The 72,089-nt window shown below is 34.7% G+C and overlaps 3 protein-coding genes across 3 annotated transcripts; 2 read left to right on the top strand and 1 right to left on the bottom strand.

The window, feature by feature from the left end:
• Positions 1-31,573: 31,573 nt before the first annotated feature.
• Positions 31,574-41,324, top strand: LOC123658150 (oxygen-dependent coproporphyrinogen-III oxidase). Its single transcript, XM_045593590.1, has 8 exons — positions 31,574-31,753; positions 34,340-34,568; positions 36,220-36,377; positions 36,678-36,808; positions 37,590-37,716; positions 38,303-38,466; positions 39,377-39,546; positions 40,790-41,324. The coding sequence occupies exons 1-8, from the start codon at positions 31,671-31,673 to the stop codon at positions 40,904-40,906; spliced, it is 1,179 nt and encodes a 392-aa protein (XP_045449546.1). The 5' UTR covers positions 31,574-31,670; the 3' UTR covers positions 40,907-41,324.
• Positions 41,325-43,426: 2,102 nt separating this feature from the next.
• LOC123658428 (tyrosine-protein phosphatase non-receptor type 14) lies at positions 43,427-64,799 on the top strand. Its single transcript, XM_045593852.1, has 10 exons — positions 43,427-44,158; positions 45,863-46,029; positions 47,583-47,787; positions 57,989-58,134; positions 58,723-60,253; positions 62,072-62,296; positions 62,807-62,977; positions 63,589-63,730; positions 63,941-64,083; positions 64,649-64,799. The coding sequence occupies exons 1-10, from the start codon at positions 43,526-43,528 to the stop codon at positions 64,775-64,777; spliced, it is 3,492 nt and encodes a 1,163-aa protein (XP_045449808.1). The 5' UTR covers positions 43,427-43,525; the 3' UTR covers positions 64,778-64,799.
• A 2,746-nt stretch (positions 64,800-67,545) lies between these two features.
• LOC123658167 (cyclin-K) lies at positions 67,546-71,201 on the bottom strand. Its single transcript, XM_045593607.1, has 3 exons — positions 70,620-71,201; positions 68,781-68,967; positions 67,546-68,087 (listed from the first exon to the last, which is right to left on the bottom strand). Exons 1-3 carry the CDS (start codon positions 71,132-71,134, stop codon positions 67,611-67,613), a joined length of 1,179 nt encoding a protein of 392 aa, XP_045449563.1. The 5' UTR covers positions 71,135-71,201; the 3' UTR covers positions 67,546-67,610.
• Positions 71,202-72,089: the final 888 nt, after the last annotated feature.

The raw sequence follows: 72,089 nt of genomic DNA, 5'->3' as shown, positions 1-72,089 counted from the left end.
TTTATATAGGAAGATTGAGAACGTAAATTAGAGTATAAGGCGACAGCCTTATAATGAGTGCCTACTATTGATGTAGAAAAATAATTGAACCTAGTCGGGAAACGTCGGCTTAAAATGAATAATTAATTAGCACAAGAGCGTACAATTTTATAAGCCCGTCCAAAGATGGTCTCGTTAGTACGTTTTAAAATATGAAAAAGCACAGACGTCCCAAATACGAAACTTCCGGCATCATTTATCCAGGTAAATACTGCTAAAACTAGTTGAAATGAAATTTTAAAAATTTATATCTGAGATAGATAATATGAAATTTCTAAAATATCAAAATACTTTTTTTATTTTGTGAATCTACTCAAAGGCAAACAAATCTACTTTCCGCGTGATGGTAAGCGCCATATCTATTGATATTTACAAAACCAGGAGCAATCCAAGTGCCCAGACCTTAGCCTTAACCCTCCCCAGGAGCTCTGGCACCTTACGTGATGACGATGAACTTCCCCAGACAGAAATTTTAAACAAGACCATGCTTTGCCTAACCTACCGAAATAAAAATTGATTTGTAGGTAGGTGTTTCTTTTTTTATCTGAAAATTAAATATTTTTAATTCTAAAGTTACAAGGTTTAATCATATTGGAAGTTTTAAAAATGTTCCAGAAAAAAAAATGAAAAGCTGATCTGATAAAAATATTGTATAAAAACTTTATACTGTTAGTGCGAGTACGAAGCGCTATAAAAGTGCTGCCCAAGTTTCTACTTAATAAACTGGTTCAAAGGGATATTAAATTATATTATACTGCTGCATTTTCATTAGCGGAATAGCTTGTTTTTTAGACGCTAATATATATTTTTTTATTTGTTTCATACTTATGAACGTTTCTGTGGAATAGAAAACCCGTCATTAGATATTTTTATTCTGTGGTATTTCAAAATTTTCTCTGAATTGTAACCTTTTCACTTTTTTTTAATTAAAAGTAATAGTAAAAAACATTTAATTTTATGTAAAAAAATAATACATGCACAATCTTTTCTAAATTTCTAATACGTGATGATTCACGTAATATACTTTTATACGCATAGGTACTAAAAATATTCTTTTTACTTTATCATCAAGAAAACGTCAAAATCTCAAAACTCTTCAGGCGTAAAACATTAATAATTATGACATAACATAATCTGACAGTAATTTTTTAATATTAAACATGTCAAGGTAAAGACTCTCTCTCTTCAAGCGTAATGAACCTCTTTCGTCGTTAATTGAAAATTAAAATCAAGGTCTCTAAGTAAATTATGTTGATTATAAAGACTTTAATAACAAGCAAATTTTACACTTCACCAGCAAAATTCATAAACGATCGTTTACGTTCTGAAATGTAATTTACTTGGTAATTTGATGTTATTGAAATAAAATAATTATAAATCCTAGTAAATAGCCTTAACAATTTCTATATTATAAAATATACTTTTTATTCAACGATAGCCTGGTAATCCCTAAAATAAAAAGTCACATTTGAATGATAAGGAACAGAATCCACAAAGTAAAAAAATACATGTCGTATTTTATCTGTATAAAAAATTATAAAAGACACCTGTCCTCTGAAAACTAAAATAGCGCGGGAAAATGATAGGATTAAAGTAGTTTAACCTCCTCGGGAATCAACCTGTCCAAAACTTAAGCCTCAAAGTAATTGGTAGTTTCTGAGATAAGCCAGGACGCGGCTTTCCGTCTTCCGAACGTTTCTCTTGAAAGCTTCACTATTTCTGAGCCTAAATATCCAGAATATTGTACATATACATATATTCCTTTGTATTTTCAAGCGACAAGTTTCTCATGATTTATTAACTGCAAATAACAGCAACAAATGTATTATTACGCGTATTTAAAATGAACAAAACGTAAATATCACCAAAGTATCAAGATTTTTAAAATAATAATCGCAGTAAGTCACGTAAGTGTTGATGGTGTCCGTGAAAGCTTACTTATGTAAAATGGACGTATCAGTCTTTTAGTACATGGTTATAAGTTTCGTTTCTTACCTTCCTATACTAGTAAATAAAAGAGCGTTCCATAAGGATCAATTTTAGGTCATTTTCTTTTTCTAATATACATAAATGATCTGCCATTATATATTAAGTATATTTGTGATATAGTGTTTTGCTGATGATACATCGCTTATTTTTAAAATTGTCACGAAAAAAATCAAATTATAACGACGTAAGCGGTTAACAGCTAATAAAAGACTGTTTTAAGACAAAAAACTTGATTTTTAACGTCAATAAATTCAAAAGCGTTGTGTTTGCATTTCCCGATGTTAAGCATCACGTAATCAATAGAAGACCCCAAGAAAATTATATCATCGACATTTCAGACTCGATTTCTTTTAATATCATGATCACAAATATAGAAAATATAGAAACAATTTGTATGAAAATCCAACTAGCATTTATCACATTCTAATTCTAAGCTATCTGTATTATAATGTAGACTGAGCACATATTTTTTCCTTATAAGAAGGAATTATAAGTGCTATTCTTTATAATCGCATTACCTAATATGCTTAAAATGGATTAATTTGCAAGCTCATGTAGATAACGCTTCCGATTATTAGTTTAGTGTTTGTCGAAAGAAATACAATATTATTGCATATTTGCAATAGAGACAATATTGCCTTGAGCTACAATTAACAGAACTTATATATGATGAAAGAGAAACACATCAAGTCACTGATGTAAAGCGCAGCAGGAAACATCCAGCTTAAAATATGAAGCAGCCCGACTGGAAAAATTCCTCAACCTTCGTAAGACTAAGCTAAATAATACTGCAGCAGTGTTGTGTTCTTGTGGTGAGTAAGGTACCCAGAGCTCGTGAAGGGAATTGGGGATAGGGCCGGTAAAGCGCTTGAAATGCTTTTGGTGTTGCAAGCGTCTAGAGGCTATGGTAACTGCTTACCATCAGCTGAGTCGTACGATTGTTTGCAGACGTAGTTCTATAAAACAAGAGTCTTGATAAACGTTCCTAACTCGCGCTATTTATGTTTTTAAAATATTTTCATATTAATACAAAAAAGAATACTATTTAGTATCGCTGCCACACTTAAAATTGCGTATATAGCTTCGCAACATATTGCGAACAGGTACTAGAAGGGTTTAAAATTCAAATTATGAAAGATTTACGACAAATTTAAAAATTATTAAATTATGATACCAACAAATATCATCCAATTTAATGACTTAAAGATTTAAAAGCAATTTCGAAGTACTGAAATAAAGTAATATAATTTTATAATTAAAAACCGATCACAATGTATTAATTACTAAATATTTATTATTAATTAGACGTTGTTAATTGAGGTTAACCACGAAGTACAGGTCCGGTGATAACGCATTAACAATTCAACTGTTAGTGATTAAACCACAGAACCGCTGGCCGTGATTTTATTTATGGTTTTTCAAACGAATGAGAAAATCATTGCTTTAACAATTTTTATGTAACATATAAGATGGTTAGAAGATTTAAAAAATTATGTAAGGGATAAGTTGGGAGATAATTTTACCTGTCATATTTTATACTAGCCTTTACCCGCGGTTTTACAAGCGTTAATTTGAGAAAAATTGTAGCATATACTCTATAGCCTTCCTCAGTTATCTAACAATAAAAATATTTTCCAATTCGACCAGTAGTTCCTGAGAATAGCGTGCACAAACAAACACATTTTTCAGCTTACTATAGTATGGATAAAAAAGTAATATTCCTTTTTGGATAGTAAAAAAAAAATAGTATATATAGTAGAAATTACTTCTTAATTAAATGAAACTACCCACAACACGTTACATTTCAAATATAAAAATTACTGTACAAAATACATTCTGATTTAAACAATTACAATTATTTGTAACAATAATATGCTTTCGTATTCTTTTCTTAACTTATTTATCTCGACACGCGAATAATAAAGTTTATTGTGCTATTTACTTTCGTAATCTTATATATAAAATTCTCGTGTCACAGTTAGTTACTCCTCCGAAACGGCTGGACAGATTTCTATGAAATTTTGTGTGCATGTCGGGTAGGTCTGAGAATCGACCAACATCTATTTTTCATTCCGCTAAGTTATAAGAGGGGGGGGGGGATATAGGAGGTTCCTATATATAAACTCCACCCCATTAAATTATCCTATAATACTATAAAATAGCAACGCCTATTTCCATAGTCAATTATTGAGCCAACTTCACCTCTTCCAGAATACTTTTCATAACTCTAGCAAGTGTAATTTCAAGGTCCAACGATCGACCATAATTATGACGTCATTCAATATCATGTTTATGATAATTGCCACATTTCGGTCCACCATAATTTCCTTCCCAATTCCATTAGGATATATGTCATTTTTAGATTTTATGTAGATTTTGAAATCTTCCCATAAATATTCAAATGACTGCAACCAAAAATGCCCTATTGATTTTGTGTATACAAAAACTGAACGGACTAGAATGAAAATTTGAATATATAGTTAGTCTGCTGACTCTAACGCCATAATTACACAAAGGATGTCAGGAGTTGGATAAGAATGAAATAGGTACGTGAAGCTACTGACAAAAGCTAGTCCACAATACAGCCATAACTTATAGTTAAACAAGCCGCAACTCAACCCCTTTTCGAGAACATTCCGCAAAGTCCGCATTCCGTGCTCAAAGAAATGCATAAACACTAAAGTCTAGATAGACCGAAGCCGGTGGCACATCTAGACGTTATCAGTCAATTAACATAACATCAGAAATAGGCCAATGGCTCCGTTCACGCGAGCTCGTGCAGACGTTACCACGACCTGCCTGCTTTATTTACTGCGGTAATAACGAAGGTAATATATAGTATGTTTTAGAAATTTCATGGTCTGCCTACTGTTATTCAGACATTAAATGGGATATCGTGCTTCCTTCTTACTTCCAGCCTACAGAACCCACCGTCGCATTCATCTATAAGATTAATTTTCACGACAGAAATGTAGGCTCCGGAAGGTTATGGTTTTAAAACAATAAATTCAGGCTCTGTTTTGGCCTCTGTGTCCCATTTTTAGGACTTTAAGGGCCAAAATAATGCTTTGAATTAAGCGGCAAGGACATTACAAAGCAAATGAGGCTAGTGAGGTTCAAAATATTTTGCTGTTTTGTCTCGGGTTGTTTTTGGACATTCAGCGTTCCAGATGTTTCAGCATTTTGGTCTTAATGTTTTTCCTAATCACTTACTAACTAATAATAATAATAGGTGAATGACTAGGAGCATAGAAGAATGGAGAAGTAAACGTTAGTCTATAGGTAATCTTAAATTACAATCACGATTATTTATTATTTTTTAATGTTTACGCGAATTTTATTCATTATAATGAATCATCTTTTTCGAATTTTATCGCGGTTATTATGTTTTGTCCTTCCGTGACCACGGTTGCTGTAAAGTATCTAAAACGTCGGGTATCTAAAAAACTTATAATCCGCGATAAAATTCGAAAAAGTTGTTTTATTATAACATGATTATTTGATTAAAAAATTGACACTTAAAAATATAATTATAAAATATACATACACTGGCGGTACAGTTAAAAAATTATTGACAATTGTGTACTAATTCTACTATTTATTTATTCAAATCAAGAAAAAACATATCATCATCATCATCACTTCAGCCTAATACAGTCCACTGCTTGACAAATGCCTCCACAAGCTCGCGCCAAAAATGGCGTGAACTCATGTGTTTTGCCCATAGTCACCACGCTGGGCAGGCGGGTTGGTGACCTTGGTGGGCTTTGTCGCACCGAAGACGCTGCTGCTCGTCTTCGGCCTGTGTATTTCAAAACCAGCTGTTGGAAAAAACATATTTAGAGACGAAATCCTAAAACCTAAACTTCCAACGAGTGTTCAGCAAATATATTCAAAAGATAATTTAAAACTCTACAGATAAAAAAAAAATATTGTACAAACTTCATTATCATAAGAAAATCGTTAAATATTATCTTCATTTTTTTGCATAATTTTTTCATAGAACGCAGACTTTTATGGGCGAACGAAACACTCCTCAGGCGCGAGGCTATCGTCCTCCGAGGCTTTGTATCTAGACTGTATTTATATTCTAATGTACTTAATTTTTATTCAAAGTGTTATAGAATTATTTTTAACTAAAGGCAAATTAATGTGCGCTGTTAAATTATTTAGCTGATAAAAATATTTAGTTATAGCAATTGGCTGTTAAGTACCTATAGGCTATAACACAAGCATTAAGTTGCTTACAATAGGAACAGACGATCGTCTGTTGGTTTTAAGATAACCGTGTGTGTATGTTATAAAATATTTATATTTATTTATTATATTGAATTGGATTCAAATTCTAGGTTGTTAATTGACATTTTTTTTTTCGAATTTATTTCATCATAATATTCGGTAAATATTATTTGGTTATGGTATCAATACGACCATCAAGTACCACATCGTTATTAGTTAAGAACTTGTCCATTCAGAGATGGATGCGGAAGTCTACGTCAACGTCAGTTCCGACGCTCACGCGCTGACAGTTGTAGGTTCGATCACTGCACTTGTTAAGGCTAGATCTTTACCGTGTTCTGGCCGTTTATGCTTGTATATTACATGTTTCCGGAGCTCCAGCATTGGAGTAAATTCTACTAGACCCGTTGAGGGTTAAGTGTTTTATATTCTTAGTTCTCGACTACTGTTTTTTTAGAATTTTAGTCATAAGAACGTTAGGTATATATGATTTGGTCATGGTTTCCATACGATTGGAAAATCCTTTACATAAAAATTTATTGTTCCGTGTCCCTTAATATATTATTAAATATTATTATTAGGTTATCAGCAAAAGAAAACAATTCAAGTATCTTCAAATGGGTCAAATATCAAGTAATTTAATCAATACTTAAACACGTATCTGCGTGTTGTCTTTAACAAATTATGGTTCAGATAAATTTATAGCATAATAAATGTTACATAAAAACAAAATACGCGAGTAAAAGTACGCGAAATAAATCTTATATACGCATGGATTAAATTACTACAACGGACTTATAAATTGCCGCCATTTTTTCCTTTTAAAAGCAAATTCATTAGAAATACTACAACATTATTACTTATAATCTAATTTGAAGTATTTATTTTATTTAAAACTTCAAGATAAAACATTTAATTCTTTAAACATCTTAGAGATAAAAATAAAACGAATAAAAGACCTCAATATACAAGCTCCAAAAAGTTTTACTTTTCACAATAAATACTTCTTAGTCTGTCCTCTATAATCCTACAAGTTTGAAATGTCGACAAGTAAATTTAACATTACGGCGTAGTTTCGAACGGAGTCGGGTTATTTCGTCCGCGCCCTGCTAATTACGAACGCCCACTGTCTTCGCTAATGATTTTAGTAATTGTTTGGTTAATTGCCTTTACTCTCTATTTACACTTTGACGAAGGTTTTAGACGTGGTAAATGAAAATGTTTTTAGAACCAGAAAGTCTTAGTAAAGGTCTCATTTTTGTTTGGATAGTTTATCAACGAATGTAATCATAGCAAATTTTGAAGGGACCAAGGGTCAATACCAAGGGTTTAATCTTTAAGGAATTGTAATAAATAAACTACCAAACCGTTTCCTTATTTCACTTTACTTTCCTGGACACATATATGATCCTTAGAGTCGGTTAATTTATTTTCCAAGATATAAATATTTTTTGACATTTAATGCGTAATAATAATGATTCCTCTTATCTATGTACCTTCAATATGCCAAAAAACTTATATTTTTTATTCAGTAACACGTAACAGACTGAAAATAATAAATTATTCAGTCTCCAAATATTTCAACATACGCACTGCACGAATCGTGAACATTAAGAGGTAATTTTTTTTTAAAGTCCTCAGCCTTGCAGTCTTGACGTACAATGTACCTACATCATATTTTGAACGTAGTTGAGATATGCGATAGAAAAACGATGTTATACTCTAACATAACTTCACTACTCACCGTATAATTGATACGGCTGTGAGAAGAAAACTTAGTTATATAAGTTTAAAACTAAAACAAAATGAGTAGAAGTATGTTTACCATGAAATGGTATTTAATTCAATATATTAAAACTAGCAATACCCGTGCGAATAATTCGCACTAAATAAGTAATAAATTTACCGACCGTTAATCATGTTGACGTTATTGTTTCAAAACAATTTCAAAATGAAAGTCGTCATAATTTTTATAATTATAAATTAATTAAAACACAAAAACAAAAGCGATAATTTTTTTTTTTTTTTTTGTTGTGGATGCTGGTGAGCAAGCAATTATCTATAAATTTTTATATAATGTATGTGGAGTTATTGTGAGTTTTTTTCTAAATAGAGAGGCAAGCATAGCGTATTAATATATATGATTTAAATATCACCATGAAAAGTTTAGATGAGAATAAATATTGCCGTTTTATTAAGGCTGTAGGATCACTCCGCAGGCTGCAGAATTTTCTTCCTACTTCCACCAAGATTGCGCTTGCACGTAGCATTCTTTTACCTTTGCTGGATTATGCTGACACTGCTTATCTTGACATTACTAAGGAGCAACTTAATAAGCTTGAGCGGATTCAAAATTTATGTAGCCGTTTCATATTTGGCCTACGCAAATATGATCACATCTCTGATTTTCGCAAAAAACTCAAGTGGCTCCCAATTTGCCTTCGCAGGAATACTCACATACTTACTTTGTTATATTGCATACAATTTAATCCTGCTACTCCTTCTTACCGACGTAAACGTTTTAAGTATCTCAGCGAGTCTCACGAGCGAAGCCTTTGCTCCGATGATAGTTTACTTCTATAGTCCAAGATGCTCGGCTTTGGAACTCCCTTCCTTTGCCCATCAGACGCGTTGAATCCCTTCCAATTTTCAAGAAGTCGGTGAAACACTATTTCCATCAATTTTAATCCTTCTATCTAGTCACATATTATCTCCTGTCCTCACTTTGAATCTTATCACAACAATTCATTAACTTTATATACTTCTATGTATAACTATTACAACTTTCCATTTATATATGCCATGTACGTACATATAATTTATTTTAATTTTTGATTATTATTTTCTTACATTATTTGTCTAAATATATTGTGTATGTTTAGGTAAAACTGTACACCTAAACTATCTACATATATACCATTTCCTTTACCCAAAGGTTGCCTGGAAGAGATCGCTCATTAGCGATAAGGCCGCCTTTTGTACTTATCTCCTGTTTTTATTTTTGTAATTTTGCTCACTCTTGGTGTACAATAAAGAGTTTTTATTATTATTATTATTATTATTAAGTGCCTGTTTCACAGTTTGCCTCTAATGCTATTTAACATATAGGGTATCATACAGATAAGTTTAGTATAAATTAACGTACCCATAAATAATAACAATGGCTGAGCTAATAAAGATCTTTAATGAGTCACATTCTAGTTTCATCTAACATTAAATGTAACTTACCAATTTAACGTCCTGTAATCTTCCAGAATTGTAGTAAAACTTGTAAATAGTTACGGCTAAGTTAAACGAGGTTGGCACTTACAGTTCTAGTTTTACTGCTCGCACTTTATCTATTACGAACATTCGGCCTTTTTTCGCTCTGTAGTCACAACAAAGAGGTTTTATTGAGAATAAATTTTTTTTTTCTTGTTTTCATTGCTAAACTGTTTCGTAACAACTTTATGCACGTGTGTAACGAATTTATACGAGTATTCTTTAATGTCTAACTCCGTTCAATGACATGATTTGTAAATAAAATACCTTAAAATAATAATGTAACCCTAGCTAAATCTACTTTTTTGTGAATATATCTATATATTTTTTTAATTTCCTTTCACCTGTCATAACAATGGCGAATACAACAAAAAAAAAATATCCAATTTAATGCAGTCGTTGAGAAGTTATGAGCGTACATACATTAATAATACTCTTTATTGTACACCATTAAAAGAAACAACAGAAAAAAAACATAAAATGAAAGATGTACAAAGGCGGTCTTATCGGTGAAAGAGTGATCGACACATTTCAGGTATTTGTCTATTTATTTATAATTATATAAGACTAGCGACCTCTGTCCAAACATATTTTTTACACGATAAGTAATACCAACATGTCATATATTAAAACCTTCTCAGAAACACGCTGCATCTTATGGTATAAGTATTATTCCGGTCGATTCAGTCATTTTCGCAGTATAACCAGTAATTTATCTGCCAATGAAAGTCCCGTCAAAATTGGTTCAACCGTTTCAGAGATTAGCCGGAACAAACAGTCAGACAGTCAGACAGACAGACAGTCAGACAGACAGACAAACAAACAGACAGACAAACAAACAGACAGACGAAAATTGAAAAAAAAATTATTTTGGTATATACATATACCGTGTATACATGTATAATAATGCATTTAGCAAAAAGCGGTTATTTTAACATTACAAACAGACACTCCAATTTTATTTATTTGTATAGATAACGTAACGTTTTCGTCTCAATATTCGTTGAAAGCTTAGTCAAAATGGCATTAGTCAAATGTCTAAACGTTTATTCAATTATTGCCATTAAAGTTGACAGGTAAAGAGACTAATGAGTTGACAGAACTTTATATTCGCTTAAAAGGCTTCTCTCATATCTTTTGGTGACACTAAACTACTTGAGCTGAAATTGTAATGACTGCACTCTATAATTAATATTATAGAAGTGAAAAGTTTGTTTGTTTGAAAAATTATTTATCTGGTGGATAGCCCAATTACCGCGTTGAACCGCGGGACACACCTAGTAGACTTATAATTATAATAATTATAAATATGATTCCAGTTACAATGAATAATAATTTATTTTAATACATTCAGTAAATTTTAGGTGAAATTTATTTGATCAAGTGTCGTTCTGAAATATGTTAAGTATGACAATGAATCCTTATTTCCATTGGTCACGTCAAAACTCGAGGGAACTTTACCGATTTTGTTCATCGTTATTTTTAATAATTTTTCTAACACTTACAACATTCTTATTATATGAAGAAAATTAAAAATTACTTTGAATATTCCAAAAAACTTAACGAAACTACGCGTTTTACAGTTCGAAAGATAAGAAATTAAGAACAACTACTTACATCAGGTCAGCGGGTATACAGATTGCATTCTGTCATCGCAAGTATTCGAAGAATTCACGAGCGTCAAGAATTCGAGCAGTAACCGTACATAAATTATGGGAATTCGAACGTTACACCATCGACACAAAGTGCTTTATGTAAAATATGATATCGGTTTCTATCCCTTTCCATATTAATATAAATAGCGTGTATGCTAAAGCGAAATGTCCTTAGGATAAATGTGTGCGAAGGCTCATACGAAGCTTGAGGCAATAAAATGAGTTGACTGATCGCTTTGACATTATTTACTCATTTATTCAACAATTTATAATGCTTCAGAATTATATAAAATACTAGCTGACCCCGCAAACGTTGTTTTGCCTTATATGTTATAAAGCCTCTTAATCCCTTCGCCCTTATAACTTAGAGGTATGAAAAATAGATGTTGTTCGATTCTCAGGCCTACCCAATATGCACACAAAATGTCATAAAATCGGTTTAGCCGTTTCGGAGGAGTTTAACTACAAACACCGCGACACGAGAATTTTATATATTAGATTTGTCAGTGAGACGAATGTATAAAGGTGTGCCAATCCTTAGAAGAGATTTCTTGAAAGAAGATGATTGAGAGAAAATGATTTGTTACAGGCAGAAAGTAAAGAAAGTAGACGTACAATAAGGAAACATTAAATCATTAAAATATGAAATACTATTATTTCACAGCATGCATTTTATGCATAACAATAAACCTAGTAGCAAGCATGCAAAGACCTGCCTATTAGTTAGGAGTTTATAGCGGCCTATAGAGATACATCATTACAAGCGCGATGAACAACTCTAACGCCGCTTACACCACACCGCATACCCAGGAGATCTGGTTAATTTACTCATTACAAGAACACAAAACTAATTAAAAGCAGTATTATTTAGCTGTGTTCTTCTGTAGAGTTGGCGTACTTTCCCAATCAAGCTGCTAATTTTAGCAAGGTATTCCTTCTTACGCTGTATCTCAGTAACTTACAGCTGCTCATAGCTTAAAACAACTTTCTTAAGATTACAATCACAGTAACTGCAATTTGTGTACATAATGGCGTACAGCGACGTAGGGTGTGCCATTAATCACAGTAATAAAAGTATGAATGCGCCTGAAGGTTTATTACGAACAATTATGTCGCACACTCGTGTATGAACGCGTAATGGGTCAGAAATCAATTATGACATCATATGGTGCGCGTTCCGTGTACTCGCTCAAATACCGGCGAATTCGGGTTCGTTTCACGCTCCCGAATATTTCTTATCGGTCCGGATGTCCTTGTGGGTCTGGTGTCATTGTGGGTCTCCCTACCGTTCTTCGGAGAGCACATTAAAAATAACACATTACTCATTTATTTACGCACATTTCAATGCATTATAATCTAATATATAAAATTCTCGTGTCGCGGTGTTTGTAGTTAAACTCCTCTGAAACGGCTTGACCGATTCTCATGAAATTTTGTGTGCATATCGGGTAGGTCTGAGAATCGAACGACATGTATTTTTCATACCCCTAAGTTATAGGGGTGGGATTGAGAAGGTTACTAAAATATATGGCAAAACAACGTTTGCGGGGTCAGCTAGTTAATTATATTTTTATAAGAGTCACATAAAAATATAATTAATTATAATGCTTTAAAATATGCGTAAAAATGAAACAAAGTCCCAAACGTATTTAGAAAAAATACATTACAAAAATGTTCAATAAACACAATGCCTTTAAATATATATTGTGAGAACCAAAATTTCGTTCTGAAAGATTACGTCTCCGTTACCTTTTTCCGGACAAATAAAGTTTCTAAAGTTGTTTGAAAGAGGTCCCGATCGAGCCTTAATACTAGGGACCGGCCAACTTAAGTATACAGCTACACATGTGTGTTAAAAGAATCAAATCCGAGTTATGGTATATCTTCTAAAATATGAAGAAATTTTATGAAACTTAACAAGACTTTAATTTAATATTTTTAATGACGATCGTGTAAACTAAATGTGTTATTAACTATTCAGCCTGTAACATCCCACTGTTGGGCATAACCCTCTTTCTCCATGTAAGAGAAGGATTGGAGCTTAATCCACCACGTTGCTCTACTGCGAGTTGGCAGATATGTTCCCTACTATGAATAACGGTCGCTATCAGGTATTTATGATAACAACAGGGAGTGGCGGCTTAAAGTGCTCTCCGGGGTACGGTGGGGAGACCCACAAGGACAGACATCCAAAGCGGAAAGAAATATTTGTAAAAATACAAAATTACAAATATGCATCCCGAGCGGGAATCAAACCCGGTCGGTGGTGATCTCTTAAGCGGCTGGACCGATTTTGACGGGATTTTCCTTGACAGATAGGTGATGTAATAAGGAGGAACTTAGGCTAAATTTGTTTATTTTATAATTCTGCGAACTGAACAATAACTTTTTTTTATTAAATTTCACGCGGATAAAGTAGCGGGCACAGCTGTTTAGATATATTTATTTATTTAATAGGATTACCAACAGAAATTATAAAAATGGGCTGGTGCATTTTTTTCCCAGAGAATCGGCATAATAATAACAATAATAATAATAAATACTCTTTATTGTACACCACAAAGAAACATTACAAAAAAAGTGATACATGAAAAGAAAGATGTACAAAGGCGGTCTTATCGCTAAGAGCGATTTCTTCCAGACAACCTTTGGGCATAGGACATAGCGACGAAAAAGAGAAGCGGGAGGGAAGTGTACAAACAGTTGATAAAGAATTGGCGTATAGTTAACAAGCAGTATGATATTAACAGAAGTAAATATACATATACACATACATATACACACAATATACATACACATACATATATACAAATAAACATATACATATATACTACATAAACAAATACTACATGATATATATATTTATGAAGCTGATAATGATATTTATGAGGTATTTAGTGACAAAAAATGCGCCTTTAGATATTTTTTAAAACAAGCAAGAGATATAGCGATTCAATGGGGAAATGCTGCCAGCATTCTTGGCATAATTCCACGCGGACATGATTTATACCAAAACTATCTGTAAATATTTAGTTCGTAAGTTGTGAATTGAAAATATGTATAATGTTTAATAAACAAAATAAATAAACAAAAAGAAATATATAATATATAATATATATATATATATATATATATATATATATATATATATATATATATATATATATATATCACCTACAATAGATTAAAGAAAATATAAATCCGCTATAATAATATATCCGAACTAAATTCTCTAATCAATCATATATATAATAACAGATTATATAAATATATAATAGATTAGACCATTTAGAGCGGAGTTTCAACTGTCCACATTCAATAAATAGCTTCTAAAAATCCAATCACATTCATATTCAAAGCTGAGTCATATAAAGCATTGCATATGCATACGTGATGTTATCATGTATCTGTAATATTGGGGACCGCGACCTTGGCGGCGCTAATCTGTCCGATAAAACCGCATCTCTACCGGTTGTATAGCTCGATAGCTGTACTATAAATATAAAACTAAAGAAGCTGACTGACTAACTGATTATTTTCTACTATAATTTATAAATATATACAATCTATACTCTAAACAAGTAAATAAAATTGGAGTGTCTGTTTGTAATATTGAAACAACCGCTTTTCACTAAATTCATATAGATCTATACACGGTACATATACCAAAATAACATATTTTACAATTTTTGTCAGTCTATTTGTTCCGACTAATCTCTGAAACAGCTTGACCGATTTTGACGGTACTTTCACTGGCAGATAGCTGATGTAATAAAGAGGACCTTAGGCTACTTTTATTTTAAAAATTTATTTATTTTATAATCCAGCGAACTGAACAATAACTCTTTTGTTAAATTCGACGCGGACGAAGTCGCGGGCACAGCTAGTAAATAAATAATATTTTTTTTAGCTCGCAAACAAAAAGAAACCGTCTTCAATAAATATAATATAATAGACGATTAAATGGGTATTTTTAAAGTACTCGTCTCGTAAATAAATGTTGTTTGTTTCGAAATCTCTATCCAACCATCCAATATCCACTAGTTCCTGGAATTTATTTTTATTTATTTAATGCATAAAAAAACTTAAATCTAACATTACAGTGAACCCGGTGCGTTAGTTAAGTTGATCACAAATTCTACATCTACCAACAGATCTATCTATTAGCGCGTTTAAACAAACAAACAAATGTTTCAGCATTAAAATATTAGTATAGCTACGGTTTCAGAAATTACGGAAGCGATAAAACTATTTCGATCGTAATAATTTTATCAACAAGATAAAATCAAAAAAGTAGATAGTTAAAATAGTTGAAATCGAATTTAAAATTTTCATCATAAGTTATATATCTTAACACTAATTGTGCCCCGCAGTGTCGCCTGCGTTAATTTGAGGAAAAAAACCATCTACACTAAAATATTATACAGCCTAAAGCCTTCCTCTGTAAATAAACTATCCAACACAAGTAGAATTTTTCAAATTGAACCAGTAGTTTCTGAAATAGCGCGTGTGAACAAACAATCAAATTTTCAGCTTTATAATATATGTATATTTAGTATATATTATATTATGCAATATACTCGTATGTAAATAAGATATAAATAAAATCACACACAAAAATTATGTTAGTATTCGTAGAAACGACAATCCATAGTCAAGCATTAATCTAAACATTCGGAACTGAACTAAATCAGCCTATAATTATATCATTGATGGACAAAATAATATCGTCCTCTATACTAATAAGTTTGAACCTATAATTCACTACCCTGCTCCACTACGGGTAGGCAGATAATTCCCCTAAAAAGTACTGATTATTATCAGACATCTATGATAGATAAGAACAAACCAAGATCTCCAAGACAAGGTCGTGCCCACAACGTCTAAGCACAAATTAAACCAATCTAGTCATAAAAAACAAATATCGCATCAGACCCCTGACGATCAGCATTAACTGAACTTTTATAACAACTAAACTCAAAGAGCCATTACGTGTCGATTCAAATGTAAATCTAGAGAAACAAATGATAACCATTAGAAGCGGTACATTAAGACGTAGACTACCGCTGTATTAGGCCATTTAATTTCATTAGACGAAATAAAATAATTTACAGAAACCGAAACTGGACCCATTAATCAAAGTTACCGACTTGGTATAAATCAGTATCGTTTATTTTATATTAACTATACATTAACTACCATCGAACAAATTTTTTTTAACCGACTTCAAAAAAGGAGGAGTTTCTCAATTCGAATGTTTTTTTTTTACATGTATGATACCTCAAAACTTTTCGGTGGGCCGATTTCGATGTTTCTTTTTTAATCGAAACTTTATTAAGCAGCGTAAGTTTTATAAGCAGCAGTATTAAATTATTTTTATTATTAAATATATTTATACTGTTAACGGTAAATAATTAAAAATCATAGAGTTATTAACTCTAACCTAAGTAAAGTATTTTAATTACCATTTTTCCCTATACTTATCATTTTCTATACTAATACTAGCTGTGCCCGCGGCTTCGCCTGCGTTGAAATCAGTGTGTCACAAAGTTTTCCCGGCAAACTTCCAATGAAACTCTCATTATAATCGGCTTAGCCGTTCCGTAAACCTTCCTCTTGAACCGCATGAAAATCCGTTCGGTAGATTTTGAGGAAATCGATCATATACACTTTTGGGGACTTTGTTTTATAATACACTAACTGTTGCCCGCGACTAGGTACGTCCGCGTGGTTATGAAGATATGCATTACTATTAAGACGTTTAACGCATTATTTTTATTTCAGTCACTTGAAATGCTTATCACACTGAGTAACTTTTTAAAAGGCACAATTTAATATATTTTAATACTTGTTTTTATAAAACCTCTCTATACACCACATTTTTAGTTTTATTTTCAGGCTGCAGTACAAACAACCTATCGACGAACTTATAACTACTGTATATGTTTCATACAATCTATCAACCCCAATTAAACCCCCTTAGCGGTGGAATATCGCAAAATCGCTCTACTCTACTACTATTATCTACTAACTATAATCTACCTCCCTGCCAAATTTCATCTTTATCCATCTTAGATGGATGGACCCTCCAGCTGTTTTTGGGTTCTCGTGATGAGTGAGTCAGTGACCTTTCTCTTTTATATATATAGATTACGATGCATTATTTGGACACCTCCTCACCATCTATAGAGCATATATTTTAAATTTCAAGTCTCTTACTTCAAAAATATAGGACTTTCATACAAATTTCCAACCCCCGTTTTATCCCCTTAGGGGTCGAGTTTCGTAAAATTTGTTCTTAGCGGATGGTTACGCCCTATAAGGAACCTACCTATCAAATGTCAAATTTGTAGCTGTTATAGTTTCGGAGATTTCGTGATGAATGAGTCAATCTACCATCCCCCGTTTTAACCCCAAAAGGGAGTTGATTTCTAAAAATACATTATTTGGACACCTTTTCATCATCTATAGAGTATACATTTTAAATTTCAAGTCTCTTACTTCAAAAACATAGGACTTTCATACAAACTTGCAACCCCCGTTTTACCCCCTTAGGGGTCGAGTTTCGTAAAATCCGTTCTTAGCGGATGTCTACGTCTTATAAAGAGCCTACCTGCCAAATTTCAAGTTTGTAAGTGTTATAGTTTCGGAGATTTCGTGATGAGTGAGTGACCTTTCGTTTTTATATATACCTATTATAGATTATAGATAGATTATAGATTATAGATATAGATATAAAATTCTCGTGTCGCGGTGTTTGTAGTTAAACTCCTCCGAAACGGCTTGACCGATTCTCATGAAATTTTGTGTGCATATTGGGTAAGTCTGAGAATTGAACAACATCTATTTTTCATCCCCCTAAATGTTAAGGGTAGTCCAACCCTAATTTTTTTTTTAATTTCTAGATGAATTATTTATTTTTTATTTTATTATGATTTGACGTTAGAAAATACACACAACCCTAAATTTTCACCCTTGTACCACCAACCCCTATTTTTAAATAGCCGAGTCAGCTAGTATAACTATAAATAAATATGTATCTTATAATTTATAACATACCACGTGTGTGTTTAAGCAACTTAATGTTCGTTATACCTAAGTAACGACTGTTATAGCTAAATATTTTATTTTTTATCAAACCCTACTAATATTATAAATGTGAATGTAAGTTTGTTTGTTACGCTTTCACGCAAAAATGACTTAACCGATCGTCATGAAACTTTGTACACATGTTATTGGAGGTATTAGAAGTATCATACGATACTTTTTTATTTAAAAAAAAAACAATGCGAGCGAAGCCCCGGGAAAAGCTAGTAAACATATTATATAAATAATATATAATATAATATATAAGAAATTTAAAAGTTACGTTTAAAACATACAAATATTAAATTATTAGATGTATTTATTCCTACGTACCGCATGTCAAATTATTAAGCCTACTATTAAACGTTTTTTTTTTTTTAATTAGAACTATTGACATGAATATATCAAAAGAGAACACCGAACTTTCGAGAACAGTAACGTTGCTATGAGCGAACGCACCCACGCATGAGCTGACATAATTATGTCGATAAAATTTACTTTTAATATCCTGTGATTAACTTCGCCACTAGTTTTGCTATAAATAATATATATATGAATACTAACATACTTTATGTGTATCATATTGTATATATGTATATGTGTATCATATTTTTCAATTTACTTAAGTTATAGAAGTTAAAAAAATTAGAAATTACCAACATTATTAAAGATTAATTTTAACAACAGATTAAATATACTCACAGTTCGCATGAGTATTATCATGGAGCTGAGTATTATCATGAACACGACAGATTAAAAAAAATTGATAATATTAAAATAATATCAAAGTATAAGCACAAGCTGTAATATAATAAATATAATATTCCACAGCATCGCTAACAATATGAATCGACCGTTAGTGATAATAAATGGCCAGTGTTATGGTTCACGGCGCATTGTTTCAAACTCAGCGGAACGCTTGAACACGCATTGACGTAACGTTTCGTTGTACGGGACATCGGCACAGACGTATGTTAGCATTTATTAATTATATTTATAAAATACAACATGATTTATTTAAAAAATAATTGTGTTTGCTCACAAACGAAAAAAAAACCGACTTCAATTACATCGACAAGTAATACAACGTAGATCGACGAAAAAATAGTCAAGCAACTACGCGTTATCAAAGATTACTCAAAAAGTAGTTATCAGATCTCGATAAAATTTATATGTGACTACATGATAAACATCAGCTTTCGATTAAATTAAAAATTATCAAAATCGGTACACCCAGTAAAAAGTTATTACGGATTTTCGAGAGTTTCCCTCGATTTCTCTCGGATCCCATCATCAGATCCTGGTTTCCTTATCACGGTACCAAACTAGGGATATCCCCTTTCCAACAAAAAAATAATTATCAAAATCGGTACATCCAGTAGAAAGTAATGCGGTATAATACAACGTAGGTCGACGAAAAAAGCGTCAAGTAAAAACGCATTATTAGATATAACTCGAAAAGTAGTTCTTAGATCTCAAATAAATTTAAATGGGACCAATTGGCACACACCACCTTTCGATTAAAACAAAATTTGTCGAAATCGGTCTACCCGGTCAAAAGTTCTGATCTAACATACATAAAAAAAAAAAATACAGTCGAATTGAGAACCTCCTCCTTTTTTGGAAGTCGGTTAAAAAAACTAAAAAACTCGACATTTTATAGTACATTTTAAATCTAATGACACTTCAATAATCATCTTTAAAGACATATTTCAACATAATTACACATACAAGCTAAGCAATAGTTTGTTTTTTTTTTTTTTTTTAATGTAAGGTGCATGTTTATAATTACTGTTATTATTACTTTACAACTACATCATTCAATCAATAGCCATTTCATTAAAATAATTACCATTTCTTATAAGAACTACTTTTAAGATACAATAACATAAAAAATCTAATGTAAATAATTGTGTTTACTCTCAAATAAAAAAAAACCGACTTCAATTACATCAACCAGTTACATCACGTAGGTAGATAAAAAAAAAATAGTAAAGTAAATAAGTGTTATCAAAGATTACTCAAAAAGCAGTTATTAGATTTCGATCAATTTTAAATAGTACTACAAAACAAGCATCAACTTTCGTTTAAAATAAGAATCATCAAAACCGTTATACCCAATGAAAAGTTATGCAGTATAATACAATGAAAGTCGACGAAAAAATAGTCAAGTAAATACGCATTGTTGAATATAACTCAAAAAGCACTTGTCAGGTCTCAATTAAATTTAAATGGAACCACATGACACACACCACTTTTCGATTAAAATAAAAATCATTGAAATCGGTAAACCCAGAATAGAGTAAAGCAAGTTGAGAATATGCGTATTCCTAACGTAAAACACATACTAAAAAAAGTCGAATTGTGAACCTCCTCCTTTTTGAAAGTCGGTTAAAAAGTATTACAAGTGCACAGATTACATACATACACATATTAAGCGCGGCAAATGAATTCAAAATGGCGATGAATCACCAATTGTGTCATCGGATTGATGGCGGTCAATTAAACCGGGCTAATGTCACGAACGCGCCGTTTCACTCAATTACGCGCTAAAACTGTTTATTACGTGCAATATTATTTATCTCTTGATTTAATTATCATAATTAAACGATTTATAATTAATACACTTTGATATATTCGAACAACAATACGAAAACACTAGCTTAGAATTTTGATAGTAGGAATTCTTGCAAATATTCCTAATTGATGCATCAAAGTTTCTCGATAACTTTATTTATATTGTCGTTTAAAATATGCTATTTCTAACGAAGATGGAGAAATGAAAATAGACTACGTTAATTATTAAATCAATACAATCCAGTAGCTACAAATTTTGATGTTTATCCAAAGGGCACCGTATTCAGTTTTAAAATAAGTGATCCGAAGTTGAATTCAAATTATGTTCAGTTTCGTTCAAATGTATTTACAAGTATATAAATCCGGAAAGTAAAAAAAAAAAAACATATTAGAAAAAAATTATAATAACCAATGTACGGAATTGGACATGACAAAGCTACATTATAGACAGCTATTGCCCACGACTTCGACCGCGTTAACTAGTTTTTAAAAAAAAACCCGATTTGAAACATTCTTCATTAGGGCTTCGCTCCTATTGATCTTAGCGTTATAATATTCAGAAACAAATCTTAACAAACAATCACAAAACTGAAAAAAATGTCAATTATAAGGTAATCGAACTTCGAAAACTAACTTGATAATCTATAATTGTGTTTGCAGGCAAACGAAGAAAAACAGACTTCAATTATATCGACAAGTAATAGTCAAGTGGATACGCATTATCAAGGATTACTCCAAAAGTTGTAATCAGATCTTGATGAAATTTAAATGTGACCACATGATAAATATCGACTTTCGATTAAATTAAAAATCATCAAAATCAGTACATCCAGTAAAAAGTTATGCGGATTTTCGAGTTTCCCTCGATTTCTCTGGGATCCCATCATCAGATCCTGGTTTCCTTATCATGGTACCATTCAAGGGATATCTCCTTTCTAATACAAAAAGAATTATCAAAATCGGTTCATAAACAACGGAGTTATCCCCGAACATACATAAATATATATATACCGTCGAATTGAGTAACCTCCTCCTTTTTTTAAAGTCGGTTAATAAGTTTACAAGACGTAAGAACAGCAGTGCGCGTAAAAGGACGTTTATATAAAACTACGTCATAACATTACACTAATATGTCAAAACTAACGTAATAAAGCTAAAAAGTTTGAAGTCGTTTTACGCAAAATTGTGACCTTGTGCTTATTGAGAAACTTTATAGGCAGGCACACATGAAAGGGAAGTAGTAACAACAAACGCAAGAGGAAACGTAGGGTTGGTTTTGTTATTATATTATATATAAAGTCGGCAAAATCGTCAAAATAGTCATCATGTCGGAACGAGCTTATTGACAAGAATTTTAAAATTTTAGATTATTCTCGTGATTATTCATCCTGTTAGAGCTTACTACAAGAAATTACAAAACTTAAGAAAATAATTGTGTTTGCGAACATGTTTACAATGTAAGTACAAGAAAAAATAGTCAAGTAAATACGCATTATTAGCTATACCTCAAAAAGTACTTGGCAGATCTCAATTAAATTTAGATGGGATCACATGACACACCTTTCGATTAAAAAAAATCATCGAAATTGGCCTACCCAGTCAAAAGTTCCGAGGTAACCCAGAAAAAATAATACAATCTTAAAAAAAAACCGAATTGTTCTAGCCGTTCTCCAGTTTTATATTTAGCTATTCATTTTGATTTATATTGTATACTTGCTGCGCCATGCGGTTCGAACCGCGTAATTTCCGATCCCGTGAGACTGTCGGGATGAAGAGTGTATTTATTCTAGTTCCCCAGCTATCTACGTACCACATTAAAATCGGTCCAGTAGTTATTGAATGAAACAGTAACAAGCATGCATCCATTTTCACAAAGTTTCTCATTTATAATATACAATCAGTCACTCAGCCTGTCGAAGTCCACAGCTGGACATAGGCCTCCCCAAGTTCGCACCAGACATCCCGGTTTCCCGCAATCCTCATCCAGCCTACACCGGCAATCTTACGTAGATTTTCGGTAATTATAATATTAGTAGAATAGAAAAATATTTGTGTAATTTTATTAAGAAACAATTCACGGGTACTTTCTGAAGGAAATTTTGTAATCTGACATTTGGGACAAAGCCTCGTGTCACGGAAGACTTGGGAGCATCTGTGCGTTACAGAACGCAATAAGCAACTGTGATTGCATTATTAAAGCCCCTTTGAGATACCTAGATCATATTAGCCACTTGCGAAATTAGCTCTAGCGTTCCGTGAATTACTTATGTGGGTTGGATTAATATGTGATTGGTTTCGAATTTATATAATTATCTATCTATATAATTACACAAGTTATCTGTATGAATAAAAATATATTATCGAAATGTGTGTGACTTCTAAACGACAGGCAAAAAAATGGAGAGTTCGTTTTCTTTTGCTAACCGACTTCAAAATAACGAGAAGGTCCTCAATTCGACTGTATTTTTATGTTTTGTGTATCCTTTTAATGTTTTACTACGTCTGCCGATTTATTAATTTTTTTAATGTTTGAAAGCTGGTATGTGGCTGAGTTTGAAGGCTTGTTATGTGGTCCGTAGAATGGATGATTTAAAAATATTTTACTAAAGTTAATAGCAATCTCCTGACTGATATATTATCGCACAAACTGAACCAGTAATGACTGAGTATAAAATTTTGTGTCACTAACTTGGAACTTAAAAAGCCGACCGATGGCGGGATATCCATCCAACTGCTGGCTTTGAAATACACAGGCCGAAGACGGGCAGCAGCGTCTTCGGTGCGACAAAGCCAGCCCTGCGGTCACCATCCCGCCTGCCCAGCGTGGTGACCATGGGCAACACACGTGAGTTCACGCCATTTTTGGCGCGAACTTGTGGAGGCCTATGTCCAGCAGTGGACTGCGATAGGCTGAAGTGGTGGTGGTGGATGAAATTTTGACATATATATAATTATTTTACAATGTAAATTTAAGATAGGATGGTGGATGTATATTGTAAGAGGGACCATATATGGAATGAATGTTAGAGAGAAAATCAGTATAAATGTTACAATTAAATTTACAACTAACACAAGTAAACATCACCCATTTCTATGGCGAAATAATCGTGTATACTTATAATAAAATCCCGTAGACGATTTCAAAGTTGCCATTAAATAAAATTAAGTTTTTGAGAAAATTTTCCTTAACATCTAGTTGCTCTAAATTATATACCTTTAATAGATACAAATATGTATTTGATTTGAAATTTATCATTATATATTCGAGTACCATTTCGAGTTTTCAATTAAGAAAAAAAAATGAATTTCATTTCCCAATTACTATAACGTCATTGCCTCAAAACTTTCAAATTTTATAGCCAAAAGACAGTAGAAGCCACCTGGGCTCGGCAGAACGTTCATAAAGTAGAAAGTTTCATCAGCCATTCTTAGGAGAAGATTTTAAAATAAATTTATATTTGTAACTAGCTAACTTTCCGCCTGTGGATTCGCTTGGTTTAAAGGATTTAGGCTCTAGGCTCTAGGATTATACCGTAGCATAAAACCGGTTATGGAATTTAAAAAAAAAAACATCTTTATTCAAGTAGGTTTTTCTTTATTCAATAGATAATAAATCCCGCAGTAACTTTTTACCATCAGTCGATTATTGAGTTTAAATCCATTACCAACAAACAAAAAATTAAATTCTTCCTCATTATAATATTAAACATAAAACGAATACAAATCTATTAAAGTTAATTAAAACTTTAATAGTATTTGGTTTACAAATAAATGAATTATTAAACTAATAGCTCTACACATTTTGATAATGCTTATCAGCTTGGTATAAACGATCGTTTTCCTTTTGTAAAAAAGTAACTAAGCATATAAAATTATATATATAATTTATTTATCTTTATATAAAAATGTAACTCACTATTTGATCGTTATTTTTATTTTTTTTATCTAACTCAGTCGACAAACAAGCGTACACCTCACCTGATGGTAAACGATTACCGTAGCCTATAGGCGCCTGTAACACCAGAAACATCGCAAGCGCGTTGCTGACCCTATCCCTAATTTCCCCCAGGAGTACCTCAGTTATTACTTTTAAAATTTTATTTAAAGTTATCTTTTTATTCTTTTTATAATAATAATACTCTATATTGTATATTTGTTATTGTACACCATTAAAATAAAACAACAAAATGATAACATATAATTGTGTTTGCTCGGAAACGAAAAAAAAACCGACTTCAATTACATCGACAAGTACTACAACGTAGGCAAACGAAAAAAAATCACAAACGCACTAGTTGTCCAGTATTATTTTGCTGTCCTAACCTTCTGTAAGGCTGAGTTACTTCCCCAGACGAGCTGTTATAAGGTTAAACAGGAATATGAGAAAATATCTCTGTGTTAGACACAAATTTATACATTATATGACTTTTAGCACAGTTACGAGTATAGAATGGGTCGTTTTCAAAGAAAGTTACGACTTGACAACACTATGTCGTAATAAGAACATCGGAATCGCTGGTTATGTTCACCAGTTTATTCAGCTTGAACCATAACAGGAAATAGCTTTTATCGTAACGCAAGGTTTTTAATATTTATTTTAAAGTTATCGCCAGTAAATAGACACATATACCTCATATGTATATGATATACTGACACGTTGGCGCAGTTAGCAGTAACTGTCTTCCGCTCAGAGTTGTGGGAACAATTCCCGTTTGGAGACTGGGTGTATTTATTGTATATTAGCTGAACAGGCGACAATCTTACCCCCTTTTTTTCGTAAAACTTTGTTTTGACAATAATGAACATAACAAAACAAATTTTGTTTCATTATTTATATGTAGATTATAAAAGTAAACGGCAAGTGGTGTGACATTTTTAATACAAAGGATCTTTAGATTGTTACCGTAAACCGTAAATGTCCGTTTGTTATTTAATTGTAGTATTTATTTACATAAATGTGAAGAACAATGAACGTGTCTTATGAAATGTTAACATATCGCACATTCAACACGATTATGACGTAATTATAAAAGAATCCAATACTTTTACAATTATTGATTTAATAAAAAAAAGATATTCAATCATAAATGTTCCTTCTTTTATAGCACTCTTTATATGTTCTTTTTAACCGACTTCCAAAAAAGGAGGAGGTTCTCAATTCGACTGTTTTTTTTTTATGTATGTTACATCAGAACTTTTGACCGGGTGGACCGGTTTCGACAAATTTTGTTTTAATCGAAAGGTGGTGTGTGTCAATTGGTCCCATTTAAATTTATTCGAGATCTAACAACTACTTTTCGAGTTATATCTAATATTGCGTGTTTACTTGACGCTTTTTTCGTCGACCTACGTTGTATTACTCGTCGATGTAATTGAAGTCGGTTTTTTTCGTTTGCGAGCAAACACAATTATGTAATAAAATAATAAAAAAATGTCTAAAATCGTCTCAGAAACAACAAAAATGTCACGTAGCACGCGCGCATTTGCGCCCAATTTTTTTTTTTTCGCATACATAGAAAAGTGAAGGCCTAATTGTTTTATCCAAACAATTAACAATTTTACATTATCTATAATAATTGTAAGTAGTTAGAAAATAAATTAAACTATTTTTGGTAAAATTAATAACAAACATAAATGATATATTTCTTATAATATTTTTTATATTCTTCCAAATTTATATTAAATATTTTCTCAATTTTTCTTCTTGTTTGTGTTAGATATCAGTGGAAACTAGAATGGTTATCTTGTTACTATTTCTTATTTCTTGTGTTACTTTTTAATACTCAAAGATTAATAACTAAAATAATATACTTTTATTTTTAAATTGACACAACACATGCTAGTTGCGATTATTTCAAATAATATCGAAGGCCGAGTTCGAAAATTCATAGTGGTATGGCGAAAGTTATTATTTTACGCGTTACATACTAATGCGTTATTTTACTATCGAGTTATTTTTAAAATAAATTATGTTTAACTGAGAAACCTCACAGCCTCTCAACAGCCTTTTTCATTGCGTATTGTATTATCGTTTGTATTGTAGTATTTGTTTTCTCTCTCACCTAAACCTTAAGACTTTGGCGAGGGGCGTTAACCTTACATTTTCAATTCAGTGCCAACTGTTACACATCTATGAACTATTGAATAAATACAATACAAAATATATGATGTCTACTGTTTATAACGTAACAAATAGGTCGGGGAAAAAGTCTTTTCGTTATTACTAGTAAAAAGTTGCAATACAATGTTTTTGGTTGTGTCGTTTGTAACTGGCTGGTTTTGATACCATGAAAAGATGACATTTTAAAAATTAAATTAAAAAGTAAAAACAGTTTACCGCCACTTCCTTTGTTTTTCTTTCCGCCAAAATGCGACTCAAGCAAACTCAACGACTCAGACAAAATATTTGAGAATTTTTAAAACGACAATTCATAAATTAACATTATTTGTGAAATCAAAAGAATTCTTTATTCAAGTTGGCTTGAAAAGCAATTTCAAGCCTTCATTTATAGAGTCATGTAAATTATTATTTAATTAATATGAGACTAAGAACCGCTATTTCGGAATGTAAATTCTTTTGAAAAGAATAAGCAAGAAACAAATACCCTTTTAGAAACCATTTATATGGAAAATCTAAGACTACAGAACCGTTTTTTTTTAAATCGATTACGTATAAAACCATTTATCGGTATATCAAAAAGGATTTATAAAGATTACCCGAGATTATCAGAGAATGTTTTACTGTCACGTACGGAGGAGTTTTACGACGGGACCGAGTAAAGAGGATTCTACGCTTTTACTTATTTATTTTCTAGATTCAAAATTGTATCATCGAAATGTACATAGGAACATAACTTCTCGGCCCTACTCGTATTCCGGCGCCAAGTCAGACGATCTTGGGTTGGTCCCTACGTCTAAGTTTACCCGCGCCAGATCTTTGGCAATGGTTGTCCACCAAGTGGCCCGTGGTTTTCCTGTACCCTTTATTGTGTCGAGGGTTGCCAGGACAGTTTGCAGGGCAAGCGACTTTCCACAAAGCAAAGATCGCTTTTTTAAAAGCGCTAATAAGTAAGCATCTACTGAGTGATTTTTAAAAATTAATTTTATTTAGATATGACCTTATTGGCCTGGCCTTTCAAGTAATATGAGATGATGCTATAACACGAATGCACTAAAACGAGTATTAAGGTGGATTCGCGTTTTTAGCTTTACACAAAAATACTCTGAATTATTTCCAAATGTACAGTTAATCTGGTTCAAATGGGAGTTCGGCCGTACACGCAAATTACTAATTGGGGCGGTCAGTGCTGCACTAACAACCTAGCTTTCACCGTCAACTTTGTATGAGTGGAAATGAGAATTAAACATGTGTGAATCTGGTTTCTATATCTATAATAATAACGGTGTGTGGCTAAATGTGTTGCCAAGCGCTGAACATGAGAACGGCTGAATCAATTCTATCGTTTTTTTTTTTTTTTAAGTCTTCTAATCCTATAAGTATAGTGTTCCTATAGAATAAAATTCAAAAAAAAATTGAGCCAAAAACCTGAAATTTACAAAAAAGAGTTTGACAGTTCGTCAGACAGGACAGCTTATGACAAGGCAGTCCATATTAACGACATCGGCAATGACTTAATACGGAACATATATGTATTATCAGATTTTCAATTAAAACTCTCGGATCCTAACTTTTCTAATCGCATACAACTTTTTGAACCTGAATTTGCGTGATACAATAATAACGTGGATTAAGCTCCACTCCTTCTCCTACGCGGTGAAAGAGCCTTATGCTCAGCAGCGGGATGTTACAGGCTGAATCATCATCGTCGTTTTATTAACAAGCAGACAAAATATAATAAAAAAATATTAAGAGCCTTTTGGTTTTTCAGTCAGTTACAATTTTATTGAATGTACCTATATAAATAAAAATGATGATCATTAATTGGTCGCCATGTACAAAAATACCCACAAGCACAATACACGAAATACAATTATGAACGTTATTGTCAGAAAACAAACAAATGTAAATATTTAACGATTTATTTGTTAAGTTATTTTTACTATCGTCATAACTACTTCCCAGTGTGAGCCGATTGTGATAAGGTCACTGTTGTTTTGATGTTTGTGTTAATAATTTTCAATACAAAATATTAATACAAAATTAAATATCTTTTTTTTTTAATTTTGTCTGCAACCGAAAACGCAAAAGTTGTACACCGTACATCTTAGTTGTACTTATAATCTATACTAATATTATATAAAGTTAAAGAGTTTGTTTGTTTGTTTGAACGCGCTAATCTCAGGAACTACTGGTCCGATTTGAAAAATTCTTTCAGTGTCAGATAGCCCATTTATCGAGAAAGGCTAAGGCTATATATCATTACGCTGAGATCAATAGGAGCGAAGCATCAATGAAGAATGTTTTCTTCAATTAACTATTCAACGCGGACGAAGTCGCGGGCAGTAGCTAGTAATAAATTTAAAAATCACTTATTTATACAATAACATATATTTAAAATCGAAATAATAGTTTAATTATTTTAACTGGAAAGAATTTTTAAACGGTATTTTAACTACGCTATTGACCTACAAATTCGATTACAACATAGCAAAAGGTCAGAGTATAGTTTTTTTCGTCGTAAACAACCATTTTTGTATTTCGAATGAATGTAAATCGTGATTATAAATAACGCATAAATCTATGTCCTATGTCTATGTCCCTTAATTAAAATGGAATTTAAAAAAATGCCATAATATTAAAAAAACGCGGGCTTTATAAATTAATGTCTTTGCTTGGAACGACCAAATATTTCCATTTATTTTAATAATTAGTTGGTAAACAATCCAATATAATTAAATTTTGAAGCTTCCATTGTCTGTCCTGCAAAGACTATTTTTCCTAAATTCACTTAAATTGGTTTCTTTATCTAATTAAGCGGGTAAATATTGGGACAAGTTCGTGAAACCTTTTCTTGTTAACATCAAACGATCTACCGTACTTTCTGAACGAAAAATTTTCTCTACAAAGGGAATGGTACAATAGGGTAAACAATTTAATATCCACAGATAGATAATAGAAAAAAGATATTAAGAAGGTTCAATATACTTTTTATTATATACAGCCTTCTTAGAATACCTGTCTTATACAAAAATTCATGACAATATTTGCAACTGGCTCTGTCAACCCTTCGTGAAGCAATTTTTCAACAGAAACCTTGACCTACTTCATCTAATGGATTTTAGAGACAACCTAATTACTTAGGTTATGCTCGCGCTAACTAATTACTCTGTATGGGAAGAAAATACTTTATACTAATTATTATAGTAATTTCAAAGTCAAAGTCAAAAAGTTCATTGTTGTCACTTATATTTTGACAAAGTTTATCTGATTAAACCCTTTTTTTTTATTTAAAACATTGTCAGCAAACCAGAAAACTTTTGCTAATTTTATATAAAGTTCAAACGATTATATATTAGAAAAAAAAAATTGTGATTCAGAAAAGGGTTTTCGTATATCGAGTGCAGCTTTTATCTTATCTTTTATCGGTTCAATATCAACGCAATTCTGCCACCTACAAGGCCTCGGCTATACGTATCGACGGACTCAGCTCTTGATTCACATGAAACATTAGAAATAGGCGAGCGAGCGTACTCGCCTCTTACTACCGATGGGCGAGTTAAGCAGATTATGTTTACTGCGCTAATAGATGACATGGCCAAGGGCATGCTGACGTCAGCCTGATAGAACGGAACTACGTTTTATCACTCCTCACTGGCGAAACGAATAGTCCTACTCGATTGTATCGCAGTACGACGATAAAAATATTGGCGTGGCGATAGTAAACACGACGAATGTTTTGGTTTGTGAGGAAGTCGTGTCAACGGACCGTAGTTTACACAACACGGAGCACGCGAGTCGGAGGCGAACGATCTGCGACGAGCGTTAGAAAAATACGCCACCACCCGTGCCGGTCCCCACCACCGCCTAGCTGCGGACCGCAGGCCTGCCCACTACGCCTCACTGCCTGCGGAAACTCGGCCCGCAGCGCGCCACTTACCTTTTTAATCTGAAAGTGGTCCGGACGCAGCGTCTCCTGGATCTCCTGCTCGGTCCCGCGCGGCGCCGCCTGCACGGAACTGCGGAACCCGTCCAGCACCCCCTTGAAAGTGAACTTCTTCATCGCGAATCACGTATCGCGCGGATCCTTTGTCCGAAGGCCGCTCGCGCCGGCCCCGGCTACATCACAGCCGTCCGCCGCGGACAGCGAGCCGGTTTTGGCAACTCTGAGGTCGGTCTCTCGCGCGCTGATGTCGCGCCACTGCGCAGGGCCGTCCGGGCGCCGCCGACGCCGACACGCGCCCGCCACGCCGACAATCGACGGGAACTAGGCGAGGCACCGCCTCCGGAATGTACGGCAATGCGGTCTGCCGCCGGATCGATACCGGGGAGCGGCGACACACGCGCACTCGGGCCGACACGCGCCACACACACTGTCACGATTCGCAAGGGCCGTCGCCGACTGGCCGGAAAGAGCGCGACGAGGCCGATCGATCCCACCGCACGTGCTACGGAAAGAGATGAACGCATATAGCGCATGCAGGTTCCTAGGCACGTCTGCGGACGAAATTTTCACAGCTGATAGGCTCCTCGTACTGTGGTCGCCAGGTGGCGCTCATCGCAAAAACAAAAGTGCATTTATCACATTTGTCAAACTAACGTCATACTGGCACTTGCGCATCGCGACAGGAGCGTGTTGCCGAACTGTCAAAATATAACTAGAAACTAAACTTCCTTATTGGAATTTCACAGTAAAATAAGCGAAAATGTCGTTCAAAGTGGCAATAAGAAGTTTTAAAACATTAAGCTACGTGGGGAGCTATAAAAAGATGAGAGATCGGCCGCTAAGGTGAGTTTTGCTTTAAGGAGTTCTTCTTTTGCAATACCCAAGTAGGTAATGAGGTACTATTCCGGTGATGTAAACATTCATTAAACGAGTTTTGTCAATTTGTTTTGAGTTCAAGAGTTATCAGATTTCATTCCAGTTATAGAGTAGGATATTATAAATTCAAATTCAAATTCAAAATTCAAATTCAAATTCAAATTCAAATTCAAAATATTTTATTCAGCATAAAATTATTACAATTTCTTACTGAACGTCATGAGTCTACTACCAGTTCGGAAAGAAGAAGCCTCTGACCTGAGAAGAACTGGCGGAAGAAACTCAGCGGGACTAATATCATATTTTTTTTTTTTTACAGTAATGTTTTTTTTTTTTTTTTTTTTCCCAAAGCAAATCGAATTGAACAATAATTTTATAAGTTGAAATAGCCTGGAAGCGATCACATCATTCCCAAGGCGTACTGTCTTCTAGAAAATCATTAATCGAATAATATCCTTTACTACACAATCGTTTTTTCACAATTTTTTTAAATTTAGCAATAGAAGCTTTTTGAACGTTTTCTGGGAGCCTGTTGTATAAGCGTATACATTGTCCATAAAAGGAATTACTGACTCGGCGTAAGCGAGTTACAGGCACTGCAAGTTTATGTTTGTTCCTAGTATTAATGCTATGCATGTCGCAATTCCTGGGAAATTCGTGTATATTTTTATGAACATACATAACATTTTCGTACACATATTGAGAAGCAACAGTCAATATTTTTATTTCTTTAAACTTATCTCTTAATGATACTCTAGGGCCTAAACTATAAATTGCACGAATAGCTCTTTTCTGCAGGACAAAAATAGTATTGACAGTAGCTGCATTTCCCCATAATAAGATTCCATATGACATAATGCTATGGAAATAACTAAAATATACTACGCGAGCTGTATCTACGTCAGTAATAAGTCTAATTTTTTTAACCGCGAACGCTGCAGAGCTGAGCCTATTCGCTATCCCCTCAATATGAAGATCCCACCGCAATTTCGAATCTATAGTGATGCCTAGGAATTTAGTGGACTCCACCGGTTTTAACATCTCTCCTCCCAATTCTACACCATTATCAACAAGTTTAACATTAGGTGTCGTGAATTTTATTAATTTTGTTTTTTTTTTATTTAATAATAAATTATTTGAATCAAACCAGTAGACAACCTTTGAGAGAGCATCGTTTACATCGTCGTATATAAGTAAATTACGTTTCACCTTAAAAATAAGTGAAGTGTCATCAGCGAACAATACTATCTCATGCTTGTCCTGTACAAAAAATGGCAAATCATTTATGTAAATAAGGAAGAGAAATGGGCCAAGGATAGAGCCCTGTGGAACCCCCATATCCAGAGGAGCCCCAGGAGATCTCTTACCATTTATATCAACCCTCTGTATTCTATTATTCAAATAGGAATTCAGGAGGTCGAGTGCCTTATCTCTAATCCCATAATGATGCAGTTTCCTGATCAACGTCTCATGGTGCACACAATCAAAGGCCTTGGATAAGTCACAGAATATCCCAAGAGCATCCTGCGACCTCTCCCATGCCTCAAAAATATTTTTAATTAGCTCAACACTAGCATCTGTTGTGGAGCGACCTTTTGTAAAACCAAACTGTTTCTTATGTAGTAGATTGTGTGCATTAAAATGCGATAACATTTGCCCGAGGATGATTTTTTCAAAAATTTTACTAAATGTTGGGAGTACTGAAATATACAGTATTACAGTATATAATATATAGTATTTCGATATTGTTTTAGTAAGTATAGTTTAAGCTTATCAACTGTCAAGTATTATTTATCACGATAGATAAACTGGCGATGGAATTTCGAAACTTCCCAATAAGTACTTTCATATTAACAAATTATTTTACATATTACAAGTCATAGTGTACATTATACAACAACGCCTATAGTTTTCCACTAAGAATTATAAAGCAATTATAATAATATTAATAAATTAGACACATTTTCATAAAAATTAATTTGTTACTGACAGTAATGATTAACTAGAAAGTAAACAAAAATATATGCGATAATAACATTCCTTAACACAAAAATTAGGCTTGTAAAACATTATTCTTTGAGTGATTTCATTGTTATTTTAACTCGTACTTTAAACCTCCTTAATGACTAAAGGTCCTTGACTGACAGCTGGACACATGCAACCAGGACATATAGACTATAAAAATACAATGTAAAACATATATGTGTATAATATGTAGGTGAAATTATTATATACAAAACTTTCTTGTAAGAAAACTATCAAGTTTTTTTTTTTTTTATAAAATAAAGTAATGAGTGTTTGTTTTTAAGGTGTTTAATTTTAATTATTTTAATTTAATTATGTGTTTTGAGTATCTAAATGATAAATTACTAGCTGGTCCAACAGACTTTGTCCTGTCTTGAAAAATATTAAATGCATAAACTTCAAAAGAAAATTAGATTCATACTAACCTAATAGTCGATTTTGGATTAGTGCAAATACAAACACCATGACATGAGATTTTTATATATTAGATTGAGTCAAAATGTTTTAAATAAACACTTTTAATTGTAGATTCTACTGTGCTACAATATTGGGGGCAGGCTATGTAGCATACAATGAATTCAAAAAGAATAAGGCCGAGATGAAAGAGATAATGCAGCTCAAGAACTACATGGCAGATCCTATTACACCAGTGAGCCAGCTTCAGAAGAACCAGGATGATATGAAGACGCAGATGGAACTGCTCATCATGAGGATACAAGCTGAATTCTGTAGAGCTTTGGAGAAAGAGGAAGATGAGGTTCAAATTTTAATTATATTATTGTGTTTATCCTCAAATAAAAAAACAGACTTCAATTTACAATGTGGTAGTATTGTAAGTAGTGTTGTAATAAGAACATCATCAACTTGGACTGGCAAATTCTAGTAAATATGTATCATTAGGGACTATATAAAAAAACGACTCGACACTCACACACTAAAAAGTTATGTGGAAATAACTATGAAAAAAAAGGTGTGTGTGTACTTATGTACGCAATTAAGAAGTTATACTTCATTGGCTAGCTAACTTCACGTTGCTAACTTCTTCTTCATTGACTAGCTAACTTCAAGGTGTTGTTTTTTTTTGTGACGGTGTGCGCTCGCATTGTAAAAATTTACTTTCATCATTTTTCCCAACGCAAAAGAAGTATACCTTCAGAAATATATTCGTACAGTTGGTTGGCCTCTTGTCCTCCTCCTGTTTTAAAAGTTATTAAAAAAATACACAAAGTATAGATTTATTTGTGTGGTCACCTACACTTCAGCCTGTAATATCCCACTACTGGGCATAGGCCTCTTTCCCCATGTAGGAGAAGGATCAGAGCTTAATCCACCACGCTGCTCCAATGCGGGTTGGCGGATATATTCCCTACTATGAGTAACGATCGCTATCAGGTGTACATGATAACAACCGGGACCGACGGCTTAACGTGCTCTCCGAGGCACAGTGGCGAGACCCACAAGGACTGCCTGTGGTCACCTAGAAAAATTATAATATTTTTATGATGATACATAATTTTTCTAATCTACTGTATTTTATTTATATCAGACATATTTAGTCTCTATATTTTCAAGTTTTAAATGAGTTTTGAGTTTGTAAATAAGTGACAAACAAGCTCCATACCCGAAGTCGTAAGTCAAAGCTTGTTATCTCACCATGGTGTATGCCTTTTCACAAGGGTATCTGATAGGTAACCATAGAATTTAAAAAAAAAGATATTGTTAATAGAGAGTTTATTACAGAATTTTATTTTGTAGGCATGGGAAGATGAGAAAACTGCAGACGATTATGACTTTGACAACGACATATTTTTACCATCACCGGTACGGCTCTGAATATTAATAGTATTAAAAGTTTATTGCTTCAGCCTATAATATCCCACTCCTGGGCATAGGCCTCTTTCCCCATGTAGGAGAAGGATCAGATCCTAATCCACCACATTGCTCCAATGCGGGTTGGCGAATATATCCCTACTATGAGTAACAATCGCTGTCAGGTGTACATAATAACAACTGGGACCGACAGCTTAACGAGGCACGCTAGGGATACCCACAAGCAGTCCTGGATTAGCCTAAAAGCTATTTAAGCAATTGCTTAGGGCATCAAGTTACCTTAATCCGGCACTATACACATATCTTACTTATATACAAATATCAACTCCGAGCGGGCATTGAACCCACGACCGTCAGTGTTTAGGCGCCGCGGACTGCGATAGGCTAAAGTGATAATGACTCATAGTAAGGGACACATCTGCCAACCTGTAGTGGAGCAGCGTGATGAATTAAGCTCCAATCCTTCTCCTCCATGGAGAAAGAGGCTTATGCCCAGCAGTGGGATCTTACAGGCTGAATGCGTTATTTTAATAATTTACTAAATCGAAATATATAAAAGAATTACTAAAATTACTCAGGAAGCGAAATTCAAAGTGGACCGCTGGACGCGTAAAGAGGGGGGCGGTGGCATCACCTGTGTACTGCAAGATGGACGGGTGTTCGAGAAGGCGGGTGTCAATATATCTGTAGTGTCGGGGAAGCTACCACCCCCCGCCGTGCAGCAAATGAAGAGCAGGTAGAGTAGGACATTCTGACTTTTAATATAATCTTGAAATGAATAATATGCTTTAGTATGCTTTTTTTATACAAGTTGATTGACCAGAACTCCCGGGGTATTGGAGGTAGGGTCAACAACGCACTTGTGATGCTTCTGGTTTGTAGGCGTCTATAAGCTATGGTAATCGCATGACATCTGGTGAGGCGTACGCTTGTTTCCCGATTTAGTTTTATAAAAAAAAAAAAAAAACGCGAGGTTCCCCTTACTTAACTGGAACTGCCTCAACTTATAATTAAAATGGAGTATCTTCTACATTAGAGGTAAAAACTTCGAGAGCAAAGAGTTGCCGTTCTTCGCGGCGGGCGTCAGTGCCGTCATACACCCGCGCAACCCCATGGTGCCCACCATACACTTCAACTACCGCTACTTCGAAGTTAAGGACAAAAATGGTAAGACATACGTGCGGGTAAGACTCTTGAAGCTCGTGAAAGTTGTAATTTTTAGTGCAATAGTCGATTATTCTCATTAATTGTGACGATTTTTTTTTAGAAGTTAAACTTCTTTAGACGCTTGAGGATAATTTTTTTACGGATGAAACGGCAACGTTTTTGTCAATGGCGCTAATAATATAAACGAGACTTAGAAATTAGTTTACCAAAGAAGTTACACTTCGGACATGTGTACTTTGTACGCACGCACTTTTTTTGTATAATTTAACGTTAATTACTATTTTTTGTGATTTTTTTGCTTCAAATATTATATAACAATTAAAAAATATAAAGTTTTAGTCTGTACAAAAGTCTTGGTTTTAAATATCTGTGCATTTTTGAATATCATATCAAAAATTGACCGTTCCAGCGGGGATCGAACCTGCGCCTCCGACTGACCGTGTCGGCGCTCTAGCCAATTAAGCTATGGAACGATGTACCCGCTAGATCGAAATTTTCGATATGATGATTTTATATTCGGTTTAAGCGAACCGTGGCGCCGTGGCGTATAGTGAGTTGGATGACAATAAAATCGTACATATTAAAAATAGCATGGTGTCGTCTCCTGTCAAAGATTTTCTTTGTAATATGAAACTTTGAAAGAAAATAAGCAAAAAAAACCGAATAGTTACGGGTTTCTAATGCCCTTAAAATACTTTTCTCATTAATTTTTCCTGTTTTTCGAAACTTTTTTCCAAAAAAAGTGTTTGTCGAAGTCCCTAAATTTTGTTTTTGACCCTAGAGGTGCACTGGTGGTTCGGAGGTGGAACTGACCTCACGCCCTACTACCTGAACGAAGAGGACGCCTACCACTTCCACCTGACACTTAAACACGCCTGTGATGCCCACGATCCTACCTACTACGAGAGGTGAACTATTGATCAGATATAACCATTATTAAAAAGTTAAGCTTAAAAAAAACTTTTATCCTACTGTTTGTAAGTTAAGCTTAAAAAACTTTTGTTGATATAATTTACTAATTATATCAAATTTTGAAGGTATTTGGAGAAAAAATATTTCTTATTTCACCAGTTATTTTCCATATAACAAGAGATAATATAAAATAACCATAATATACAATTAACGTGTCACAATGTTAGTTAAAATACTCCTCTGAGACGGCTGGACTGACTTTTATGAAATTTCGAGTGCATATATCGGATAGGTCTGAGAATCGACCAACATCTATTTTTCATACCCCAAAGTTATAGGGGGGGGGGGATTAAGAGAGGTAATAACATATATGGCAAAACAACGTTTGCATGGTCAGCTAGTATAAATATAATAAATAAAAATATTAATACAGATAATTGTAGTTATTATGGATCTCGTTTTGACTAAAGCAATGACACACTCAACTGACTAATAAAACAAAACGACAAATATTTAAATTAAATATTTTAATAAAACAAAAGGTCTCATTAATACGTAGTTTATTTAATAAATATTTCTTAGATTCAAGAAATGGTGCGATGACTACTTCACGATCACCCACCGAGGGGAGAGACGGGGTGTGGGGGGGATATTCTTTGATGACATCGACACCCCGGACCAACAGAGTGCCTTTAACTTTGTGACATCTTGCGCTGAGGCGGTTATACCGAGCTACATACCTATTGGTAAATATTGTATTATATTATATTAATAATAAGCTTTATTTCAATGTACATGTTTAACAAATGGTATCAATCACAGAAATTTACTTAAGCTAAGGGCTTAATTGCAAAAAAAGATTGAGTTCAAACTGAACATTCTGCATGGATTATTAGTATAATCTGTGTTAAGGATGACCAGCCAATATTCTAATAATTTTGATTGCTCGCATTAAATCAAAATAACTTTATTCAAATAGTCCCCATGAGCACTTTCGAATCGTCATGTTACAAATTAAAACTTGAAAAATAAATTATTATATTTGTAGAAGTAAAGCTACCACCAATTCGGAATGCAGATTCTGCAGAGAAGAATCGACAAGAAACTCCGCAGTAACTCTTTTGAAAATAATATATAAACTGTGTTTCAGTTCAAAATTAGTTATATCTCGCATGATATCGTCGAGTAATACAACTTAGATTACTACGTTGATAGACCAGTCAAATCAAACTTAAACCGGACCACATGAAAAGCACCAATTTTGGGTTAAAAAAAGAGTCATCAAAATCGGTACACTCAGTAAAAAATTATAAAGTAACACACATTAAAAAAATCGGATATAGAATCTTCTTCGTTTAAGTTGGTTAAAAATTATTTTAAAAAAATCCGGTACATTTTTGCATATAAAAATCGCTTAATATTAAAAAAAAAGCGAGTGTGCTTTAGACCACACGACTGAAGTAAAACTTACGAAACGCAACTCTCTCTCTATCTTCACTAACTTATATCTCTTTCTCAACTTCCGTTCACCGCGCCTGATCACACTTTTCGTAACGCTCTCATCACGCATTCACCAGCTCACTCCCCAAATCAAGCATACGTAAAAAAGTTTTAGTTCAAAAATATTTATGCATATCAATAATATTGTAATTTCAGTAAAAAAACACAAGGACGACGGCTACGGGTACCACGAGAGACAGTGGCAACTACTCCGGCGAGGCAGATACGTTGAGTTCAACCTGATCTATGACCGAGGAACTAAATTCGGCCTACACACCCCGGAGGCCAGATATGAGTCCATACTAATGTCCTTGCCGTTAAATGCTGTAAGTATCATCACGTTATTCAACTTCACGGATACAGGTTTAGAAGGTGTTCGACTCTTAACTGCGTTCCGTTTTACTCTTAAAGGGTTCTGTAGGTGTAATAAATTTCGTTTCATATGAAAGAAATATTCCTGACCTATTTTTCAATTTTACTTTGCTTAAATGGACGAGCTAGTTTGATAGACTCGTTGATGATACCTTACGTGAGCGCGTATTCATTAATTACATGAGCTTTTTTGATCAGTTCAGATTCCTTACGTGAGATTGACGCTGAATACAATAGAGATTGGCGGGAAATAATAAACTGTACTATAGTTATTTTATTTAAAGTAAATAAAATTCAAAGTAAAAACTAAATTATTTTCATAGCCATGAAATTTATTTTAGCGAGCAAAATGAACACACAAAAAAATTTTTTTGAAATATCAGTCATATTTTATATTTTTTGAAGTTGAGGTGAGATTTTCGATTATCCTCCCTCGGTTTCAATGAGACTTGGTGAGATTTCCTTGGAGCCTTTCCCCCACCCATTCTGGAATCTTTAGTTGTATGCGACAGTTAGTTAGATTAATATATCATTTTATAGACGTTTTAAGGGCTAAGAAAAATAGTATTGGACGGTTATACCGAAGTACGTTGCCAGAGAGCTCGTAAGACATAGTAAAATTTAAAAACGGCTGGAATTTTTTTTTTCACGTGGCTTTCGATCCATTATACCTACCGAACCCCCCATATGTAGAAACGCAGGAGTCGAGCAACCTATATATGTATATTTAATGACGACTAAATAATTATACATTTTATTGATTGATAGTTTTGTACTAAACCAAATTATTTTTATTTGGAGAGATCGAAATTTTGTGTCGACACTTGATGCCATTTCTTCTCAGAGGAAATTATATTCTGTATTAATGTTAGCTTCACATTAACTTTAATTTATTAATACAAGAATAAAAGCAATTTATTAATTTCGTTTACATTTTTTTGTTTTTAAATAAATGATTCTTTGCAACTCAAAACCTCATTCTATATTGTTCAGTGTTGCAAGCTTATAATTTTTTCTATAAAAAAGGGAAAAATATTATATGATACTGTAATCGAAACACAATTATTATCACTCGTTAATAATAACAATAAAAAAAACTATGATTTAAAATTAAAAATTTAGTTATAAATAATATATTTTTTAATTTAGTTATAAATAATTTATTTTAAATTATATTTAAACCATTGTTTTTCACAGAAATGGGAATACATGCACGAGCCCAAGGCGAACTCGCCCGAAGAAAAACTTATGAAAGTACTTAAAGAACCGCGGGACTGGCTGAATATTGAAAAAACTAAAAAATCCGCTGCGTAGAATTCTTACAAACATATAAACCTTAAAACCTAACCTATCCTAGTGATAAAGTAAATTACTTATTCAATTTATATTTTAAATATATCTTAAGTGAATTAGTCAAATTATTATATCATGAATTGATTGTCCATTCGCTAATTTTTTGACAATACTGCAGACGTATATAAGCTACGGTAATTGCTTACCATCAGGTGAGCCGTACGCTACTTGCCGACCTAGTTGTATAAAAAAATGATCAAGGAAATTAAAAACCTAGTTAAAAGGGGGAGGGGTTAAAGATGTGTTAATATTGTAACCGTCAATTACTATTATGCTTAGTAGTAACTCAGTTTGATACTTGAAAATAATAAAATGATGTTAGTGTTAGTTTTATGATGCAGCTCTCTTAAAGAACCAGTAAATTATGTCAAATGTAAAATTTTGTACTTTATTTTGGATTTAATACAAACATCAGTTAATAAATTATTATAAAATGTGCTACTTATCATGTCGATTTCAACAACAAAATCTGTCAATTCATGAACTTAATACGAGCATTGTACTGATAATATGTATAAGATATAAGTAATTGACTTTAATTCTAGGATGTTGTTATGATAACCTCATTGTTATATTGTTTATAAAGTGTCATATTGTGCACATATCCTATGGATATACTGTATTACCCGTAAAATATAGCACTCGAACATCTTGCTCGGTGAATGGTTGTAAAAAGAATATTTTTTGAAGTATATTACTTATTAAATTATTTATTGTTCCGAATTATTGTTTCAATTAAACTTCGTTTTTACTTAAGTACCCCCAAATCAGTAACAAAGAAGTGTTGGTTAATGGTTTCGATCTTTCTATACAATACCTACCAATTAGAAAAATAGCACTAAGAGTCGTTCCACGTGAAGCAATTCAGAGTCGCACCACGAAACGTCGCCGCAGTGGTAATCACATAATGCATATGCACGTATTGCATTGTAATATTTTTACAGAACTACAGCCGTGAAAAAAAAAGGATTGGCTCAACCGAGATTGGCTATATTAACAAAGTAGGAAAAGATATGTATTCCTGTTACTAATTCATCATTCGCGAAAATACTGTAGTCAGTTCATTTATAACTCTCGGAGAATAGTGATGGACATCTTATTTGAAGAAATTTGGCACTAAATACATTTTTATAGTGCAGGGTTGCTCCTATGATATGGCTCTTACTAGACCCTTTTCACTGACAGATAAAGTGTGATATATATTTTACTTGACCGGCTTTTTAACTCCCGCTGATAAATTGTATAAATTAATCTATTTTCAGCAAATACAAAAATCAACTATGAGAGGGAATCGAACCCCGTATTTCATCTTTGATACTCAGGAATAATCTAGCTTTCTAATGCTTATAGAGAGTCTGTGCAAACGTAATTAAACGAATCCATAAACTTTTTTTTTAGTAAAAAGAATTCAAAATAGAACCATGTGACTCGAAACATTTCATTTTAAGTTGAAGGAGCGAAACGACTCGTTTTTTTTAATTATTATTATATAATGGGCTTACTCTTGACCCCAGTCTAGCTCTAGAGCAGAGACGAGGTCGAAGATGGAGCCCAGAAGAAGCCTGTTCACTCGCGCTTTAAGCATGTTTGGGTTGTATGAACTCGGAAATACAGACGCCGGCAGGGATTTCCACTCCTTGGCCGTGCGCATTAAAGAAGATGATTCAAAGCGCTTTGTACGTATGAACGGCATATCAATCAGGTAGGGCTGAAAGCCCGCAGTACGTCTGGAAGTCCGATAGAAGAAAGGAGATGGGGGATACAACTCTCACTAGTTTTTAAAATGATACAAACATTTAGTTTATTTTTGACTTGATAATTATTGTAGTACATAATAAATAAAGTCCATCTTTATAATAACACCTTACCATTCTATCACTTTCAAAACGTAATTTCCCTAGAAACGATTTATCGATAATGCGGATCGACAGTTGTTACAACCACGACTGTAGGCAACTTTTCAGTGTAGTTGTGACATGTAATAACACAGAATGTATCTACGTGTGTGTGAAAAATGTGTGTTTTTAATTTAGTATGTGAGAGTTTCGTAGTAACACGATTATTTTTGTGTGGGGAATTAGATAGTGTGCGTGTGTGTGATTTCCCCCCGCAAAAAACGACAGTCAGTGTTGTATTGGTAAAAAACGCTATGGCTACTCCCCTCCGTGTTGTTCTTTGTTGAACACACTTTATCAATAACTTTAAAACGATTTTTGGTATAAAAGTATGCTATATCCGTTTTATCATTAATGAGAAGAAAGAATTCCGATTTACGTATAGCAACACGGCAAATGTCAGCTGTCATTTGTGATGGCTGTAATATTGTGGTTTTCGGATGTCGTTTTGTGATGTGTTTACTTGGCATATTTTATCGCTTTTCAATAAAAAGTACGACTATACGCATCGACAAAATATTTTTTGGCAACTAACTAGTTAAACTTACAGACTGAAGTCATAAATCCGAACCGCATAAGTATGTGGCGCGCGTAACGGATGCATCGTTTCCTACATTCTTGTGCCATAAATGTATAATGTAACGTTTGTTTCGTGATGTTATTCGGGGCCGGGTAAAGTCGGAAGATGCCTTTCAAGCTGAAGTTGAAGAAGACGCGGCAGTACAACGTCGCATCGAAGAGCCTCTTCGTGATAAGCGTCGAGCTGTTAGATGGCGGTGTCGCGGACTGCACGCTGTCGGTGGACAGCACGGGGCAGGAGTGCCTCGACAACGTGTGTCAGCGACAGGCGATCAACCAGCCTGAGTTCTTTGGCCTCCGATACGTTAATCGTAATCAACAGCCGCGATGGGTACAACTAGACCGACCGCTGAAGCTGCAATTAGACAAGTTCGCGTCGTCCCATCAACTTTACTTGCGTGTCATGTACTATGTGATATCCGGGACGAGTCTGATCACGGATGAAGTTACGCGCTACCATTACTTTCTTCAATTGAAAAACGACTTAGTGGAGGGTCGAATAATTTGCGATTGTCAACAAGCTGTCGTACTCGCGTCGTATAGCAGACAGGCGGAATACGGCAACCATGACAGAGAGCGGCACACTGTGGAGTATTTGAAGAATCTGTTGACATTTCCTAAGCAAATGTTGGATGGAGGTCAGATCATCGATGGTAGTACATTAGCGGAGACGGGGAGGCTCGAGTGGCTGATCGCAGCTGTGATTCAACATCACATGTCTTTACACAACATGTCTCAGGTCAGTGACTTGCTTTTACTTAATAGTCTAATTTTTATATATATCACTTTTTAAAATAAATAAATCACTCTTTTAATGCTTTCTGTAATTTTGTGTTAATTTATTGTATATTTAATTGTGATATATCATCTTTATAAAATGTAACCATTTGCTAGTGAATGTTATAATAATAAAAAAATATTATTTATTTATTTATAGAGGGCATTACTATTTCATCACCATAATTCTTAATTAATCGGGAAAAGAATTACGTTTCTTTTTTTCATCATATTAAGAAACTAAGCATAAAAAAATAATAATTTAATACCATGCTATTATATCACTAAAAAATTAAAAAAAAAAACTTATTAGATATTTCTTTATAAACATTGCAATAATTTCAGCCTTTGCTAAATAAAAACTACATATGTATATAATAAATTACAAGCAATTTATTTGATAAAGCATTTTTTATCTATCCTTTATTTAAATATGTAATTTAATTGCAAACCTGCAACATCTATCATTGCATGTGTAAACATGCAACTGATATTTCCATCATGTAACTATGTGGATAAATATTGCCATGTTTAAGATGGTTGTTACTGTCAATAGACAGTAACCACTCTTTACTGCTTTTATTTATTGTTATACTTCACTAGGAGTTGCCTTCCTCTTCGTGCTTTCATATGGTAATAGTCAGTTCAAATGAATCAAGAACTCAGATTGTTTTCTTCAGATATCATTATTTATGCTACACTGCCTTTTTACCTGAACATATTATATATAACTGAGGTAGGGCACAGCAGGAATTTCCTGCTCAAAATATGGAGCAGCCCCACTGGGGTAGTACCTCGACCTTACAGAAGATTACAGCAAAATAATACTGTTTTCAAGCAGTATTCTGTTCCTGTTGGTGAGTAAGGTGACCAGAGCTCCTGGGAGGATTGGGGATGGGGCGGCAACGTGCTTGCGATGCTTCTGATGTTGCAAGCGTCTATAAGCTACGGTAATCTCTTACTAACTTACTATTTAAAAAAAAAAATATTATATTATTTTCGTTATGTATGCATTTGTCATATTGCAGTGTAAATAAATGTGTGTGACTTTGTTATGTACTATTTGTAAATTTACATTTAAATAACAATATTTATAATTCATTTCGCAAATGTATGTAATCAATATTTAGATATCTATTTATAAACGATTCACTATATCAGTTTTTCATAGAATAACAACAACACGAAATGAAAATAAATTTTAAACACTTATTACTACTAAAACAGAATTATATAATAATATTAAAATAATGATACAATGATACTGCCGGAGCGTAATCCTCCACCCGCTATATATTATATATGTAAGTTTATGTAAATTTATTATATTTTTGATATAAGTATTTATTACATTAGACATATCTATTGTATATTAAGAGGGTGGAGTGACATCCAGTATAAAATAACAATTTATTTGTTGATACATTCACAATTATTATTGTATATTATAAATAAATTATTATTTACTTATGTACATATATGTTTCTGTTGCCAATATTTTTATAATAATGAATTTTACCATCTAAATCTTTATCTATGTCCAAAACATAAAAAGAACCTATGAAATATGTTAAACAAATGTTTGTCATGATCAAGATGATAGACAAACATGCTTTACTAAAAAAGTTGTTATTTTTTCATAATATTCTTGAAACGTTTCTAATAGGCGCAAGCAGAAGAAGGCTTTATAACAACATGCCAGCAGCTACGAGGGTATGGTCAAGAAATGTTCATGGCGAGAGACAAGAAAGATCAGAGCGAGGTGACCATCGCCATCTCTCTGACCGGCATCAGGGTGCTCACCGATACCAGTGACACACCACACTTTTATAGGTAAGATTCTGTAATTTTCAGTGTGGTTTGTTTTATGCAATTTGGTCGATAAACAAGCGCACGGTTTACCTGATGATAAGCGAGTACCGGAGCTTATAGACGTCTGCAACCCCAGGAGTATTGCAAGTGCGTTGCCGATCCTACCCCCAAAGAGCTCTAGCCCCCTTACGGTGAGTAAACCGTAAAAAGGAACAAAAAAAAAACTAGAAAACTATAGGAGTAGCTTCAGGTTATCACTGCTGGTTATAAACTCCTCGCAAATTCGCGCCCAACCAGCCTTCCTCGGCGATCTTATACTTCGTCTGTCCAGTGCACCGCAGGACATCCCACACTGCATTTTAACGCTAATGCTTCAGTCCGTAATAGCCCACTGCTGAGAATAGGCTTCTTTCCTCATGTAGGAGAAGGATCAGAGCTTAATCCACCACTATGCTCCAATTCCGGTTGGCGGATATATTCCCTACTATGAGTAACGATCGCTATCAGGTGTACGTGATAACAACCGGGACCGACCGGTTAACGTGCTCTCCGAAATACGGTGGGTAGACCTATAAGGTTTGATCTGTTAAATTGTACTAAGATCAATTTTGAAAGTTTTACGGTCATTTCGAGGAACTATTCAAAATGACAATCAGAAAATAGTTACAATTCAAATCACAAACTGGTTAAGATATTGCTTACTGATTCATTACTAAGAAATTGTGTTATGATACAACGCAGGCAATGGATTTGTGTTTAGAAATATTTTCGATAATTTCAGTTACAATTACTTGTAATGCCGGCCTTGCATTCAAATGTTATACTTGGGAATTCCTAACTATATAATAGCTTGAAATATAAGGCTATTAACAATGTGGCAAAAGTTTAAGTAATTAGCTTGATTCAACTTCAGCCAATATCTAGCTTGGTTTTAAATGGTCTGTACGAAAGTAATATTGAAATAAACTGCTCTTAAATTGTTTTGTTTTTATGTGGCGATTAAAGTGCCAGAGCTCGAGGCAAAAAAAAATCGTTTACAATGCTTCCTGGTACAAATTACATATACATAAGACTAAGTACTCCTCGTACTCTCTGAGGCACGGTGGGGAAACCAAAGTAAAAACACTCAGACCCAAAAAAATGCTAACCCACATGGAGTAGTACTCTAACCCACAATGTTGGAACCACATTTACATGATAATAGTCGTTGAATGAAAAAGAAAAAAAAAAACGAGTGTGATTTAGACCACACGACTGAAGTAGTACTTCTTTAGCTCCATCTAACTTACATCTCCTTCTCAACTTCCGTTCCCGCCCGATCAAACTTTTCGTAACGCTCTGGTCAAGCATTCACCTCTGAAGCTTTACTTCAAAAGTATTTATCATCATTATCATCATCATGATTACAGCCTATACAGTCCACTGCGGACAGGCCTCCACAAGTTTACGCCAAAAATAACGTGAACTCATGTGTTTTGCCCATAGTCACCGGGGTCATAGACAGGCGGGTAGGTGACCGCAGGGCTGGCTTTGTCAAAGAGTATTTATATAAAACGTAAATTCTTTCCTGTTAGATGGATGGACATAACAAACGTGATCAATCACAAGCGTACATTCAGTATCGAGTGTCAAAAGCAAGGCGAGTCGGTGACCTTCACGCTCCCGAGTCCCGAAGACGGCAAGTACGTGTGGAGGATGTGTGTCCACCAGCACACCTTCTATATGAAACACCAGGGAGCACTCAACGCGTCCGTTGATGAGCATCGACCTAAGTTCCAAGTAAGTACCCTAAATGTCTAACGCCGAGTTGTACGAAACAAAATTAAAATGTAAGTAGAGAATTTCATACAATTCTTGCGATTAAATTAGTTTAATCACTACTTAAATTTTAATTTCTTGTCGTGCAACTCGGCGTAAGATTTTAGGTTTAGATAGCAGCTGCACTTTTCACTGTAAATAATTAATTCAAACTAATTTTTTAATTCTAAAATGACAATTAAAACCTTTTTTTTTAAGTCGACTTGAATAAAGTAATGTTTTTTTTTTGTCAGTGACGTGGAGAACAAATGATTTTATCAATATAGAGCTTGACTCTTACTTCACAATAATGCTTTTGATGGGATCTCATTATCTTAAAATAATCATCACTACATAGTATAAAACAAAGTTGCTTTCCCTGTCCCTATATCCCTATGTATGCTTAAATCTTTAAAACTACGCAGCGGATTTTGATGCGGTTTATTTTAATAGATAGAGTGATTGAAGAGGAAGGTTTATATGTATAATACATGCCTAATATAATAGAGGAACACTGATAGTTTATGCAACCGTGCAAAGCCGGGGCCGGTCGCTAGTTATCAAATAAGCAAATGAATTGGATGCTTATTATATAACAAAATATCATATTTAAAATTAATTAACTCGTGTAATACACCAATAACGATTATTCGTTAAATTAATTAACTGCCAATTTACTGATTATTGAAATAAAAAAGTTTAAATTTAATTGGTGTAAGTAATTAATTAATTAATTCCGAACAAACGCTATACTTACATAAGTGCAGGAAATTAGAAAATATTTATATGTCAATCAAGATTGTGATGTGTGAATGTGAAATCGCGGCAAGTGCTACTTAATTACACTACAGGTGCGGTTCAATGAAACGCGATGGCGCGAAAAAAAAAATCGTTCGATTAAAATTTGAACAATCTTTAACCATTTGTATATGTAATTGATAAAAATTATTTGACACTACCTAAGAATTAGTGGTGACTATGATCAGAACACATGAGTTCACTCCATTTTTGGCGCGAACTTGTGGAGGCTTATGTCCAGCAGTGGACTGCAATTGGCTGAAAAGATGATGATGATGATGATGAAAAATTAGTAAAGAATTTTTTCAGCCAAGCCGCTTGCGATTTCTTATTTAATATACTTAAGTAGATATAAAACAATGTTTGTACATTAAACAGAAAAGTGCAGATCGCTTCTAGTTTGGATCTTAAACCAAAAAAATCTTCAACAGCTATATTTAAAAAAAAAAGAGTTTGCTTTAGACCACACGACTGAAGTAAAACTTTCTATCTTCACCAACTTATATCTCCCTCTCAACTTCCGTTCGCCTCGCCCGATCACACTTTTCGTAACGCTCTCGTCACGCATTCACCAGCTTGCTCCCCAAGTCAAGTGTGCGTAAGGAAGTTTTAGCTCAAAATGCATTTTGATTTTACGCAATTAAAAAAAAAAGTAATGGTTCGGTTCGCTGCGTCGACCATATTTAACCGCATCTTAAAATAAGCCCCCTACGTTCCGGTTAAAACAACGGAACGCCAGTGATTTGATACAATTAATTTGGTGACGTGACGCGGGATTCACGCCGCGTTAATTGTTTTATTTTGTAGGTAACATTCGGTAACGATAACGGCAATGTCAGTGGGATTTCCGTTTTGTATCGAAAAATTCTTTCTTTTATTAGAGTAATTTTTATAACTTTTTAACTTAACGGTCGTTATAAACACTTTTTTATACTACGGTACATACTGCGGTTTTATTATTTAACACCCGATATTTCTTTATATATATATATATACACACACACACACACACATATATATATATATATATATATATATATATATATATATATATACATCCTGCTAATAATTAGGCGTCCCACATGGGCCGAAATGCATCTAAACTGGCGTCCACCTCCTTTAGACGTCCGCATATCGGACGCCACTTTTTTAATCGATGTCCCATTAGTCCTTTTGGCTCTAGCTACCTGTACAACAAAAATCACCGGAAGGCAAAAAATCGTTGAGACATTTGCATTTGTATAACTAAAACTTCCGCGAAATTCCGCACCAACGGTGCAGCGCTAGTCTAGCGCGTATATCGACAGAGCGTATACTCTGCTAAAACTCTTCCGATACAACCGATTATTTGACGTCCTATTGCGACGTTGCCAAACTGACTGTATTTGAAGGTTTTGAAATATTAAATTAAGTCAAAACAAATCATTTAAAAACAGTTTGCCGAAGTTGCTACGCACGTGTCGCTGCTTATTTGACGCTCGGTTGCAAAATACTGCTTAAGTAGTAAAATAAAATAAAAGTACACTTAAAAGGAAAAAGTGAGGCTTTAACGAATTTACGAATTGAATTTACATATTAAACGGAAAAGTGACACTATTTTGTCATAAAAATAAAAATATTTCTATAAGTTAACTAGCTGACCCGGCAAACGTTGTCTTGCCGCTAAACGCTATTTTAAAATAGGGGTTGGTGGTAGAAGGGTGAAAACATAGGGTTGTATGTATTTTTCAACGCCAAATCATAATAAAATAAAAAATAAAATAATTTATCTAAAAATTAAAAATTAAATTTAGGGGTGGACTACCCTTAACATTTAGGGGGATGAAAAATAGATGTTGTTCGATTCTCATACCTACCCAATATGCACAAAAAATTTCATGAGAATCGGTCAAGCCGTTTCGGAGGAGTTTAACTACAAACACCGCGACACGAGAATTTTATATATTAGATATACATTATCTATACTTTTTTGCATGAATTTGGAAGCCAGGCTAGGTAGCAGTCTTTGAATCTGAAAAAACAAGGGTTCTGTTACATTTAATACATTTTTGCAATGATTTTTTATTTGGTTACTGAGCGCCCCTACTGAAAATTTGTGTTTTTTGTTTAGTGACGGTTTGGTCATGGACGTCGAATATGTAGTGGTTCGAATAGTAGGTATACAGATTTACGACGTCCGTATATCAGGTAAGGGCTACGCAATACGTAACACATATACGGACGTTAGTTTGACGCATACTGTTATTAAGGATACGAAGTTTTTTTGCAGCTGTTCTGGCTTTTGACCCAATCCAGGCTACACGCAATGCCGTCAAAAAACTTTGGGACGCTTTTAGACAATGAAAGTTTTAGAATTGCTCTCGGTCTCCGGTTGGGAGCTCCACTGTGCTTTGAACACAGATCTCCGTGCGGAAAAGAGGTCGATTCTTTCGGACTACACGGCCTTTCCTGTAACAAGAGTTCAGGTAGGTTTTACCGCCACGGTTCTCTAAACGATACCATAAAAAAGCTCTTGCCACCATCGACGTTCCTGCTCTTATCGAGCCTACTGGAATTAGTCGCAATGATGGCAAGAGACCTGATGGATTGACGTTGGTTCCCTGGGAAAGGGGACGGGCGCTTTTGTGGGACGCAACCTGCGTTGACACACTTGCTCCTTCTCATGTCAGGGAAACAGCCTTAAAAGCGGGAGCCACAGTGGAAAAAGCTGAAACGACTAAACGGCACAAGTATTCGTCATTAATTTCAAATTACATCTTTGTGCCATTTGCAGTCGAAACACTTGGACCTTGGAGTAGCAGTGCTAAATTTTTTTTTAAATGAGATAACTCCTCGCGTTATTGCCTCCACTGGTGATAAGAGGGCTGGTGCATTTTTTTGCCCAGAGAATCGGCATAGCGATTCAACGAGAAAATGCTGTCAGCATTCTTGACACGATTCCACGCGGACATGATTTATACCAAAACTATCTGTAAATATTTAGTTCTTAAGTTGTGAATTGTAAATATGTATAATGTTTAATAAACTATTGTTATCCACTTAAAAAAAATTAGAAACCTACTTAAAAGATATACTTTATATTTTATAAGTAAATATTGTTTGACGACGTTTAAATTTGCCAGACGACGACTTAGGTAAATCATTCTAGTGAAATAGAGTTAAGTAGTTAGACTATTTAGTCTGTATAAAAAATATTTTAGCCGTGAGACATTTTTATATTGAAAATGATAATAATATGTTGTTTGTAAAAGCAGGCAGCACAACTATTTGTGGCTATAAAACTTAATTAACCTATAAGATTCGTCAGCGAAGAAGAAAAAATAATATCCTCGTATTCTTGGATGCCCAGTTATCCATGTTCTAAAATTACTTGAAATCCGTTTAGCTGTTCTGGCGTGATGAAGACACAACGACACATACAAACATATAAAAAAAATGTTCGATTCAGTAACCTGTATTCATAGACCGTATCACTTTTTTTAAATATCTTCAATGTACAGAAAGTATCCGTGGCAGGATAAGGGAACATTATTTATTATTATTCTTTGACGGTTCGCAGGAAAGTGGACATAACCTGCGAACCGTCAAAGAATACTTATGACAAATGGACACAACGATAAATAATTATTTATTATATTATTATTCTGATGATGTGCTACGTCGTCAATAATTAAAATGTTAAAAGCCTAAATAAAATATATGTTGCAGCTTATTAAGAGAGCTATTATAAGATGAAAAATTGGAGGTGTTCCTATGACCGGTACATGTTAAAATTTCAACGAGCGTAATAGAATTATTTCTTAAGTTAACGATAGATGATCACACCTACTAGAAAACTGGCAACGTCGCATTTCAGCTTACTTCTCACTCATTTCATCATTACTTATATAGGACGCTAAATAATCGGTGCATTAAGTGAGGCTATATGGATATATGGAGGAAGCAATAACATAAGTATCATGAAAGGGGTTCATAAATGGTTGGGCACAACTGTAAGCAGAATATTCTCAAAAAAGAAATTTAAAGAAATTGATATAACCCACGGAATTTAAAATGATAAAAATAAGCAACATTCGCAGAAAAAACATATAAAATGTAAGCATAACTGAGGGACGTCGTAATAACGCACTTCGTGCTTGACGCCAAAAATGTATCTGGATGTATATATATATATATATATATATATATATATATATATATATATTCATATATATATATTCTCCTGATATTGAGTCACCCGTGACCATGGCTCATACAGATACATACAGATAGTAAAAATCGCGTTGAGTCTCGTAGAACAAAAAGTGTAATTTTTGATTAAATTTATAAATAATAATAATAATATTAGAATATTGCCATTTATGTCCATCTGTTCCTAGGATAAGCGACGTAATGCTCGAGTCATGGGTAACATCGGACTGTTATAGGCCAATATTTTTTTTCGATAAATGTATTTGTTCATATAAATAAATGGACACATCCAGACTCGGGGCGGAAATCGAACCCAAAACCTCCAGAGCAGAAAGTTCACACTGCTCCATCAGGCCAGACAATTATGGACATAAATGGCTCATAAATTAATATTTAATTAATATAAACATTTACGATTGTAATTGTAAAACGACAGCTTCATAGTTCTAACTCGTGTGAATCACTTCAACCTATCGCAGTCCACTGCTGGACACAGGCCTCCACGAGTTCGCGCCAAATATGGCGTGAACTCATGTGTGTTGCCCATAGTCACCACGCTGGGCAGGCGGGTTGGTGACCGCAGGGCTGGCTTTGTCGCACCGAAGACGCTGCTGCCCGTCTCTGGCCTGTGTATTCAAAGCCATCAGTTGAATGGTTGTCCCGCCATCGGTTGGCTTTTTAACTTCTAAGGTGGTAGTGTAACTGTGTTATCCTTGAGTCGCCTCTTACGATACCCACGGGAAGACAGGGGGTGGCTATATTCTTTACTGTCGTAACCACACAGCAGACTACTACACTACCCGTGTGAAGAAGATATTATTGAATTTTGACTTGTAAATCAAATTCGAACTTGCAGTTCGTGAGATAAGGGCGTTTAATCATAAACAACTTCATAAAATTAGTATCAACTATTTAGCAATAAATTTATCACATCACTTCAGCCTATTGCAGTACACTGCTGGACATAGGCCTCCCCAAGTTCGCGCTAAACATCCCGGTTCTCCGCAATCCTCATCCAGCCACTTGCCATCTTGCGGTCCAAAAAAAAAACAAACAGACAAAGTTACCATAAATATAATAAACGCGTCCGTCTCGAATAATAAATTCGATTCTATCAATAAATGATTAAAAAGCAGTACTAGTGCATTAATTAGATTATCTATAGGAAGCCTAATAAATGGAAGTTCCAAATCAAAGTTCCCTTGACCCTGATATGCCGTGATAGCAATTATTGTGATTGCTATTTAGATTGGAATATATTGATAAAGATTATTAAAATTTAACTTGTTTGGGCTTGTCTGTCTCGAATCACAATGTACAGGTTTACTGGTAACTCGCCAGGAATGACGAGGAGTGATGAAGGAGTCAATTTCTAATGTTTACGCGAATTTCACTCATAATGAAACAACTATTTCGAATTTTATTACAGTTTATTAAGTTTTTTACATGCCCGACGTTTCGGATACTTTACAGCAACCGTGGTCACTGGATGAAGAAGTCCTTATTATTTATTTTATTTATTTTATACTTTATTGTACACCACAAATATATTACAAACAAAGCATAAAGATAGTTACAGACAGTGAAGTACAGTGGGCGGACTTATGGCTAATTATCCATTTCTTCCAGACAACCCATATAATAAGATCCTTATAATAGATCTGTCTGATAATATTTGCTACTTATAGAAATATATATGTAATTTAAGCTTTTTTCGTCACTAAATTTATAATGCTTACCAGCATTAGTCACCTTTAGTTAAATTGTGTGTCGTTATCAAACATGTTCTGACGTAAACGTCTCGAACGCAAAAACCCTGAACTACCGGAAAATACTGTTCGCTTCAATTGTGACTAATTATATTTTAAATAATTTTAACTTTAATTTGGAGCAGCCCGACTGAAGTATCCCAAACTTACAAAAGATCACGTCCGAATGAGTCTGAATGTATATTGTTAACTTATCGAAATAATATCTGTACTGTGTGGCTACGGTACTAAAGAATATAGCCATCCCCTCTCTTCCCGTGGGTGTCGCAAGAGGCGACTAAGGGATAACACAGTTCCGCTACCACCTTGGAACATAAAAAGCCGAGCGATGGCGGGATAACCATCCAAATACTGGCTTTGAAATACACAGGCCGAAGACGGGCAGCAGCGTCTTCGGTGCGACAAAGGCAGCACTGCGGTCACCAACCCGCCTGCCCAGCGTGGTGACTATAGGCAAAACACATGAGTTCACGCTATTTTTGGCGTAAACTTGTGGAGGCCTATGTCCAGCAGTAGACTGTATAGGCTGTAATGATGATCGAAATAATGCTGCTTTCAGACAGTTTTGTAACTAAAGTCGGGCACAAGAGGAAATATCCTCTCAGTCCAACTGGGGAAGTACCTCGACCGTATTATCGAGCCGACTGACCGATCACAGCTAAATCATTCTGCTCTCAGGCAATGTTGTTTTCTGTGGTGGGTAAGGTGTTCAGAACTCCTGGAGAGTGTCGGGGCTGGTGTCTACAATGCACTTGCGATGCTTCTGGTGTTGCAGGCGTCTGTAGGCTTCTTTGCCATGCTAGTAGAATAAAAAAAATATACAAAAAAAAATGTTAGGAAAATCTTAATGTTTGTCGTAATCTGCGTTTCTTTCGTGTCTTGTATTACAATAGTCTCCTATATTCATCCTACAGGAGGTTAATAATAAGAGTTGTACATTTGATACAGTTAATAATGAACTATACATACACGAGTGAGTTACCGATTTAAATGTTTAATGAAGCCATCAGCGCCGTGTATCGCATGCTTAATCAGATAACGCCGTTCACCGCATAGTTTTCTATAAAAACAATTTTATCTATAAACTAGACCCTCCGCGCGGCTTCGTCTACAACGATATTAACATTAATACACGTTATTACGCACTAACTCTGCGACTATAACGATTCAGCCTGTAACATCGTACTGTTGGGCATAGGCCTCTTTCTAAATGTAGAGGGATTGAAGCTATGAGTAACGATCGCTATCAGGTACTTATGATAACAACCGGGACTAACATCTTAACGTGCTCTCTGAAAGAAATATTTGTACATATATGTACATATATCTATCCCGAGCATCGAAACCAGAGACCGTCGGTGTTTTAGGCGCCTACACGCACCATTACACAAAAACGGTATGTTTACAATTTCCTAATGTGTGGGTAACACAAAAATAAAATCGTACAAATTGAAACGGTATAAGTTAGAACACTATGTTTCATAGCCTATAATAATAGTAGTCAATAAATTGTGATCAGTCGAAAAAACCAATGAGTCTTGCAGACGTCTGTGCGTTTATTGACTGCGGTAACCGCTTAATTTCGAGCGGAACGTAAACTCGTTTGTCGCTTGGTGATTAATGTAATGAATCTAAAAATATTTAATATTTATTAAATCTCGCTCACTTCGAAGATTCCGCAATGCTTGAAGACAAAAGTCTTCGAACAATGCGTCCAGCCTGTGTTAACATACGCAGCCGAGACGTAGACACTGACGAAGGGACTGGTCCACAAGTTTAGGGTTTCTCAACGTGCAATGGAACAGGCTATGCTTGGGGTTTCTCTCAAAGATAGGATTAGAAATGAGACTATCCGCGAGAGAACGAAAGTAGCCGACATAGCCCACAGAATTAGCAAGTTGAAGTGGCAGTGGGCTGGTCATCTGTCTCGCAGGACGTATGGCCGTTGGAGTAGACGGGTCCTAGAGTGGAGACCGCGTCTTGGCAAACGCAGTGTGGGACGTCCTCCGGCCCGTTGGACCGATGATCTACGCAAGATTGCCGGTGTAGGCTGGATGAGAATTGCGGAGGACCGTGATGTTTGGCGCGTACTTGGGGAGGCGTATGTCCAGCAGTGGACTGCGATAGGCTGAAGTGATGATGATGATGATGAAATCTCGCTAAAGTACAATCTAAATATGTTTACAATTTTTGAAGTAATACTTCTTTACGCACGCTTGACTTGGGGAGAGAGCTGGTGAATGTGTGACGAGAGCGTTACGAAATGTTTGATCGCACGAGGCGAACGGATGTTGAGAGGGATATATATTATATAAGTTAGTGAAGATAGAAAGAGAGAGAGTTACGTTTTTACGAAGTTTCACTTCAGTCGTGTGATCTAAAGCGCACTTTTTGTTTTATTATGTATTTTATTAATAAATACATACAACCAGTAACGTATATTAAATTCTCATATGCACGAACCATCATACATCACAATAAATAACTTAACTATGTAAAATGTGACGAATTGTTTAAAAAGCCGACGCTGTTTTAACGAATTCCTTACCTTTTTTACATCAGTATAGATAGGAAGGTGCGTTGAATGTAAATAATTGTAATTCATGCTATTATCTACGTGGAATCATTAATTGTCGCGTGTCCGTCGCTAGACACGACAGGGATATCGCCGCTAAATCACCAATCGATTGCTTTTTACATTCATTAAATCATCGAACGGTAATTGTACGCAAATGCTAATTAGATTGTCGAAATTACGTGTTAAATGAAATATGTAATAATTATACATGTAATAATGTTTTCTTTTTCTGTATAAATAAATTAATATCGGTCAGTCATTGTATTCGTACAAAACCAGTGTGTCAGTTCAGCCTAATACTCAGCCTACAAGCTCGCGCCAAAAATGGCGTGAACTCATGTGCTTTGCCCATAGTCCGATGACGCTGCTGCCCATCTTCGGCTTGTGTATTTCAAAACCAGCAGTTGGATGGTTATCTCGCCATCGGACGGCTTTTTAAGTTCCAAGGTGGTAGTGGACTGTGTTATCCCTTAGTCGCCTCTTACGACACCCACGAGAAGAGAAGAAGAGGGTGGCTATATTCTTCACTGCCGTAACCACACAGCAAAAAAAACTAGTGTGTAGTGTAGTTGAACTGATCAAGTCTTCAATGTTTTATTTCTAGTACACTGGACATTTATTTCTAAAATATATTGCAGTGCTATAAAGTTATTCTAAGTTTTTAAAACCAACGATTTTTTTATACGTTTTGAATGATGTGCTATAATATAACATTTACAAAGATATATTGTAAGCGAAGTTTGTATGACCTGATCTTTTAATTATACATTATTTATTAACTTACATAAAAGCTTGTCTAAATAATTTTATAATCTATATACATTTTTTACAATGTGAATATTTCTAGGAGCACGGTCTATCGGAAAGTCGTGAAGAGTTGGACGTGAGAGAAGTAGGCAGTACATCACGCCTGGAACCCCTCACATCAGCGCACAGGGCACACTCCACCTCCTGTCTGGAACTGGCAGACAATCGACCACAACCCAGAAACAGGTACATATATGTTACTCTAGTTCCCTCTATATGTGCATACGATAATGGTCCCTGGGCTCGGAGTTCACTTATGCTTACTTTAAGAACAGACGACCGGGAGTGCATGTTACAAATAAAAAATCTTTAACCTTTATGGATCTTACCGCGAATACCATTCTAAAATCCCTAAAACTATATTCTATGTAAATTTTATTGATATACTATTTATGTATAGAGTACAAGCTAGAATGTACGTACAGTTATAACATATTCACGTCTCGACACGCACGGGTCGTTACAACTTCTACTGGTACCACTGTATTTGTAATTCAATATCGAGTACTTGACCCTCAACCAACAAAACAAATTGTTTAAAAGTTGTATCTGGTCCGTTCATTGGAGGTGATCATGTGATGTGGTGATGTCATAGTCTCGAAAATAGTTAAAAACATTAAAAGTGTATAATTTGGTAACACTCAAATTCCTAATAAAGCACTAAGATATTTACCAAAGGAAAAAAAAATGTAGTTAGTTACATTCTTTTAAAATTTATCATGTGTGTACTGAACCGTGTATAATATATTAAAGTTATAACACATGTTCTCACAGAGCACTTCTACCATCATATCGACCAGCACCTGACTACGAGACAGCAATACAACAGAAATACCAACAACAAAGAGCCGAAGCCCAGCTTAGATATCAGAACCACCACGCACACTCCCAACTCCTAAACACAACCGCCCAACCCCTTGTGTATGGATCTCACCCCGATATCCATAGGGTCCACTACCCTGACGTCACTAGACATACGGTCCCCGTCAACCAACCGGTTGCAGCCACGGATGACTACGCATATGGCCTTAAATATGTCGGAAACTACCCCATGGCTGTCAACCCCAACGTACAAACAGACCACGCAATGCACTTTGTCAATGTATATAAACCACCACCCCCATATCCGTCCAACGGCCTAGCATCAAATTCAACTCCAGATTTAGCGGTAGCCAGTCAGGCCTTAAATTATCACAGAGGCTATATAAACTCACATGTCTCTGGATCTAGTCCCGATCTAGTTTCGACGCGAACAGCTTTAAATAGACAGTATTTAGGATACGTAAATCCCGCAGGTCATAACGTAGTCAATTACGCCAGACCGAACATCCTTCCTGCGACTCACGGCACCTACAATAACCTGACATCCGTCCTCGAACCCAATCCCCACATAATAATCGATCCCCACCACATATCTGATAATATCCAGAAAGTGTACGACGAAAGAGGGAACATAATGTACTCAATGCCGATGAGACGGATATCGTATCAACGACATCTGGTGTTACCTCAGCAAATGAAGCATACCGAGACTCAGGAGCCGATATACGAAAACGTACCATTGCCGTGGCAAAACGAACACGAGAAATTAACGATGAGGGAACGTGCACAAAGCCTTACGACCACAGACGAAATCGCGCGACTAAACGAGAGAAATAGCAGTCATCCAACGATAAATAACTACGGCAACGCTCAGCCTAATGTAACTGTTGCAAACTACGTGACAAAAATAGACAATGACAGTCACTACATGAACGCCCAGATCATTAAGGGCGTCAGGGAATCAAGCGTGCCCAAAGAATTGAACGTATCAAACAAATCAATACCAAATCCTGACTCCCTGCAGAATGTAACCCATGATTTGGAGAGGGTGTCCTTGAAAAACGAAGATAAGGATAACGACGAAACGCCCTACCAGAGTCTATCGACTCATAAACTGTCGAACAACAATACAATCAGCAAATCGGTTGACAATGTAACGTCGATAAGTGTCCCAGATATACGAGTCTCAGACAGCAACACATCGGCTATCAGTGTCACAGACAGTGCTCTATCGAGTTCGATAGTGAACTCGGCTTACAGCACTAGTATCGAATTGGAGGGTAGTAAGACGAGCATAACTAAGGAGAAGAAAAGGCGGAGGTGGGGGATGTTTATGGGGAGGGGGAATAAAAACGTGGAGGTTAAGAGTGCGACTCTTGGAAGGGACCGAGCGAAGCCTGGCCAGCCTGCCAACAAGCATCGATGGTCTACTGGACTTCCGAAGTTCCAACCCTTACCTCCGAGCATTACCAAAGAAACTTTGGTATGTATCACTTAATTTTTTCCAGAAATCTAAAAACTGTGTGTCTGCACACGTCCTTAACAATGAGTAACATGATGTTTAAAAATCGTATTAAATTATTCAAATTATAAAACAATAAAACGCCAAAATCAAAACATAATTTGACTCTTCCTATTCATATCGGTGCAGTATACGCTGGTATATTATATACCCATGTCTTGCTACAGCTAAAATTGCTGTAAAATGTCACTCAGCGTCACTGCTGTTTCCGACTAAGGGATAACACAGTTCCACTGCCACCTTGGAACTTAAAAAGCGGACCGATGGCGGGTTAACCATTCAACTGCTGGCTTTGAAATACACGGGCCGAAGACGGGCAGCAGCGTCTTCGGTGCGACAAAGCCAGCCCCGCGGTCACCAACCCGCCTGCCCAGCGTGGTGTCTTATGGACAAAATACATGATTTCACGCCATTTTTGGCGCGAACCTGTGGAGGCCTATGTTCAGCAGTGGACTGCGATAGGCTGAAATGATGATAATGATGAATGATGATTTATTTCTATATTTATATATATTTCTATATTTTATAGATTATATAATCCAACATTAGGTATTATATTTGTTTTACAAAAAAAAGAGTGCGCTTTAGACCACACGACTGAAGTTCACCTTCTTTATTTGCCCCTACAGTATTATACGAAACGTAACTCTCCCTCTTTCTGTCTTCACTAACTTATATCTCACTCTCAACTTCCGTTCGCCTCGCCCGATCACACTTTTCGTAACGCTCTCGTCACGCATTAGCACTCCCTAATTCAAGGATTCGTAAAAAAGTTTTACTCAAAAAAAAATACGCTTTTGACGCCAAATGTAGTTGTAACGGAAATAATAAATTTATCAAAAGTTAAATACATCATCGATATATTTATAATGTCAACTTGTAATTACTATCGCGTCTGGCGTGTTTATCAACAAACACTGCGCACCTCTCCGTGATTCATAACCAATCTAATCACAAACCAACACCGGTCATTCATTACCTCACTACTTTTTTTTCCAAGCTTGGATATTTTTTCCAAAAATAATTTTTGATTGAGTATTAATTTGAATTTGAAAAGTCATGAAATAAGTTTGCCTTGAATAATGGCCATTTGAAAATAAAAATTTACACCGTAGTTTTGGTAAGTTTTCTAATTTGACGGTGCTCGAGGAGATAAGGTAGAAAACCGGTTAACGATTGTTTTTAAAAAGGATACAGTACGAAATCGAAAATAATTAATTGAAATGAAAATATTTAGTAATTATTCGCAATTTTTATATAGAGTTTACATAGGTTTTATGGAATATGCAAAATACGTAGACCATTCTATTAAAAAGTTGTAAAATTAACGGCCTTTTCTTGCACATATAGAATCAAAAATTACAAATTCTTTTGCTTCTTTTTCGTAAAATAAATAAATCTATATATTGGAAATGGACGCAAAGAGTATATTACCTTTACACTTTTCTCGAAAAAGGTTATATACCAGGTACCTTTACTTTTAAAATTCTCTACTTCTATTGTTTTTTTTTTTTTTTACGTATATTTTGATCTAAATTTATGAAAACACATCACACTAATAAAAAAAAACAAGTGTGCTTTAGACCACATGAATGAAGTAAAACTTACGAAACTTAACTCTCTTTCTCTCTGTCTCTTTCTATCGTCACTAACTTATATCCCTATCAAACTTTTCGTCACGCTCTCGTCACGAATTCACCAATTCACTCTCCAAGTCAAGCTGCGTAATGAAGTTTTACTTAAAATTTCTTATAACAATTAATATTCCCTATCTTCTAGTGCCAATTATTAGAAAGGAAGATGTCGGACGAACAGCTGGCGTTCGCGTTTGAACAAATACCCAAAGGTCGGGAAGGAGACTCGGAGTACAGGACCGCGCTGTTACCACAGTACGCCGCTCTAAATGGGTTCAGTGTTGATAACATACCCTATGAGGATAATAGGGTGCGACTACATCCCACCCCCACCAACCCCCATGGATATATCAACGCCTCACATGTTACTGTAAGTGATATTTAACTTCCAAAATTTTGGGCACAATCTGTATCATTATATACTCGAGAAATGTCGACAGAATCCATTAAAAAATAAAGATCGTATAAAGTTTTAGAAATGTTAATTGTATATCAGAATGCTATCCCCCATCTTAGTCCGTATTATAGGTTATAAAAGGTAATTAATTATATAATAGCTATTGCCAGTGGGTATGTTGCTTAAACTCTGAAGATTCTTTAAAAATTTCAAAATCTCTAAAGCCGTTTTAGTCAAGCTTCATAGCCTTACTTTAGAATAACTGTTCCGCTACAACACAAAGGATCCTATCCTAAGTTTTTGACTCCAGCCTTTGAACATATCAGATAGCAGATAATGTGAAGAAAATATAGCACTATAAACTATATTCTTGCCATAAAGTCTATGTATTCTAGAGTTTAGGAACAAAATACTTACAGTTTAGCCGTGTTAAGTATTACGTGTCACCACAATTAGTGCTTTGAGCTCGGCTTCGTGTCGCAGATGACAGTGGGCAGCTCGCAGCGGTTCTACGTACTGGTTCAGTCGGTTGGAGCGGAGCACGCCGCGCCGCTGTGGGAGTGCGTGTGGCAGGTGGGCGCGCGCGTGCTGGCGCTGGCGGGCGCCGAGCCGCGCTACCTGCCGCCCGCCGGCCGCGCCAACGACTACGGGCAGGTGAGTGCGTGCGTGCGTGTTTGTGCGTGCACGTGTATGTGCGTGTGCGTGTTCGTTGTTTGTGTGCGTGCGTGCACGCGCTTGTGTGTGTGTGTATATGTATGTGTGTGTATGTATGGGTATGCGCGCGTGCGTGAGTGCGAGCGTGCGTGAGTGCGTGCGTGCGTGCGTGATTTAGTGCACGTGTGTTTGTATGGGCGTATGGGTGCGTGCGCGCACTTGTGTGTGTATGTTTGTGTGTGTATATATGTGTGTGAGTGCGTGCGAGTGTGCGTGCGTGCGGGTGCGTGTTCGTTGTTTGTGTGCGTGTTCGTTGTTTATGTACGTGTGCGTGTTCGTTGTTTGTATGCGTGTGCGTGTTTGTTGTTTGTGTGCATGTGCGTGTGCGTGCGTGCGCGCACTCGTGTGTGTATGTTTGTGTGTGTATATATGTGTGTGAGTGCGTGCTTGTGTGCGTGCGTGCGTTCTTTAGTGCGCGTGTGTTTGTATGTGCGTGTGCGTTGCGTGTCCATGTGCGTGTGCGTTGCGTGTGCGTGTGCATATGTGTGTGTGTGTGTCCGTGTGTCCATACATACAGCCACAACGAGCAGCTAACGCGAGGCGCCGTCCAGTTCCAGGTGTCGGCGGGCGCGTGGTCGCGCGCGGCGTGGGGCGGCTCGGCGCGCGTGCGCGTGCGGCGCGCGGCGCGCGAGCGCACGCTGTGGCACGTGCACTACGCGGGCGCGCCGCCCGACGAGCTGGCCGGCTTCCTGGGTATTGGTGTCTCGATTTGAACACTCTTATTGGCCGGAAGAGTCCACATACAGATCACTTTTTGATACTTCGAGTCGAATTCCAGTGGAAAAAAAATCGCAAAATGTTTACAAATTAATTTCAGTTAAACATATTTTAAATAGAGACACATTTGTACAGATTTCGTTAAACTTCGGAGATATTCGAATAAAAAAAAATATTTTTGATCAGATTTCATATCGGAGGTAAACGGGCTAGTAGCGGCCAGTTCGGACGACGCGGAGGCTCGCAACGCGCCCATCGTCTTCTGTGGAGCGCGCGCTGGACCCGCGCTGGCTGCGCACCTGCTACTGCATGTTCTCGACACTAATCAGGTACGCACACATACACACACACACACACACACACACACACACACACACGCACACACAGCCACACACGCAAATACACACAGCCACAAATTCACACACACTCAGCCACAAATACACACACACACAGCCACAAATACACACACACACACACACACAGCCACACAGCCACAAATACACACACACCCACACAAACACGCGCGCGCGCGCCCGCGTACACACGTGCTTACACATCAACCCAACTGAACTCTTTGACTTAATAACTTCATCGATAAAGTTATATACACCGCAGTATTATGTCTCAGGACATGGTTATTAAAAACAATTTTGATATTGTGGACAAATTTATTCTTTGTACTTTACTTCCTGTCAATGTTTACAGGAATATCCTTAGACCTTTATAATTATATATGTTTTTTTATCACTAATTTTGTTCATGTCACTAAAAAACAAATTAACAAAAAAAACAAAATTACACTTCTAAATTGTTCCAATAATGCTTTTGATCCATAGCCCTTGTAAATAAATAATACAAAACGATAAATTATTAAAAATTCTCAATTATTTACAGGAACTAGACATCCCCCGAACGATCGGTCTGCTACACCAGCAGCGAGCGAACCTCATAGAAAACGTTCATCAATACAAATTTCTACATCAAATATTACTACAATACTTGAAACAATCGAGACTCATTTGAACCGTAAGTCACAATATATAAATCTTAATGATATCCAGTCATTTTCTTTTATCAATCTGTGATTGTAGAGATAGATTGACAGAACTTTCAAATAACTATTGTCAAAATGAATCGATATGTTTCAAAATAACTTGAAAAACAGTGCCTTTATAAAGTATTATATTTATTAGCAGTGACTAGAGTATAAAGATTATTTATTATTAAAAGATGGTTGATTTTTTTGTTTGTAATAATATTATGAAAAAAGAATTTATTTCTTGTCAGAAATACGCATTTCTAATCACTTTTGACGTCTTTTAAATTTTAACAAACAATGATAAATAACTTTTAGATTACATTATCAACGTACACATATATTTTTAGTATTTATTGAATTTTAAGTATGAAATTTAATATTATATTACAAGCAATAAAATCAGCGATCTCGAAACTAATATTATTAGATATATATGTTCAAATCATAATATTTATAAATGAAAACCAGAAAATGGAATAAATATAATAAAGTGATATGTATTAATATTTGCTCAAATATAAAAGCTTCAAAAAATTATAGGCGTAATTTATACTGTACTTGAGGTTGTACGCCTTTCATTTTCATTTATTATTGTTTGTATATTTCTGTTTATATGTCCTATTGAGTTGTATATTTTAATATAATTGATTTTTTTCGTTTTCGTGTAAGTTGTAACAGTTTTAATGTGTTAAGTATTGTGATGCGTGCCTTATATTTATAGTGGTATTTCTCGTAATCAGATATATTTATTTCGATATTATTTTTTAAATGAATTATCGTGCCTTGAACGTTTGTTAGATGTCTTAAACTATTCTAAAAATTCTAACTTTTGGAAGAATTTTAATAGATGAAATGAAATTTAGTAACAAAATATAAGTTGAAAACGATTTTTAACTCGAATGAAAATCGAATAATACTGCTGAACCACGTCACTAACTGTGTGCCTTCGTATTTAATATTATATTTAAATAAATTATGTAACTTAACGAAATATATGAAAGGGTATGGCTTCCCTCGGAATTCAGTATTCGAATGTGTCAAAATCAAATTATTACAAATGAGAAATATATGTTTATTACAAATCCATGTTTTTGTGTTCCACACTCAATGTTTAATTTTGTGTTTAAGAACCAAAATGATATAAATGTTCGGCATCGGTTTTGATATAATTTTTATAGTCAGAAGCGATCTGTGCTCAAAAATCGGCGCTAAAAATAACTGATTTCAATTTTTATAAATTGAATTTTTTCTCATCTGTCATTTTAATTTCCCGCCGTTTTCGGGTTAACCTTTTTTCTTTGCGGAGCAATTTTAGTGCCGGTTACAAGCAAAGTTCACCATGAATAATCTCTTTGTATTATAAAGTTATTTACGAAAGATTAAATAATTTAAATTAGTTGTTATCGTAAGCGATGTGTTCATATATTTTTTACTGATGTATTTTTATCTAGTCGAAACGGCAGCTCCATATTATAATTTTGTACTTTTAAGTTACAAGCACAAAAACTATGTTCTCTACTCGGTGGCAACACTCTCTGTAAAATATTTCTTTTAGCGTTTGTGTAGATTCTTTGTAAATTATGTATAAATCGTTTTTATTATTATTATTATTATTGTTTAACACATTGTTTTTTTTTCTATAAATGTGGTTTTTCTGTGTATCTACAATTTTGATACAATTAACGTTTTTGCTTTCCTTTTTAACATTTTTTGCTACCTATATTTTGACAGTAATCTGTATATTTCTTTTTTTTTTTAATATCTAGAATGTTCTAACGACTTTATAAAAAAAAGTTTTAAGTTGACTATCTCATATAATTTCGCTGTCCCGATTTAATGCTAATTCATTTCTTTGATCATGGTTTACAAATTTATATAAATTTGTAAATTATTTGACAAATTAAAATGCATAAGTGTATATTAGTCAATCAAATGTCGAATCTTGAGTAATTTTAATTTGTTTCCAAACAAATTTATCTTTATTTGTTTAGGGTCACAATTTTATTTTCATTTTTTATTTACTCCAATAGCATTTGCATGCAATGTCACTAAGAAATAGCGCAAAAATAGAAAAAAATTATATCAACAAATCATGTTACATCAAATGTCAATAATTAAAAAAAAGTTGGCAAGTGTGACAAGACCTTATGACAAGCCTGTATGTATTTTATGCGTAATTTTAACTTTACGTTTTGTACATCTGCTGTTGAAGTGAATGTTTTATTATTATTTTTTTTATATTTTTTATACAATAGTATATGAGCAATGAATTATAATGAAATTAATAAAATTACTTACATTTTTATTAGTGTCTTAATTTCTTAATACCAATCCATATCAATTACAAACATCTGATATCATTATCATTGACTAGCTCGTTGGCGCATTTTGTAGTGGCCTCAATTTGTTCCACGGGTTGCGGGTTCGATTTCCGTCTAAGTCTGGGTGTGCTATATGTGTATTATTTCTATGTATATTTAAAAAAAATACCAGTCGACTGTTACCTGTAACACAAGTATTAAGTTACATAGGAACAGACGACCGTGTGTGTATGTTATATTTACTTATTGTTTCACCCGCATTAATTTGAGGAAAAAAACTATAAAATAATATTTTTGTGATTTTACATTTGTACACACAACACAAAAATAATTTTTCAATTCAAACCAGTAGCCAGGTAGTTCAGAGATTAATGCCTTCCAACAAACTTTTTAGCATTATAATATTAGTGTAGGAAATAAAACAAAATAACTTCAGTCTATTTATTTATATTTTTTGTATAAAAATTTTAACATAACCTATACATTAATCTATCCTTCACGGTGGCGGGTAATACGGTCGTGGAGGGGGACCGGGGGGGATAGGCCCTCGAGGTGGTAGGGGTCTCGCTGCTATCGGGGAGAAGTAATTCGGAGGGGGAACGTTAACCGGGGGGAAACGTGTAGGAGGGACAGGGGGAGGCTCGGGGTATACTAGTGGTGGAGGGGGCCCCGCAGGGATAGGAAGCCTCGGGGCAGGAATAGTAGGGGGTGGAGCCGAATACACCGGGTAAGCGGGCATCGCTGGATAACCTGGGTAGGTAAACCTCATATCAATCTTTGGAGGCTCCAGTTTGACATCTGATCCGTTTTTAATGGGTGTGACAACTGGTTTAGTGGTAACGGCGACAGGCGATGCGGAAGTGGGCGGTGTAACGGAGGCCTTCTTCTCGTTTTTTGGCGGCTTTGAGGCAGATGACTGTGTGGGTGAGTCGCCGCCGGACGGCTGGGTTTGTGGCGAGTATAGATCTAATACCTGAAATGAATATTGTACAAAATTAGACATTGATATTTTCTGCATAAAATTAATGATCTCTGCTAAAGTAAAACTAGAACAATAGTTCTATATATAGTAGTATAAATTCTTCTAAGATTATCTACAGGAGAAGAATTTATTCAAATCGAACCTTGGTTAATGTTACAAAATGAATGAATAGTTCATTACAAACACATTTTTTTTAAAATTTCATCATTATTTAAAAAAAAAACTTCTATGAATTTATTGCTCAACTGTCCTCATTTCAAGTAACTTATACAACAAGAAACTATCTCAATTTAAGTTTTCTCATCATTCAGTGCACGGAAACAATGCAATAAAATAATATAACCATTCTTATAATATATTATAACAATAACAAGAAAATTTTCAATACGTTATACATTTCTTCATACAATATAAATTTTAATTCAGCCTGTAAGACCCCACTGCTGGGCATAGGCCTCTTTTTCCATGTGTGAGAAAGGACGGAGATCATTTCATCGCACTGCTCCACTGCGGGTTGGCAGATTTATCCCTACAATGAGAGCATAATCTCTATCAGGTGACGATGATAACAATCGGAGGCAAACAGCTTAATGTGCTCTCCAATACAAAGTTGGAAGAGTCACAAATACAGACAACCAGAACAGGAATAAGAGCACCAACAATCAAACGCAATATAAAAATCACCTGGTGACAAATATCCTCAAGTAGTTCCATAGTAATGTCCTCAACGAACATATCCCACCAGGCAGTGTGTTTGGGCGTCCGTCCGTTCCAATCAACCACTTCAAACTTACTCAGTTTACCCGCTAGGAACATTAGTGCCACGGCTATGACTTCTGGTTCCCATTGAAGGCACAGTGTTGTGCAAAGACTGAAAATACAGTTCATAGTTTGATTATAATATTAGTAAAATTTTTATTGACATTTGTTAATATTGGAAAAAAAATTTGGAATGCCCTTCCGGCTTCCGTTTTTCCAACGAACTATAACTTGGGTATCTTTAAATCAAGAGTGAATAGGCATCTTCTAGGCAAGCGCGCACCACCTTAGGCTGCATCTTCACTTGCCTTCAGGTGAGATCGCAGTCAAGCGCTAGTCTGTATATTTAAAAAAAAAAAAAAAATATGAAGTTACTGGCTTTTAAGAACTTTATATATAATATACTAGCGACCTCTGTCTGTCCATATTCTTTACACGATAAGTAATCATCAACATATAATATATTAAAACCTTCTGAGAAACACTCTGCATCTTATGGTATAAGTATTATTCTGATCGTTCAGTAGTTTTCGCAGTGTAACTGAACAAAAATACCAGCTCTCCATTTGAAAGAAGTAGTCAATATTTAAATAGTATTTTTATTGAAAATTAAATATTTAAGAATGAAGGAAACATTGTTTTAAAACATAGTTAATTAATTGTCATTTATTTAATTGATCAACCAATATTGGTGTCATATCAATTGTCATAAAATAGGTTGTTGAAATAGGTTTGTAAGATGTAATATTATGTTAACATAACCATGGGAAGTTACCCAAAATATATGAAATGGCATGTTACATATATATGCATCAAAATAAATTTATATTTCCCTTTGATGATTGGTCAAGGTGACTCATCTGACTTTTTTCGATTTTCGATTTTATTTTTAATTTTCTGATATTTACATGTGGATAATATGGAATAAAACATTACAGAAATTGTACAGTAATTTAGAAAATTTCATAAAATATGAATGATTTCGATCGGTCATTTGAGTTTGGTAAATGGGACAACATCTGACAGATCAGATATTTTTAATAAATAACTAGCTGACCTGGCGAACTTCGTATCACCTTATTTTTTTCTGAAATATAATAATAACATAATATATCAAAATAAAATATAGCCTATCTTTCAAGTTGGATCAAACTGCACACGGTGTGCAAATTTGACTAAAATCAGTTAAGTAGTTTAGGAGTCCATTGAGGATAAACATTGTGACACGAGATTTATATATATTAGATTAGAATATTTTACACACATAATTATTTTTCAAATAGTTTTTTTTTTATAATTTTAACTTAACTGTAGGTAACAGTAGTTGAAATTACTAAAAAAAAAATTTTAAAAATTATAAATGTGATAATGAATTTTTACAAATTATAATTTATAAAATATAAAAAGAATTATAATTCTTAAGTATTAAACAGCTAGTTTTGCTAAAACTAAAGATTTTTCAAGCCATTGTTTTATTTTATTGTGTACATACTAAGTTATATTTAATGATGAAACCTAAAGACAAATATATAACTTTCTTTAATAAAATTTTGTCCAATTTTTATTTTGCATTCAAATTTAATCCAATATTGTTTGTAGCTTTTGGGCAAACAAACCAAATTAACAGTGTTCGATTTTCAATACACGTAATGAAATAGTTAACCAAAACATTTGTCTATTAAATTACACTTAAGATAAATAATTATAAACAATATCAGTTTAAGTGTTGGCGTTTACATGACAAAATGAATTACGATAACACACCTGTCGTTAACGAAAGTCCATGCCATCTGCACCATTTTCTGTAACTTCGTTTTATCACCTTTGAGGCACTTAGCGTATTTCAGCAGATACCCGTACGGGTGCTCCACTTGCAGGTCGAATTTAATCGTCTGCAGCAATATCCTCTCCAAAGTCATCACTTCTTCCTTCGGGTCCTCACCGAATGTGCTAAACTTATGTTCATTTAACAACGATTTCGCTACTTTGATTATGTCCTTGCATTTCTTTGGCGTCTCCTCAACTTTACCCGCTAGGAATAGACAGCAACACGCGGTTATGTATCTCGGGAAGGTTCTGAACGAATGAAACATGTAGAATCTATGAAAATAAACAACACCAGTGGCCACAGTGTTATAACCTAGATCCATCTTTGACCCTGTATCGATGATAAACCTCGCGCCCTCCTTACGGTAACGGTTCTCCGCGTCGTTTGTAATGCCATCACGGAAAGACGGTGTGTTTTGTAGATCTTTTTTATCGTAATACCAATACGGCATTATTAAAATTTGATTATTATAAATTTATTCCTAATTCGTGACAATCTACCACCGCCATTTATTTGGAACTGACATGTGTCAAAAACAGGACAGCAGTTGGGTACGTTCGACTAAAGGCCCGCAACGGCATCAACCACGACCGCTAAAATTTCCGCTCCACTGACGTAAATAACGCCGCGGGCGCTGTAGTCGAATTTTATAAGTGGACTAGCTGACCTGGCGAACTTCGTATCACCTTATTTTTTTCTGAAATATAATAATAACATAATATATCAAAATAAAATATAGCCTATCTTTTAAGTTGGATCAAACTGCACACGGTGTACAAATTTGACTAAAATCGGTTAAGTAGTTTAGGAGTCCATTGAGGACAAACATTGTGACACGAGATTTATATATATTAAGATTGCATATTTAAACGCTGTCAGGTATCGGCTGTGTAATCGCAATATAGCGGCATGGTGAAATCAGGTGAATCATGCAGCTGTGGGGGTAAAGTGAGTAATATTTTATGTGTGAGTAAATATTTCTCATGAATTGGAGTAAAAACTATGTGGATTCTGGGAATCGCAGTCGTTTCATTTTTGGTTAATTGAATTTTTTTTCAAATTCTCGCCACGTTTTAATGTAAGGCAACCTCTGACCTATTTTTATTTTGTTGGTGAAGTGCGATGTGGTCGCGTACATGACGTCATCTATGACGTCGAGCAATCGCTCGCAACGACCACGCGGCTTAAGTGGAACGATAGTGGAATATAACGAGGTCCATGTGTTATAGAAAGTTGGAGTTTATTAGTTAACTAGCTGACCCGGCGAACTTCGTATCGCCTAACACAAACTTTATCGTATGGTATTAAAGTTCAAATTGACTTTTAAGTATTATCACAAATCTTTTGTAGAATCTTAGTATAGAAAAGTGTTGTTTTTAGACTTTTTCAGGAAATTTTAATTTTTT

This window comes from Melitaea cinxia, chromosome 12, assembly GCF_905220565.1.
Source record: "Melitaea cinxia chromosome 12, ilMelCinx1.1, whole genome shotgun sequence".
Classification (NCBI taxonomy): Eukaryota; Metazoa; Arthropoda; class Insecta; order Lepidoptera; family Nymphalidae; genus Melitaea; species Melitaea cinxia.
Note: the sequence above shows the minus strand (reverse complement) of the source record. Positions and strands in the feature narration are given on the sequence as shown.

Excerpts from the sequence above, each read along its gene's own strand:
- LOC123658167 (XM_045593607.1), bottom strand. The coding sequence starts at position 71,134 with ATGCCGTATTGGTATTACGATAAAAAAGATCTACAAAACACACCGTCT. Across the intron at positions 68,968-70,619 it reads TGGACTTTCGTTAACGACAG|TCTTTGCACAACACTGTGCC; the intron begins GTGTGTTATCGT and ends CTGTATTTTCAG. Across the intron at positions 68,088-68,780 it reads TTGAGGATATTTGTCACCAG|GTATTAGATCTATACTCGCC; the intron begins GTGATTTTTATA and ends TATTCATTTCAG.
- LOC123658150 (XM_045593590.1), top strand. The coding sequence starts at position 31,671 with ATGTCGTTCAAAGTGGCAATAAGAAGTTTTAAAACATTAAGCTACGTG. Across the intron at positions 34,569-36,219 it reads TGGAGAAAGAGGAAGATGAG|GAAGCGAAATTCAAAGTGGA; the intron begins GTTCAAATTTTA and ends AAAATTACTCAG. Across the intron at positions 36,809-37,589 it reads CGAAGTTAAGGACAAAAATG|AGGTGCACTGGTGGTTCGGA; the intron begins GTAAGACATACG and ends TTTTGACCCTAG.
- LOC123658428 (XM_045593852.1), top strand. The coding sequence starts at position 43,526 with ATGCCTTTCAAGCTGAAGTTGAAGAAGACGCGGCAGTACAACGTCGCA. Across the intron at positions 62,297-62,806 it reads TCAACGCCTCACATGTTACT|ATGACAGTGGGCAGCTCGCA; the intron begins GTAAGTGATATT and ends TTCGTGTCGCAG. Across the intron at positions 62,978-63,588 it reads GCGCCAACGACTACGGGCAG|TTCCAGGTGTCGGCGGGCGC; the intron begins GTGAGTGCGTGC and ends GGCGCCGTCCAG.